Genomic DNA, 72,089 nt, shown 5'->3' on the forward strand with positions numbered 1-72,089 from the left:
CCTAGGAGTGACATTTATCAAAACCGATTCCAGGAAAGACAGAAAAACCTAAGCACCTCGACTTTCATACAGGAAATGGGGAACTTGTCAGCTGTACCCGCTCCAAAGACGTCCAGAGGGTTTCATAAGGAAAGCCCACCAACTCTTTACAGTAATAATTCCAATTCTTTTCAAGCTCTTCCAGAACAGCTTGAAAGGAAAAAAAAAAAGTCTTCCAGTGAAGCCAGTATAAAATCACAAGATCTACAAAGACTAGAGATCCCACATAAAAGAAAATAAAAAACAGGCCACTATCAAGTAAATGCAAAAAAACCCAAATAATAAAAGAGTAGCAAACAGAATCAAACAGCATATTTAACAAACATTACAACTGGAACAAATGGTATTTATTCCAGAAATGTAATGAAAGTTAAATATTGGAAAATGGATTAATATTCATCAAATTAACCTAAGGAGGGAAAGATTATCTCACAGATACTACAGACAAAATTCAGCCACCATTTTTTCATTAAGAAAAAAAAAATCACTCTATAAAATGTGAATAGTTGTCTACTTCTTTAACCTGTTAAATTTTTTTTCTTTCTTTTTTAGTGAGAGAGAGAGGGACAGATAGGGACAGGCAGACAGGAAAGGAGAGAGGAGAGAAGCATCAGTTCTTTGTTGCGGCACCTTAGTTGTTCATTGACTGCTTTCTCATATGTGCTTTGCCCGGGGGCTCCAGACGAGCCAGTGACCCCTTGCTCAAGCCAACGACCTTTAGGATGAAGCCAGCAACCATGGGGTCATGTCCATGATCCATGATCCCACGCTCAAGCTGGTGAGCTTTGCCCAAGCCAGGTGAGCCCTTGCTCAAGCCAGTGACCTCAGAGTTTCAAACCTGGGTCCTCTGCATCCCAGGCCAATGCTCTATCCACTGCACCACTGCCTGGTCAGGCAACTTGTTGAAATATCTCTACCTCAGCCATAAAGCCAGCATCAGGCTTAATAGAAGCACTAGAGATCTTTCCACTAAAGTCAAGAACATGACAAAAATGACAATGACGTGACATAGCACTGTAACTCACAGTCACAGAACTCACGCAGGCCCAGGATACATTTCCCTAATCCGTTTCTTGTCCACAATCCCCGACGGTTTCACACCCAGTGCTCTTCTCAACGAGACTCGAACCCCTCCCTTCCCATCCCGCTCACAGTTGAGGATTCTGTTTCCTCCTTTGCTGAGACTAAGGCAAGCAGACTCTCAGCGGCATCCCCCCTCCACACAGGCCCACGTGGCCAGCGGTGGCCGCCACAGATGCCACTGCAGATGCACAATGACGCTGTTGTCCAAGGCCAAGCCCTCTGCTGTCCGCTGGCGCTGTCCACCCCGTTTCACCTCTCCTGCTCGGGTCCAGCCCTTCTCCTTGCCTCCTACATCACCCATCACCAGATGGTTTCCCATCACCAAAATGCCAGTGCTTCTGCCTTTATAGGGACAAAAATCTCCACTCCGTTTAAGCTCCCAGCGACCGCCCCATGTCTCTGCCCCCCACTGCAGCGAAGACGCAGTGAGATAGTCGTATGGGCCTGCACCGGTCCACCCAGACTGTTCCCATTAGGGTCCCCAGCAGCATTTCTCAGTCGGCCTTCCTTGACCGATGAGATGAGCGGCCTGTGACACATCTGACCGCGCCCTCCGTCCTCCGGTCACGCTCTTCCCTTGGTTCCCAGGACACAGCGTCCTCTCTCCCCGGTGGAGTCGGCAGTCACACCCCCCTCCTCCACTGCCTGCTCCTCTCCCAGCTCTCAGTGTTGGGGTCCTCAGTTCACCGTGGTCCTCTCCTTCTTCCTCAGCCTTCCCACCCAGTCTCCTGGCTTTAAACAGCACCTGACATGGCGGAGGCTCTGGAACCTTGACCTCCAGCAGAGATTTCTCTCAGTTCCTGTGCTTCCCACTTGGATGCCCAGCAGTCGCCTTGGACCGCTCCGTTCCACGCTGCTGTCAGTCCTGCCTCCCCAGCCCGCCCTAGCCGGAGCCGTGGCCGCCTCAGTGCACCGCCTCTGTGCTGGTGGTCCAGGCCCAAAGGGCTGCCGTCACCCTGAACGCCTCACCCCCTCTCGCTGGCCGGGTCTAACCCATTCGGAGATCTTCCACCTTCCAAACCCGGACGGGTAAAAAGAGAGTAAGGACGGGTAACGTGAGTGACGGCATGGACCAATGTATATGAAAGTCACAAAGGACCAGACGTCCCTGCAACCAAAGGCCCCTATTTGGAAATAATAGTAAGTAAAGACCCAGAGGGAACAGACTAAGTTCACGTCATAAAGATCCCAAAGCCAGGAAAAAACAGATGTTGGGGTGGTAAGCTCCCAAATCAAGGGATGATCCCCGCAGGTCCCCAACATACACACACACACACGCATACGCACGCACACACGCACGCACTCGGCTCAAGACTACGGTGACTGGGGCAAGTACCACAGTTCAGAGGGAAAAGCAATGAATCTTTATGAGGACAAGTTAAATGTTCATGTGACAGTTTGGACCCTTCCAATTCCAAACCAACACTTCCCAGACTTACGTGATGTCACAGTTTTTACCTACAGGTACCTTTTTTGTCTTCTGGGACCTCTCGCTGGCTCCGCCGTCACCCGCGTTTCGGGTGTGGAGTTTTCCAGGCCGCTGCAGTTGTCCACGCTGGATTTTATCACACCGCACCATCTGAGTTTCTATCCGCAAATTCCCTGTCAGCATCTTCACTTTAGGCTTCCCGGGCGCTGCAGATGGTACAAGGAAGAGAGCGGTTCGACCCGAGACTTCATCACAAGGTTCAAAGCTTCTTTACTTGGAAAAACACCTCCCTCTTACCCGGCACCCTAGATTATAACCAGCCTCTACAACTGTCCCCAATGCAAGGGGTGGGCACCCTGAAGCTATTTTATTTTACAATCCTTACTTTGGTAACCTTATTAATTTATATGTCAAACATCAGGGCTTCAAATCTTTCAGGAAAGTTATGATCATGTTGTTATTGGTTCTCAAATCTTACATTTAAATGTATATGTAAAGAAATAATTTGAAATAGTCTGGGAAACGTTGAAAATAGATGGAATGAAAATTCAACCCATTTAATAAACTGGAGAATAGTGCAATATAAACATGTTAAGTAGTTAAATAGTCTGGGAAACGTTTAAAATAGATGGAATGAAAATTCAACCCATTTAATAAACTGGAGAATAGTGCAATATAAACATGTTAAGTAGTTTTCAATACTTCTATTGAGGCAGTAATAGCATAATGGTTAAAAGCCCAAACTTTGGTATAAAGAAGGTTGGATTTTAATGTGGGATTTTTTTAATGCAATTTTTTCCATTTTTAATTTTTTCTTTTTATTTAGTGAGAGGAGGGGAGGCAGAGACAGACTCCTGCATGTGCCCTGAAAGGGATCTACCTGCAAGCCCACTAAGGGGCATGCTCTGGCCATCTGGGGCCCTTGCTCTGTTGCAACCAGAGCCATTTTTTAGCGCCTGAGGCAGAGGCCATGGAGCCATCCTCAGCACCCAGGGCCAACTTGCTCTAATCAAGCCATGGCTGCAGGAAGGGGGTACAGAGAGAGAAGCAAAAGGAGGAGGGGTATAAAAGCAGATGGGTGCTTCTCCTGTGTGCCTTGACTGGGAATCGAACCCAGGACATCCACACACCAGGCCAAGGTTCTACCGCTGTGCCAACCGGCCAGGGCCCTAATGTGATTTTGGTAAGTTGACTAAGTTTATTTCCAAACCTGTAGCATTGGAGGTGGATGGGACTATAAAAAGGCAACAATGAGGGATCCCTGTGATGATAGAGTTGTTCTTTATTTTGACTGTATCAGTGTCAATATCTTCATTATATTTTACCATAGCTTTTCAATGTTATCATTGGGGAAAACTGACCAGTGGCACACAAGAGGCTTTTTTTTGTTTTGTTTTGTTTTTTTTTTGTGGCAGAAAGAGAGAGAGAGAAAGGGACAGATAGGGACAGACAGACAGGAAGGGAGAGAGATGAGAAACATCAATTCTTTGTTGCAGCTCCTTAGTTGTTCATTGATTGACTTTTCTTATGTGCCTTGACCGTGGGGCTACAGCAGACCAAGTGACCCCTTGCTCAAGCCAGCAACCTTGGGCTCAAGCTGGTGAGCCTTGCTCAAACCAGATGAGCCTGCGCTCAAGCTGGTGACCTCGGGGTCTCGAACCTGGGTCCTCCACATCCCAGTCCAACACTCTATCCACTGTACCACCGCCTGGTCAGGTGAGGCTCTGTATTTCTCACGAATATTTAATTGAATCTACAAATTATCTCCTCCCAAAAAAGCTTAAAGAAGTTATTTGCATATCTTCTCTAATTTTCTGAGTAAAATAATGTGAAATAGACTCCAAATTGCTTGGTTTGAAACTTGAAATGACATAACCAGAAGGTGGCGCCATCACCACATGACTACAATAGTAACCGCACTAGTCACTTGACATGAGTCAACATAGGACACTATTTCATCAATCCAAACTAAATGCTAACCCCAATTCAGCAATATTTCCAATACATGTCTATGTGAGGCTTGGCAAAAACACAATTTTCAAAAATCTTTTAAAAAGGCCATACAAATAATTTTGGATCTGTATAACATAGAAAGTTGACACTAGAAAATGTAAATCCTTCTAAGTGTGCTTGCTTTTCACCATGTCCTGTGAGGAACTGGCAAACCCTTCCAATGACACAGAGGCTTCTTACCAAATCTGGAAGCAAGCTGTGGTATCATCACACTTTTCCTACAAGTATTTCCTGCCTCCCCAACTGTTAATCAAACCGAAAGAGGTCTGAAGCCAGCGCCATTTCCGGAAACGTCCCGCACAGCAACTAGCAGCAAAAGAAAAGCGGAGGACAGGATCTTTTGTAAAAGCAACCAAGTTTAGAACTTTCTCAGCCCTGGCCCGCTGCTTCAGCAGTAGAGCATAGGCCTGGCGTGTAGAAGTCCCAGGTTCAGTTCCTGCTCGGGGCACACAGTAGTGCCCATCCGCTTCTCCACCCCTCCCCCATCTCATTTCTCTCTCTCTCTCTCTCTCTCCCCCCTCGCCTCCCACAACCATGGCTTGCTACGGCTTGATTAGTGAGTAGAGCGAGTTGGCCCCTGGTGCTGAGGGCGGCTCCATGGCCTCTGCCTCAGACCCTAAAAAGTGCAAGAGCAGGGGCCCCAGATGGGCAGAGCTTCGCCCCCTGGTGGGCATGCCAGGTGGATCCCGGTTGTGGCATGTGGTACATGTGGGAGTCTGTCTCGGCCTCCCACCCAGCCTCTCACTAAAAAACAAACAAAAAAAAACAAAAAAAAAACTTTCTCATTTTCTTTTTTAAATGGTAATATTTAAAATAAGTACCAGGGAAAAGTTAAATCACACCAGTTAATAAAAATTACCAAGACAGATGTCCATTATTATCAGATGCTGAGCGCACTGTGGGCGTGAAGTGCCGTTAGAAAGCAGGTCCACTGGCAGCAGCCTCCGGCCAGATGGGTAGGGTTTGCAGGGTTTGCGGGCAGGGCCACAGCCCAGCCAGGGAGCAGACAGCCCTGGCATGGGGCCCTCCGCGTCCTGCCCAGTCTAACCAAACGCCACGCACTGCAGGCAGCCTGGGGATTCAAACCGGCTCTGAGGCCAACATGTTGGATTTTGCTTTTGATGACATTATAATGAAGAAAATAAGCAAACTCTTTTTTTCCCAAAAAGATTTTTTTTTCATGCGCTATGTCTTTCAAAGGTTACCAAACAGCCTGTCCTTTAAGTCTGTATATAAATTTGCGTGCATTAACCAAACACATTCTACAACCTGTTGACATACAAGCACAACAAATGAGCCAAACGTTCGAATTCATTCTGAGCACTTTATTCTCAAGTCAGTACAGTGTGCGGCCAGCTGGACACAGGCAGGTGACAGATGGGAAAGTCAACGCCGGGAAGCACACACGTGTTCCTGTTCCCAAAGAAGACGTGTTGTATGTACAGAGAAAAAAATGCAGCAAACGTGACGATGCGCAAAGTAACTTCTGACCATTCGGGTGTGACACATTTACAAGGAAAGTATAAGTTTTAAAATAATTAAATAATTTTCATAGGATTATAAAAGTATTGAGATAAATACCAGAAGACCCCAAAAAATCACCAGAACATTTTCCTATGCTATTGAATACAAGGGTAGTTCCACAGACAGTCCCAACAGAGAGTGTTTTGCCACTATGAGATACACCAAATGACCAAGAGCAAAATACGCTGAAATAAACGTGTAGCAAGAGGCTGTACCACAGAAACCAGCGTCAGGTTCCTGAGTATCAGTCTACACGAGATTTCTTAGGTGTGTTCGTGAAACGAGAACTTTTTTTTTTTTACTGATTTTGAGAGTACGTCCATTAGAGCTGGGGACAGTGAAACAAGGAAGGACTTAGGACAGACGCAGCCAAAGGAGAGAGCCTGGGGGGGGGGGGTGCTTTGGCTCACTGGGGAGTCAGGGAAAGGGGGGCCCTGGAGGCAGGTTCAGGCAGTCAGCCCCGGACGAACCACTGCCCAGCGCCCCCCTGGCTGCAAGTCCTGTGGGCGGGGAGCCTCTTGGTGTTCAGGGGAAGCACTCTGAGAGGGAAGAGGCATGGGTGTGCTCCCGGGAGGGACAGCAGGCCGAAAAGGAACTTGCAGAAGAGCCACGATAATGAATAAAAAGTGGTAACGACTTAAAATCTTTGCCTTCTATCATTTTCAAATGTAGCTGCGAAAAAGAAAAAACTCTAAATAAACTTTTTTAAATGTTAGCTTATGAATAAAAAAGTGGAGTGGTGCACTCTTTATGCATCTGGGTTTTTTAACTGATGCTATGGTCACTCTAGTGTAATCGGCAGTCACCTCTGGACGCCACCACTGCAGCACAGAATTTCTTTCTCAGACGGAACTCATCTTAGAAAATGAAAAAGAGAAACAGGACATGTATGAATGCAACACAAAACAGTACTGTGAAACGGTAAAATATCATAAAAATAGCAGCACGTGAAATTCAAGACTATTTTCTTAGAGCAACTGTTTAAGCCTGAACACAGCGTGGCCCTCAGTCTGGTCTATCAGCCGACACCTCAGTAAGGAATTCCTTAGAGGTGCTTAGATCTGTGATTCCCCGTGATTACATGTGTACTCAAATTTGTGTTTTAAAACATATATATTGCACAGGTTGTTAAATGCCAGCATGCTGGCATCTTTAACATAAAATGATATCTCATATTAACACATTAAACTATGCTACTAAAACTTAATTTTATCATGTAGGACTTTTGAGAACATTAACAAAATGAAAAACACAGGCACTTGAATATAGGTTGTTAGTGACAAAAAGTTGAGGCCACAGTTGCATGAGCAAGGGAAATAGGTCTTTACATATAAACTTGAGGTCTCCCACTGATCCAAATATAGAAATAAGAACTACGTACAAAATTTTGATAAGAAAATCAGCTCTCCCAGAAATTTCACATCAAATAATTTTCACTGAATAAAGCAATTACTGCAAGTCTTATTTAACCTCTTTCAAACAAATGTCCAAGACACAGTTGTTTAAAATTTAATCTCCCCCTTTTCTCTGCCCCAGCACAACCACAATCCTCACCAACAGTCCAATTGTATCCTCGATGCAAACTCAGCACTCACCTCGAGATCCCGGGCATCAGAAATGGGTCTTGTGTCAAAACAGTCCACTAATTGCAGTATAAACTTTACAGCACCACAGACACCATGAGTTTAGATACCTTAGTCTGGTAATATTTCATTCAATAATATTAACCAGTAAGAATGTGTAATATTGACCAACTAATAGAAGTCATGGTAGCATTGTAAAAACAACCAAGATAATTAATAAGCATTTTAATGTTTTAAATTGACAAACATTTAAAATTGTCAAATTCACTAGGAAAAAACATCACACACACATCTTCATCACCCAAATGGGAACACACAACACTTCGGACAGTTGGTACTGAGACCCTATTAGGTTTCTTTCTTTCTTGCAGAGAGATGACAGTTTGGCCACTCTCTCGCTCCTTGGTTTACCAGCTTATGAAGAGCACACCAGAGAGGCAGTCCAACAGACGCATTACACACGTGTCACCCTTCGTCATCTTTGGCGAGAAGCCTCACGAACGGAGACTGAGGGGCTGACGGCGGGTCGGGCTCCACGCGCCTCCGGCTCACACGTCACTGACGGGGAGGCTCGCATCATCCAAGTCCACTGGGTCACCGCTGTTTTCCTGAGGGTCGTTCTCGCTGGGAGGTTTGAACAGAGCTTGCTCAGTCACTTTGGAAGCTGGTTCTCTTGGAGAGACAGTCTGGACCTTGAAGTTGCCTGGCTTGACCTTGGCAAGAGATTCGTAAAATCCTCGCTTCTCCACGGTAAAGCTGGAGCCCAGAGAGCGGCTGCGAGTGGCGGCGGAATGTGGGCCGGCGGCGGCCCCGGGGGCGCGGGCAGTGTGTTTGGGGTCGGGGCCGCTGGAATGCTCCTGTAAAGAGGGGCGGTGGTCAGACTGGTCAGCCATCAACAAGGTTAGCAACTCAGCGAGACTGAATTCTCTGAAAAACAAACAGCAGCACACACACAGAGCAGACCGAGCCAAGCAGCGCACAGTGCACGTGCTCCCCAAGCAAGGCGCCTGCAGGAGTGAGGTTAAAGCGACGGCGGCCAGCAGCCAGCTCCACTAAGAAACCAGTTCTGTCACCAAAGCCAGCTGGGGAGCTCTGACACTCGGAAGACTCGGGCAGCCTTGCACGGAACCCAGTGGTCCGACTGCAGCCGAGCTGTGCTCAAAAGGGGGCCTACCGGCTTTCTTGTTTTAGTTAAAAGTGTATTTTCCAATCAGCACTGGGGATTACCCCACATAGTTTAAACATGTCACCTCTCCCTGAACTTTGTGGCAGCCCCTAGCTTTTCACTGAATTGCGCTGGTTGTTTCGAATGTATGGTACATTCACACAGTGTTAGATTGTTGAGGTAACACGTGGTACAAACTTAACCACTTATCATATAACTGTGCTGAAGTAACGATCAGTGTGAATGTTAATTTCAATATGCTTCGAATTAGACCAAATTTGAAGATCTCTTTAGCTATGACCATTCCAAATGCATCGCCACATGACACACGTGACTTTGAGGACAAAGTGCTACAAATGACCAACATTGTCGCTTCTCATTAAAGGCTGCCTTTCACCTGAGACTAAATGCCATGCAGACAGTAGTTCATCCAACGCACGTGCATGCTTGAGTGTACATAGGCCACGGATGCATTTCAAGTGGTGTAGTAAAAAAGACTCAAAATACATCAAACATAGCAACTGGAACTCCTGCGGCAATGCAGTAAATTCACTTTTAGGAGCTCACTTACTATGACTCCCAGTTAGTCAAGTTGTACTTTTTTCATTATTTATCGTTTCTTCCCCTAGAACACTCTGACCTGAGGCCTGTGGTGGAACAGGTGCATTAGTGGTAACACAGTCATGTTAACTGCGAATGGCAGTCGGATTAACTCAACTTTCTAGGATGAGTGGTAAGCAGTGAGTGAGTCCGGCCCTCTAGTAAGAAGGCACGTTTGCGTGAGAGCCCACATACATGCCGCATTCACCAGTTCTTGATGTATACCTCTGTATACAAGGGTTCGACAGCCTTCTGGCCTGCCGCATCTGGAACACAGTGCAAAGCTAAGATTAGAGTTAACCTATCCTGAGGGGAGGGAGGAGAGAGAAAGTTGTGCCGACAGTTACAGCTAGAGAGTCCAATTTGCCCCCACCACAAGCACAAGACACAAACGCCCTGCTCCGATTTCTCCTCTTCCCAGCAGACATTGTTTTTGCAGAGAGTCTCATATGTGACTACGGAAATGTCATATAAAACACAGGCAGTTACTGAATTAATACCTAGGAAAGGAACTTCTGATATTCCAAAAAGGATGTAAGGAGGATGCCTTAAATAAGAAATGAGAAAGATGGGTCTGTATTTACTGATCTGTGGGTACCAGTAGCAGGAAAACGACAGCATTCCCACCAGGGAAGTTGAGGGCAGAGTGTGCCGTGTTCCCGACGGGTCAGGACAGTAAGGGCACCGCGCCACGGAGCAGAATGCATTCTGCAGACCCAAGTGCAACACTTCAAGAACTTAACGTTCTTTCATTCTTTAGAACTTGTATTTTTACATCACAGACCAGTGACCAAAGTATTTTAAAGACAAATCTTATTCCCATAATGTACTTGGACATGGTAAAACACTTTTCTTACTATTTCTGAGAATGTTGAGCTGTTTCAATTTGACTGTCATACCACCACAGAGATCATTAAGATGGTAAACAAAAGCAGCCTTTTAAATCAACCTGCTAGAGAGTAAGAAAACATGACACGGAAAATACTGACAGAGAGCAGTCAGCAGCAGTCAGCGTGCCAGCTGCTCAATGGTGTGGTGGCACTATTAAGCCAAAAGAAGACCTTCACTGAAATGAGAGGAAACAGGGAACGGGGACGTTCACAGAACTGCCAGGCTACGCCTGAGGTGCCGTACACAAACAGGCACAGACTCTACTAGGAGTAGGTCAGGCCCGCTCACAAGCTAAGAACTCCTAAAAGCAGGAAACCTCATTCTTTAGTGGTCCTACTTGTGCATTTAATACAATGTATACAGAAGTTATGTGTACATAATACTATAAGAAAGCATTAAATTAGGAATGCATTATTTTTTTGCAAGTCCAATTGGTACAAAAGTCACCATGCAAATAAACCTCAATATAGAAAGAACATAGAAGGAGTAAGGGGACAGGAAGAAAATAATCTGACAGGCTGGGGGAGCCCAGGGAAGCCGCCCCCGAGCCGGAACATACAGAAGGCGCTGAGCGGCCGGGCCCCCGCTGCGCTACGATGGCCCCCGAGACCGCTTTAATCCAGCTGTACATCTCCTCAGGACTGTCCGCCTGGGGAGAGAAAGGCCTCAGTCAGTCCACCGTCCTCAAAACTGGCTCCTGTGCCTAAAATCCAACACATGTGCACTGGTAACCAAGTGTCAACAACAAAATCATTCCAAGGCAATGGTTTCAAGAATTTTTAGAAATCACTTTCTAAACCAGGTTTTGCTGAGTAAGTTATTACAGAGACATAAACTGGGCACTTAACATTTTCAGACCAGACACATCTGAAAGTATCAATATCAAAAGTTCTGGAGAGGAAGTCAAAAGAAAGGTGTTCTTCTGCTCTCTCTGTAGTTGCTGCTATATTGTCCAATCTGCTACAAGGATATTTAGGTAATTGGATATTTTTAAAATATCATTTTACATGCTATTTTTCTAGAAATAATTTCTAGTGGTACCATAATCCTAAAAGTATTGGTAGTCGTAGTCCAAAGTCCACACCTTGATAGGACCTTGGCTTCCAATGCGAATTAAAAACCTATCACTTTAATCTAATTAAACTAAGCCCTAACAGGGGTGCAGAGATACTGCCGTTAACCTCTAGATTACAGAATTTAAAAACTTTGAAGATATAACATTTTTGAACCAATTATATTAACAATTTTTTTAAACATGTATTTTTAAGTATTTCCATTGATTTGAGAGAGGGAGGGAAAGAGAAGCATCAACTTGTTCCACTTAGTTGTTCCACTTGGTTGTGCACTCACTGGCTGCTTCTCATCCGCGCCCTGCCCAGGGATGGAACCCAGGACCTTGTGCGCTGGGACGATGCTCTATCCACTGAACCAGCCGGCTAGGGCTAACAATAACTTTTTAAAAAGAAGAACTCCAAGTAGGCAAAGGTAAAGCATATACCTTCATTCACTTCAAATAGGAGAACAACACTAGACATCAGTTTGGCAAAATAAAGAGGTTTAAAAAGTTTTATGCTCTGACAGTTACTCTTGATCTAGAAACTTATCTAAAGAAGAAATTCAGGCAAACTTTTGCATGACAATATGCACTACCACATTATTTATCACAATAAATGTATGGTATGGTAACTATGTAAATGAGTCATCAGTAACAACGTAGTGGAAACACAGTTTAATTGTGGGACATTCATACAATAGAAGAGTACAGTTCTAAAAGGATTCCAGAGAATTTTTAATGATGTAGAAAAAAACACCATAATATATCAAATAGGTAGGATATAACAATGGATTTCATATGACTCCACTTGTTATAAAAATATGTCTTAAGAAAGGCAGTAAAAAATAAGAACAGTTGCCTGAATGTGGGATTCTGTGTTTTACAAACCATCCTTTTCTTCATATTTTTCTATATTTTCTAAATTTTCTGCACTCAGCATATATAAGTTTTATAAAATAAAGACTAATGTTTTTTTTTAAATTTCCAATCTAATGAATGTGGTAAGTAAAAAGGATGTTTTAAACTTAAATATGAGATATACTTTTATTATGGGTATTTAAGCCTCCCTTTTATAAAATTACCGAAAATGATATAATCAAAATTCCAAGCTATGTGCAAAAATAATCAAAGTTGAAAGTACACACTTAACATCTAAGTTAAAGTAGCGTTTCCCTTCCTCCACATACTACTTAATTCTATTCCACTAACTCAGAGCAAACACCCTTACTTGCTGAACATGCACCCCACCAATAATCATATGTACAGAACATGTTTTGGTGAATTACTTCACATCTAAAATTATTGATTTCTTGATAAGAGGATCTATACTCTTCAAAGAAGTATCTTACCTGCACATAGAAAGTTCGAGACGATGTCACAATTTCAAAGAGGTTGTCTCTCATCATTATGTCACTGTAAACAAAAAAATGTTCCCAGTGTCCTCAAATAGCACTTGTTTGCTATTTCCCTTATTTACACAATACCAAATATGTATTAATAACCAAGTAAACATTACAGGTAAAATACTGACTTAATATCAAACTATCAACTTTTTCAACTTCTTTTTGTGTTAAATGTTACTTATTTTACACGATTATATACAGGTATGTGTTAGGAAAAGTTCATAGAACTACATTAAAATTCAAAGTCTTTACCATGAAGAAATCAGTGGGCTCTAAGAAACAAGGCAATTACCACATTTTCTTACAAAGCTCTGTTCTGCACCAGTCTCAAATCCTACAATACTAATACATCAATTTGTCAAATATGATGAGTTGTTCTTATTAAAATTCTTTCCATTAATAAGCTTAAAGATTGTTTCCTAATTTTTAGTTTTCAAACAAAATAAATCTCAACACTTGAATCCAAGGGTTTTAAAAGTTCTAGCATATACCAACTATAAGAAGTTAAAAATAACATCTGTAAGCACATCAATCAAACTAGAGCACAATTTGCATTACCAATACACAAAAAACACACAATCAGAGCAGGTGTTTACCTCTGTTTACACTCCTGGACTTTGTGAACCTCTTTAAGTGGTATTACACGGAGAGGTTCCTTTTCCTGGCAAACAAATAAAAGGCAAACAGATACATGAAATATATTCATAAAGTCTTCGTAAGTGTTAGCTGTCTATGTGAAAATTATGCTTTTTTCTTGAAGCAAAGCTAAGACATAAATTGACCTTGAAATATCCAGTATCAGTTTAGCTCAAATACTACAACCTACCGTATTTTTATTAAATATTTTAACACACCATTTGGTTCAGAATATTTTTTTTCTTATTTTCCTCCTTAAAACCCGAGGTGTGGTGAGGCCTGTGGTCCCTAGAGGCAGTACCAGGGAGGTGGGGTGATCTTGCCCATGTGGGATAAGACAGAATGAGTGGTGGAATAAAGACTGAATGGTACCCATGAAAAAAAAAAAAAAAAAAAACCCCGAGGTGTGCCTTATGGTCAGGTGCATCTTATGGAGTGAAAAATACGGTATAGACACTGGTATGAAACAAAGAAACTGGCATAAAACACATATTTGTACTATTTCTGGCCTTATGACAACAGCCTATTAAAAGCCATTAATCAGTCCCCAATCAACCCCTATGTACCCAGTAAGTAGAGTTGAAATGTTATTTTGATATAGAAGGCACTAGAGTAGTGAATACCCAACTACCTTCAGTTAAATGCATCATTTTAAGACTAACACTTTTATATGAATACATTATTTTAACAAGCATAATTCATCGAACATCTACTAAGTGCTAGGACACTTAGTAATCTAAGTGCTAGATTTTAAATGTTTTTACTTAAACTTTTCATAACCATACAATACATGCACCACTATTCCCTGAGGAAACTGAGGATCAGACAGTTAACTACCTAACCTAAGGTTACAAAACTAGATATAAGATACAAATATAGGTCCTGGCCGGTTGGCTCAGTGGATAGAGCATCAGCCCAGTATGGACGTCCTGGGTTTATTTCCCAGTCAGGGCACACAAGAGAAGCAACCATCTGCTTCTATTCCCCTCCTTCTCCCTCCTTCTCCCCCCTTCTCTCCCTCTTCTCCTCCTGCAGTCAGTGGCTCGACTGATTGGAGCATCAGTCCCAGGCACTGAGGATAGCTCGGGTGATCTGAGCATCAGCCCCAGACAGGGGTTGCCAGGTGGATCCCAGTCAGGGTGTATGCAGGAGTCTGTCTCAATATCTCCCCTTCTCTCACTTTAAAAAAAAATAGAAAAGAAAGATACAAATATAAGGCACAACTAGTTTCTAATCACATTTGATACTATATATATGTTCCATTAAATACTATATACTGTATTTCACTGAACATCATGAAATTGACATGCCATTATTTTGAATCTAAGAAAAAAACTAAAACACAGTTGAACATTTTAAAATCAAATCTTTCTCTAAAGTTTTACAAAATAGTTCATTTTAAATAATCTCAAACTGTAAAAAATTCTGTATACCTTGTACCAATGTTAATTATTTCACACTGGCAAAATCAGTTAGTGTACATGTGAATATGTATTTTTCCTAAAATGTCTGAGGGCACGTTGTGAATATGTTACATCTTCACTACTAAAGACTTCAGGGTTGCCTGACCAGGCGGTGGCACAGTGGATAGTGTCGAACTGGGATGCAGAGGACCCAGGTTCAAGACACCAAGGTGGCCAGCTTGAGAGTGGGCTCATATAGTTTGAGCAAGGCTCACCAGCTTGAGCCCAAGGTCGCTGGCTTGAGCAAGGGGTCACTGGGTCTGCTGTAAGCCTCCCTCCCCCCACCCCAGCAAGGCACATATGAGAAAGCAGTCAATGAACAACTAAGGTGCTACAATGAAAAACTGATGCTTCTCGCCTGACCAGGCGGTGGCGCAGTGGATAGAGCGTCAGACTGGGATGCGGAGGACCCAGGTTCGAGACCTCGAGGTTGCCAGCTTGAGTGCAGGCTCATCTGGTTTGAGCAAGGCTCACCAGCTTGGACCCAAGGTCGCTGGCTCAAGCAAAGGGTCACTCAGTCTGCTGTAGCCCCCAGGTCAAGGCACATAGGAGAAATCAATCAATGAACAACTAAGGAGCCGCAAGGAAGAATTGATGCTTCTCATCTCTTTCCCTTCCTGTCTGTCTGTCCCTATCTGTCCCTCTCTCTGTCTCTGCCAAAAAAAAACAAAAAAACACCAAAACTGATGCTTCTCATCTCTCCCCTTCCTGTCTGTCCCTATCTGTCCCTCTCTCTGCCTCCGTCACCAAAAAGAAAAAAAAAAAAAAGACTTCCACGTCTACTTTCTGAAACAAGGAAGGATGTTCTCTTCTAGGCGCACAGCACCAGTGGGGAAACTGAGACCTCCACGCCGCTGCCATGCCGTTATCCAGTCCACACTGTGTCCAGGTGTCACTCCCTGCCTGGCCAGCTCCCTTTACAGCAGGAGAAATACTCTGTATTTTCTAACCCAGGGTTCAGTCTGGGCTCATACCGTCTTCATATTTAGCTGTCCTGTCTTACTCTCCTTCACTGTGGGACAGTTAGTTCTTCCGTCCTTCTTGACCTTTACAGTTTTAAAAAGCCAGGCTGATCATTCTGCAGAACGCCATCCGTTTGGGTCTGTCTGACGTTAATCACGCTCGGACTCGGGGTGAGGGGTTCAGGCAGGAAACCACAGGTGATGTCAAACTGCACTCTCCATGCATCACTCTCAGGGTGCCAGACAGTGGTTTGTCCCATCATAGTGTCAACCTGATCTCTCGTGAAGGCTGTGCCTCACAGTCACTGCAAGATTCCTCTTCTCTTGTCATCATTAGACACCTTGTGGGGAACACCTGGAGCCTATGGTCATCTCTGACCTCCAGAGTAGTGAACACTGGACACTCTCGCCTGGAACCACCATGACTCCAGTGGCTATCAATGGGGATTTTTTTCTAACCCCATCAACTCGTCTACCTACATTAGCTGGGATTCTACACTAAGAAAATGCTTTTCCTTCTGCACTTATTTATTAATGACTCATTTAACTCGATGAGTTATGCTCCATTATTACCATTTATTTTCTTGCTCAAACTGTCTGAGTTTCAAGCTGGCTTCTGCATCCTTTTGACACACCCCAGCCCTTCTCTGAGCCACTTCCTGATTTTCTGCGGGACCAGATGTTCTGACTGAGCTCAGCTTGCACGTCCCCTGCCCCAGCTCTGAGCAGCCGTTTCCCCATGGCCCTTGGTTAGAGAATGGCACTGCGGGCAGAGGACTGCCCACCTACCCACTCGGCCACAGCTGTCTCATGACAGAGAAGTCATATTTTCGTTAAGTTTTTTATTTTTCATAAATTTGTGCTTCTCTAATTACAAGTGATATTAAAAATACCTCTTTATATGTTTAAGGGCCATTTTAATTTCTTTGTAAATAAATTAACAAGTCACATCTTTTGCTTTTTTCTGCCAGATATTTTCCCAACTTTCTAATCAAACATTGAAACTACCACAAATTTAACTTAGACAAAGGCTGAAAGCTCGGCACAAAGAACCGATTTTCCTAACCCACTGCAGAGGGCGTTGCTGACATGGCTCCTACTACCCTGAACATTTCAGTGCGTGTTTCGTATAGAAACATCCTTTTATGTTATCACAATACAACCACCAAAATCAGTAAGTGTCACCCAAATGTCTTTTATTAAAGCAAAAGGATTCAGTTCAGAGTCAGAGACTGGATTTACTTGTCCCATCTCTTTTCTTCCCTTCAGTCCTCCTTTCCTGACGACCCTAGCCTCGACTCCACTGGAGATCACAGGGCCGTTATTCTGCAAAGCAGCCCTTACGTGGGTGTCTGATGCTTCCTCATGATTAGAGTCAGGAATGTCACCGAAGTGGCACGGCATGCTTCTCCAGAGATCCTGTCAGGTGGTAAGTGACTTGAATTCATCTCTTCACTGATGTGCACGTGAATCCTCTGACCACCTGGACACAGTGCCCCAGCAGGCTTCCTCACCGTGGAGTTCCCCTTCCCCTTTGTACCGGGCACTCTGAGGCCACGCCACCTCTCCTTCATCACACACACACACGTACAACCACTCACTCGCTCACTTATGTCCGCGTGGGCTCATGGACTCCTATCTTGGAATAGGAATGGACAGTAATCTGTTACCGTCATTACTAATTTTAATGCTCAAACGGCCCCAAATATGGTGAGGGGGGGAATTTTCAAGTCGGGTTCTGGGTCCTCTAACACGTCCCTATCATTCTGTAAGCACGTCCCTGCTTTCTAACATACAGATTTCCAGGATTATTTTACACTTATTTCTCCTGTCCCAGCTCCACTTTGCCTTTTCTCCAGGGAGCCCAGGTTTCTTCCAATGGAAAATGGTCATTTATCTGGTACCCAGAGCTAGGGAGTATAGATATATATATGTAAACACACGAATACATTTACATCTATATTTACTTACACATCTATCTGTATATATTAGAAGTTCACTTCAACATTTCCAATTCCAATCTAACTTAAAAACATCTCTCTAAAATGAATAAATAAAATTTTTAAAAAATCCCCTTTTCACATTTATTACTTCCTTCAACTGCAAGTATGCGGACTTCTACCACCCTTAATGCGTGTCCTTATATTATCAGTAAGCCTGTGTGACCACTGCTGTCATTCGCCACCACCCTCCTCCCCAAGTGGACGCCCTCCTCTCTCACCCGTGCCGGGCTGAGCGCCCCCCCCGCCCTCTGCCCCGTGCCGGGCTGAGCGCCCCCTCCTTGCCCCGTGCCGGGCTGAGCGCCCCCCCCCCCCGCCCTCTGCCTCGCACCGGGCTGAGCGCCCCCCCCCTCTGCCCCGCGCCGGGCTGAGCGCCGCCCCCCCCCCCCCCGCCCTCTGCCCCGTGCCGGGCTGGGCGCCCTCCTCTCCTACCCACGCTGGGCTGAGAGCCAGGACGGCCGCCTCCTGCCCACCCTGGCTGCTCTGCCGCTCCCTCAACACTCACCTGCACTGATTCGCATCACCTGAAAAAGCTTAGGTCTCAACTGTTGAGGACTGATGAGAGGAAAAGAGGGGGAACATAACCAGGAAGGACTCCTCCCCTCTACTTCTAACATTCTTCATAGAGAGAGATATTAATGTTTTATCTCTGACACAAGCTACAAATACTTTCTCATTTTCTGTTGTGTACTTAAGTCTTTCATACTTACTAAAAAACTTTTAAGTCCTTATCTTTTAGAGATGCCTACCACAGTATTTATAGATGAAATGGTAATGTCTAGGACTTGCTTCACAGAGGAAGGGCGACGTGGTGGCAGACAGGAACAGAACCGCTGTGGGTGCAGAATTACAAACTCAGTGACACCTGTGCACGGCCACTTCCTGACCGCTACTCACGTGCAGCGGCTCAGGATACCCTGGGAGCTCAGACAAGTTGAAACACGCATCTTAGTAACTGATAAAGGTCGATAATTATAAATACATTTAGTGTGTTCAGCTCTGTCTTTTCTAATCAAATAACACATTTCTAAATACATATATCTCTATATCTATGATAGTTCAGTATTCTGTCTCACGTTTTATGGCATAATGTCCATATGTAGGCTTTCAAAATTTAGCAAATATTTCTTTAATAGTTCTTGTCTATCACAAATACTGTGAAGGACAGAGGTACAGGTCAATTTCTCGGCAAAACTGAGCTCCCAAAGGCCAGATCATCGCTGACTATTCCTTCTACCCATTCCCAGTCAGTGCACGGGGGCTGTGTGGAGATCAGTGAGCGGGTGCCGCATGGACTACTTCCCCGGGGTGCTGGCGGTGATTAAGAGCAGCGACTCAAGCTGCCCACCGAGCCTAGGGAGCCTTCTGAGACACCAGGCTGGTACTTCTTGAACCAAGTAACTGGTACTTCCAGTTGAGGCTCTTAGAATTTGAAGTCTAAGAAAGACTCGAATGCTATCCTGTTACGATATGTCATTTTTCATTTATTCAAAAACACCCGCTGATTATCTACCAAGTACTGGGAGCTGCGTGCATGAAAGGGGAAAGAAACGCTGCTCTAAGCGGCTCCCATTCTGACCTGGTGAGGAGAGTGTGCATCCCATCACCACACAGAGCGGATGTGTACGACAGGAGTGGGAATCGGGTGTACGGAGAAACACTCCCCCCGAGTCAAAGCTTCCCAGAGGAACAGGGACCTGAGACGAGTCTCAGCCTCTTCCCCACTACTCTCGAGCGCGCTGTCGTCCAACGCAGCAGCCCCTCACTGGGCGCAACTATCGGATTTAAACAAACAAATATTCTATACAATCAGTGTTAGCTTTAAAACTGAGTCAGGTCAGGTTCCTCAGTCACACCAGCCACGTTCCCAGTGCGCAGACGCAGCCGGCAGACCTGGCCAGTGCACGTCCAGAACATTCCCTCTGCAGAGCCCCGCAGCCGAGGGCCATTCCGCTGCCTTCACTAACTAAAGTGCCCGGCTCCCCTCACAGGTCCCAGAAAACAGGAAGAGGGAGGCCAGATGTGTAAAGTAGAGAATTCAATTTATCCGACAATCTAATGCAGAACTCAGGTCACACGACAAGAACATTTTAAATGAGATGTTACTCAAACCAATGAAAGGGGAATTTTGGTCTTTGGTTCTACCTTCAGATAGAACAAAAATACTTTACATGAAGAAACTTAAACGTGAATCTGATAGGAACAGAAGACGTGAGGAGAGGACTACACGCTGGCTTTTAGAGACGTCCCTGCCCACCACCACCTCCAGTGCTCCTGTAAGGAAATTTACAGACTGAGAGTCTGATATTGCTAATATGCAAGGTGGAATGCCTCTGAAGACCCATCTTTTTAGTTCACATATATTTAACAAGATACCACTAACCAAAAGTACAACAAAAACTGAATTGTATGTATCTTTCAAAAACAGATTTTAATTATTAAAAAAATAAAAAACAGGATAAGAAACCACATATATATGTATATAAAAATCACCACAGTGTAATACTTCTCTAACATTTAAAAGCAACATGTATGACAGAGCCACATACCAGTTCAGATTTGAAGTAGCCTATTGTGTTTTCATCCAATTGGAAGTATCTTCTCTTCCAGTTTTTCATCTAGCAGAGATGAACACAAACATGAGACTTCTGTGTCTAAGAACGTCAGATGATAATAACCATTTCATGGTTATGAAATGAGCCCACAACTGGAAATGTCAAGCCCTGAGAAGACTTACCTACCCTCCCGCAGCAAGGAGACTCCGGAAACTTCCTTTCTTACACCCACCCCTCAGGCCTGCAACTCCTAATTCAACCTTGGTGGCGGGCTCCCGGCTTCAACCATATGGCTTCACACTACACTTCATATAGTTAATGCTCTAAAAGTTTAAAAAAAAAAAAGCACTTCCCCATCCTCCCAATCCCCACAACCCGCACAAAATAAATGCTCTCAAGAGTTCAAGAGCAAGAGCAGGAAATGGTATTAAACCACATCAAGTTTCCCCATCGACAAAACGCATGAATTCTTCTACAGGTACTTAATTCTTAGTAGTAAAAGAATAAATATTTAATAATGTAAACCTTCTTGGCACAAAATTTTTATGTCAATGAAACATAGTTCTTGTGAAAGCACTTCAGTATCTCTAAGGGTTGGTATTTTGGACTTAGAAGTAGAAAAAAACAATTAAGGAACGTCTCCCTAAAAACCCTAACACATGAGTGAGGCGCAGCCTGCAAATCCACCTCCCCTGGAGACAGGTGGAGTGAGAGACGCCTGCCCTCCCTCCACGGCCCGCACCCTGCAGGGCGTCCGCCTGCCCTCCCTACACGGCCCGCACCCTGCAGGAGGTCTGACAGTACCAACTGGAAGGGCCCGCCTGGCAGACCTGAGCTAATCACAAGTGATGCGAGACAGAAACTGCCAGTTGAGTTTCAGTATTTCTTCACTCACAGAATTCTTCTCTTTTATTTGAAAACGTTAACGTTTATTTTCTTAAGAAATGGTAAAACTTACTTCCCACGCGGATGAAGTGATTTACATTTTTAAAAGGCACTCCAAACCTTAGAAATACTGGGGCATGCACCTGCCCTTCCGACAGTCCCAGCACAGATGTGGCCGTGTGAGAGGGCCTGGGCTAGCGCGTTAGCGCCGCCTAAGGACCAGGTGCTGTGCTGCTCTCTCTTATTCACACCTTTCCCAACACCTCTGAATGGCGGGCTTTAGAATGTGATTTTCCTTCAAAAGAAACTGAGGCTGAGAGGTTCAGCAGCCCAAGGTCACAGAGCTTTCAACTCAGGTCAGCCCAGGATCAAATCTTGTGTTAGGCTGACTTCCACTCCCCAATCAATAGAACAACTTTCTGGAAAGAAAGTAAACCATTAGGAAAGCTCATTTAAAATGGAAGGCCAATGGTAATAGCATTACTTCACTCAGCTGCTCACAGAACAGGAAGACAATGGGCACTGAGTCACGACACAGACTAGCCCACCACCTGCCGCCCCATGCACGGACCTCACTTTGGGGATGTCACAGAACAAGCTATCTGGGAGCCGAGTCTGCTCTCACACACGTTTTCATTCTGTGCACGGGCTGTTCACTACTCACCACGGCCCCCTGTTTCACGCAGTACCCCGCTTTGATCACCGCCCCGTCTGATGGCGGCTTAGGAGGGAAGGAAGGAAGATGGCTCTGTGACCGTTTCAGATGATTTCTGTCAACACCTTCCCCACAGTCATTTACTTCTTCTTTCTAAAATGAAGCAAAAAATAAATTCTTTTCTTGTGTGTTTAGCTGCAAAGCACACCTGCAGCACAGCACAGGAAAGTCAGTAACATTGTAATAATTGTGTAGGGTGCCAGGCGGACACTGGAAACATGAGAACACTCTGTAAAGTGTGTGACTGTCCACAACTGTACACCTGAAATTGATGCAGAGTAATGTTTAACGTAAGCTGTACTTGAAAAACACTTAAAAATTTAAAAAACAAAGAAAAGCGTATTTGTAAGTCATGTTGTTTTCCTAGTGGGAATCTTAAACTCTTGGTTAAGAACACAGATTTTTGAAGTTTCCAATTTGAGATACTTAATCATAATTTTCCATCAGTGACTACACCACAGATTTCTATTTCTCTTGTGTGGGGGATGGGAGGGTTTAACTTTTCATTTTGAAATAATTATATGGATTCACAGAAAGTTATTTTTTTAAATGTACAGGAGATACTAAGAACCCTTGAAATGGTACCCCAAACAGGGAAACTGTAACTACAGAACATCATAAAACTGATGCTGGAACGCTCCACAAACTACAGTCAGACCTCGCCCGGTTTACGTACACTCACATGTGTGTGCACGCATGTGTGCACCGTTCTGTGCAATCCAGTAACCACTGCCACCACCAATGTGCACAGTGGTCATCACCACAAGGCTCCCTGGAGATGCCTTTCGGGCCCCGATCCTCAAACCCCTCCACAACCACTGCTCTGTTCTCCATCTTGACTATTCCAACACTTAGAGAGTACAAGACAAACGTCATCAGTAAGACCTTTCGAAACTGGCTTTATAACCCAGCATAATTCTCTGAAGACTCACCCAGGCTGTTCCTTGTATGAAAGATTCATCCTTTCTTATTGCTGAGTAGCTGTCCTGGATTGGATTGTTTAACCATTCACCCATTAAAGAGCATCTGAGTTATTTCCAGCTTTGGGTTTTTAGGATTAAAACTGTTATAAACATTCATGTACAGGTTTCTATATAAATGTTAAGTCTTCATTTCTCTAGAACAAATGTCTAGGAGTATAAATGCTGGGTCATATATGAACTGCAAGTTTATTTTCATAAAAATCTGCTGAACCCTTCTTCAAAGTGGCTGCCCTGTTTCACATCCCCACCAGGCACGTACGGGTGATTCAGTCTCTCCGCAGCCCTGTCCGCGTGTTACACTGGCCTCAGCTGAGTCATTCTGACAGGTGCGCAGTGAATACGGCACTGTGGTCTTCATTTGCATTCCCCTCCCTACTGCTGTATGCCAGTTGTGTATCTTTTATCTTTCAATGAAATCTCTGCTCATGAATTTTGCCCATTGTCTAACTGTGCTGTTTCACTGTGGAGTTTTGACAGTTCTTACTATACTCTCGGAACAAGGGTTTTGTTAGACGTGTGGTTTGCAAATACATTTTTCATTTTGATGAGGTCAAATTTATCGATTTTTTCCTTTTAAGTATTGTGTTTTTTATGTCAACTCCAAAAACCCTTTGCTTGGTCCAAGGTCTTAAAGATTTTCTCCTTTGCTCTTTTCTGATGTGTTGCAGTTTCATTTTTTTTTTACATGTATGTCCAGTGCTTTAAAAATCTAACTACACTTAGGTTTTTATATTCCCCAAAGTATTAGCTTCCTGTTTATTGATGACATACAGCATGTGGTAACCAAGAATACTACTTATCAACCAAAGGTGTACTTTCAGGGATTCCCAAATTTCAAGAAAAAACTAAATACTCATATCACAACTTGAGGAATTTCCAACCTGTCCTACATTTACACAGGTCAACAGCACTAAATTAGACTTAACTTTGTAATCCCAGCACTTAACTAAGTGCTAAACCTGACAGGTACTGAATAAATTAATGATCCTAACGAGATTTGGCATTTTCTTGATAATATATTATCTAAATGCTTTTATAATGAGTAAAAACTACTTCGCAATTAAATGACTTATATTGCAGAACAGAGCAATAAAATTCTTTGGGATCTTTTTAACATGGCACCTGCCACAGTCTTAGAATTGACTAACTATATTCAAGTCAAAACACAGCCAAGTCTTAATTCCCTACAAAGTTACAACGGCCAGATACAAACAACATGATACCCTGACACAACTGTAAACAAGCACGTCTTACCCCCATGTCCACACAAGACAGCCCAGGTGACAGCAGCTCTCTAGCTATATCTTAAAAAGAACTCTAAGTCTGACCTGTGGTGGCGTAGTGGATAAAGCGTCGACCTGGAAATGCTGAGGTCGCCGGTTCGAAACCCTGGGCTTACCTAGTCAAGGCACATATGGGAGTTGATGCTTCCAGCTCCTCCCCCCTTCTTTCTCTCTGTTTCTCCTCTCTCTCTGTCTCTCCTCTCTCTCTCTCTCCCTCTCTCTCTCTGTGTATCTCTCCCTCTCCTCTCTAAAATGAATAAATAAAAATAAATAAATTTTATAAAGTAAAAAAAAAAAAAAAACACTCTTACCAGATAGAAATCATTGCTTTTAAAAAAGTAAACACATGCAAAATCCTAGATTATTTTTTATCAAACTTCGATGAAAAATATAACCTCCCATTAGAGCAGAGTCTTTGCTCATTAATATACCTTTGCTTCAGCATAAAGAAAGCACTCAATAATTACAGTATCTGATGTAATAAGAATTCTTTCTAATACTCCCCTCTGAAAATTATGGTAGATAACACAACTGGGTTTTAAAGGTTGGTTTTTTTTTATGAAGTGCCAAAGCCTTTTAAGTTCAAAAAAGCACATATGAAAATGCCCAGTAATGGCAATACCAATTAATTTCTTTACAATTCTTGGTTTCTCAACTGCTAGTAATTTGTGTTACAAACTCATTCACTTAATAGCAAGACAGAAATTTAAGCTCAAACAAAAATTTTAATTTCATCACAAATTTTTAAATAAATTTATATTTTTCATAATACCCAAATAAGATTTAATTTAGCATACCAGTATTTTATTTCACTCAGTATTTTACTTAATATCAGTATTTTTTTTTGATAGAACTGAGCCAAAATTCCAGTCCTGTGTTTAGCTCATCTAGGCCAGGTTGTTGAAGAACAGGTTTAAAAAATTATACCTAGTCACAAACATTTTGATTTAGCAATTTTATTTCTAGAAACTTCCTTAAAACCCTTGTGATTTCTGCAGTGATAAGAACACAGTATCTTTTGTTCTAATGCTCTGCTCACAAAAATTAGGGGGTCAGGGCACATGCAGGTACTCCAGCCCAGCACTTTCAGCCTTTGTACAGTGCATTTTCACCAATGAAATAAAAGTTGGTTTTGCATCTCATATGCATAATCAAACTTTCTTTGACTTGTCGTTTGCTTTTCTGATGTTCTTGTCTAATAAAAAAAAAATCAAGAGCTTCCTTTTTTTATTGCTTCATAATCATTTTGAAATAACCCCTAATTTTTGTGAGCAGTATGTTTGGTATTTGCTCCCAGTTCCTGAATCCCCTGAAATTCCCTGGGTGATGGCTGTGTCTTCTGTTCTAAGGAGGTGACTACTGGTGGGTCCTGGTTACCAGAAAGACCCAGCCAGAATCAGAAGCAGGGACTTTGCAGCCCATTCTCCAGAGAGGAGGGGGCTAGAAATGGAGTGAACGCTGGAACACGCCTGCATGCTGACAGGGGCTGAGGGAGCTTCCAGGATGCTGACGGGGGGGGGGGGGGGGGGGGGGGGGGGTGCCCGAGGGGCACAAAAGCGCCCTTCCGTCTGGTGTCCACCTGCACCCTTTATCACATCCCTCTGTAATAAACTGGCAAACAGGAAGTGAAGTGCTTTCCTCACTTCTATATAAGCCACTTTACAAGCAAACTGGACCCAAGGAGGGGGGTGTGCAAAAACTGCAATGTAGAGCCTACGGGTGAGCAGCACAGGCAACAACCTGGACTCCGACTGGCATCTGAGGGCCGGGGGCCAGGGAGGCAGTCTTGTGGGATGGAGCCTTTGACCTATGGGTCCGGGAATCAAAATGTAGTCAATTACAGGACATCCAGCTGGTGCCACGCATGGCTCAGTGTGGGGGAACCCCAAACCTGGGGTCAGAAGTACTGTGTGAGAGTGAGAGTGAGAGTGAGCACCCTGGAGGTCACACCTGGAGGAAGTCAGAAGATGCGCCGTTTCCGTTCGGACAACATTCTGAAATCCACGTACAGAAATGAAATGATCACACATAGAAGAATTAATTTATTACCTGAGTTGGAGTAATGATGGGCACTCCACCAACAATGTCAGTTCTGTAAGACACCTGCTTCTTCCCACATTCACCTTGGCGACTTAGGTTTTCAGAATGAGGCTGTGAGTCTGGCTGCTTTGGTACCTAAAAAGCCAAATGAATGATTTTGCAGCCAGCATTACATACAATACCCTCTTTTATCGCAGAATTTCCAGCTTAAATAGTCTAGTTACATAAAATTAACCAACATAAAAATTGCTCTTTGTATGTGTAACCCTTTCAGTTCTCGTACTCCTTTTCTGTTACAATAATCTATACAACACAGCCATCATTCAGGGTACGTAGTTGGGCAGGTACAACAATATTTCATACATTTTCTCATTCACACTCCTCTCCAATCCTATGCATAGGGGGATCTTCATTGTAGAAGACAACAGGCGCAGAGGCAGGAGGGAATGCACTACATTCTAGCTTAGTCTGTGTAACTACCGTCCACCCGCAATCACCATCCTCTGCCCATTAACCAGAGCACACACATGGTATCACTGCAGCTCTTCCCTTCCCTTCATCCTACCCAGGGCTCTGCATGTCCCTGAGGACAGGGGTGGTGGCATATTTATCATGACTGGCTTTCGAACACAGTCCATTACTGAAAACATAAGTATTCAATAAATATTCAAAGACCGACTCAATGGATGAATCTAAAATCACCAGGAAAAAAGAATAAACTATTTAAAAGTCAAAATGTCCAAAATAACTTAAAATTTCTTAGAAATTTTAAGAAGGAATTCGAATACCAGTATCAGTGATAAATCACTCATAAGAATAATAAAAGTGAATGTGATGTAGGAATTTCACAGACGAGCCTCTCACTAATGCAGCCAAAGGCACTACAAACGTGCGTCGTACATTTTAGTTTCTGTTACGTGGCCTAACCAGGGAACAAAGCGCTCCGTCACTCACTGTTTCAGTCAATGGACTGTTTCATGTAGTCTGTATTTGAATTATAAATTTTTAAGGTTTGAATAAAATGCAATAAAATATGCTCAGGACCATGGTATTTAACCTCTCTCCAATGATTTAAGGGGCACGTGAGGATCTTGCAATCTGTCAGAAACATGACAAATACTACCGACAAGCACAGGAATAATGGTCTAAGAACAGTAATTTAAAATTAAATAGCTTGGCCTGACCTGTGGTGGCGCAGTGGATAAAGCGTCGACCTGGAAATGCTGAGGTAGCTGGTTCAAAACCCTGGGCTTGCCTGGTCAAGGCACATATGGGAGTTGATGCTTCCAGCTCCTCCCCCCTTCTCTCTCTCTGTCTCTCTCCTCTCTCTCTTTCTCTCTCTCTCCCTCTCTCTCTCCTCTCTAAAAATGAATAAATAAAATTTAAATTAAATTAAATAGCTTGGCCTGAACAGGCGGTGGCGCAGTGGATAGAGCATTGGACTGGGATGCAGAGGACCCAGGTTTGAAACCCCAAGGTCGCCAGCTTGAGTGAGGGCTCATCTGGTTTGAGCAAGGCTCACCAGCTTGGACCCAAGGTCTGGCTTGAGCAAGGGGTCACTGGCTCTGTGTAGCCCCCTGGTCAAGGCACATATGAGAAAGCAATCAATGAACAACTAAGGTGCCACAACAAAGAATTGATGCTTCTCATCTCTCTCCCTTCCTGTTTGTCTGTCCCTATCTGTCCCTTTCTGTCTCTGTAACAACAAAAAATTAAATAGTTTGTCACACAGTTAATCCTGCTCACAGGGTACTGGCCCAGCTGCAGGGGACACTATGGGACACCATCCACACTGCATTCAAGGACCCAAACCATTTATTACGATTCCAGAGCAGGGTGGTTTCTCCAGGTTGAGTCCGTATAAATTTCGCCCAGGAATATGACTAAAAACTTCAGCTACGCAGAAGCTCTGATTCAGTCCATCTACAGTGCAGTCCACAAAAGCGCTCTGAGCAGGAAGCCCAGACACTCTCGGGGTGGGTGTTCCACAAGCCCCACTGAGCAGCACTGCTCCAAAGCCTGCGCTTTTAGGGTGCTACTCCCACTGGGTTTGGGGAAAGCCAGTGGACGACGGTGTTTGCAGACAAGGCTTTACAAAGAAGCTTTTTGCAAAATACAAGCAAACATGGTCGTGTGTGGACGAGACGAGGGTAAGCTGTAGGAGCTCCCAGAACACGTGTGCAGTTTATGGACAGAAGTAACTCGTCTCCTGGGTGACTTTTTTTTTTTTAACTATTTTTATTTATTTATTCATTTTAGAGGAGAGAGAGAGGGAGAGAAGGGGGGAGGAGCAGGAAGCATCAACTCCCATATGTGCCTTGACTGGGCAAGTCCAAAGTTTTGAACCGCTGACCTCAGCGTTCTAGGTCGATGCTTGTCCCACTGCGCTACCAAGGTCGGGTCCTGGGTGACTTCTGAAAGCCCTTCTCGTCCCCTTCTCCCCAGGCTCCAGCCTCCCCCTCCTCCCTCTCATCCCTATTGACAGGACAGTGCTTGTCCCACTGCGCCACCAAGGTCGGGTCCTGGGTGACTTCTGGAAGCCCTTCTCCTCCCTTCTCCCCAGGCTCCAGCCTCCCCCTCCTCCCTCTCATCCCTAGTGACAGGACAGTGCCAGTCACAGCAGAAGCAAAGGGGAGACAGAGACAGGAAAGGACGAGAAATGCCCCAGGAAGGGGAATGCCTCCTGAACTCTTCCGAGTTTCTCAGGGGCTGCGCAATCTGGAGTGCTCTTTAAAGGCAGCACAACAATGGACACATTTTACTTGACAAGATTCACATCAAGCCCTGGCCGGTTGGCTCAGCGGTAGAGCGTCGGCCTAGCGTGCGGAGGACCCGGGTTCGATTCCCGGCCAGGGCACACAGGAGAAGCACCCATTTGCTTCTCCACCCCTCCGCCACGCTTTCCTCTCTGTCTCTCTCGTCCCCTCCCGCAGCCAAGGCTCCATTGGAGCAAAAGATGGCCTGGGCGCTGGGCATGGCTCTGTGGCCTCTGCCTCAGGCGCTACAGTGGCTCTGGTCGCAACATGGCGACGCCCAGGATGGGCAGAGCATCGCCCCCCTGGTGGGCAGAGCGTCGCCCCTGGTGGGCGTGCCGGGTGGATCCCGGTCGGGCGCATGCGGGAGTCTGTCTGACTGTCTCTCCCCGTTTCCAGCTTCAGAAAAATGAAAAAAATAAATAAATAAAAAAATAAAAATAAAAAAATTAAAAAAATTAAAAAAAAAAAGATTCACATCAACACTACCGGGTGAAAGGGCTACAAGACCGCCTCCCAGAAACAATATACAGGGAGGCGCCCCGCCCATCTGGCTTTCTAATGAGCAGCATCATGTTTTTAAATGATTCTGACTAAGAAAATGTGGCCACGTTACCCCGTTAAAAACAGAAAACACCATTAAGAGAATCTGAAACCAGAGGGAAAATGACCTATTTAGCTGTTTTGACTGAAATGTGCTAACGGGGGCCCATATGAAAAGGAGTTACTCCCTAGTTCAAGAAGCTGAGAGCTTAGTCATGCATGAGCATTTTCCTTAAAAAAAACTTTAATATCATCCTAAAATTATAATGAAATGTATATTGGTTTTTCCATTTTCCTTCTAGAAATGACAGTATATTAAAAATCCTCACCTATGCTGTTAAGCCCACTGCTCCTAATTTGTCCTTATAATAACAAAATAAAATGCTAACTGTAGCATAATTCCAATGTTAGATTTCAAGAATTAACTTCAGAATTGAATTTTAGAATAAAAAACAGCTAAATTATAATCATCTTTTCCCCAAAGATGATTTTTTCGAACAAAAAAACATAAGCAAAATACCAACAAATATAGTAACTCCCTTAAAAAATCCTAATAAAAATTAGTCTAAATTCAGCCATTAAACATTTTAGGACAAAAAAAAAAAAGCCAGCCAAAAGGTGGAAAGCCTGAGACCAGTCACTCACTTCTCTCTTCAAGCACCAACAAACCTGTGCTGCCTACTAGTGCAAACTGTAGAATACGGACTGCCCACTAGTGCAAACTGTAGAATACGGACTGCCCACTAGTGCAAACTGTAGAATACGGACTGCCCACTAGCGCAAACTGTAGAATACGGACTGCCCACTAGCGCAAACTGTAGAATACGGACTGCCCACTAGCGCAAACTGTAGAATACGGACTGCCCACTAGCCCAAACTGTAGAATACGGACTGCCCACTAGCGCAAACTGTAGAATACGGACTGCCCACTACAGCAAACTGTAGAATACGGACTGCCCACTAGCGCAAACTGTAGAATACGGACTGCCCTCTAGCGCAAACTGTAGAATACGGACTGCCCACTAGCCCAAACTGTAGAATACGGACTGCCCACTAGCCCAAACTGTAGAATACGGACTGCCCTCTAGCGCAAACTGTAGAATACGGACTGCCCTCTAGCGCAAACTGTAGAATACGGACTGCCCACTAGCGCAAACTGTAGAATACGGACTGCCCTCTAGCCCAAACTGTAGAATACGGACTGCCCACTAGGGCAAACTGTAGAATACGGACTGCCCACTAGGGCAAACTGTAGAATACGGACTGCCCACTAGGGCAAACTGTAGAATACGGACTGCCCACTAGGGCAAACTGTAGAATACGGACTGCCCACTAGGGCAAACTGTAGAATACGGACTGCCCACTAGGGCAAACTGTAGAATACGGACTGCCCACTAGGGCAAACTGTAGAATACGGACTGCCCACTAGCGCAAACTGTAGAATACGGACTGCCCACTAGGGCAAACTGTAGAATACGGACTGCCCACTAGGGCAAACTGTAGAATACGGACTGCCCACTAGGGCAAACTGTAGAATACGGACTGCCCACTAGGGCAAACTGTAGAATACGGACTGCCCACTAGGGCAAACTGTAGAATACGGACTGCCCACTAGTGCAAACTGTAGAATACGGACTGCCCACTAGGGCAAACTGTAGAATACGGACTGCCCACTAGGGCAAACTGTAGAATACGGACTGCCCACTAGGGCAAACTGTAGAATACGGACTGCCCACTAGGGCAAACTGTAGAATACGGACTGCCCACTAGGGCAAACTGTAGAATACGGACTGCCCACTAGTGCAAACTGTAGAATACGGACTGCCCACTAGTGCAAACTGTAGAATACGGACTGCCCACTAGGGCAAACTGTAGAATACGGACTGCCCACTAGGGCAAACTGTAGAATATGGACTGCCTACTAGGGCAAACTGTAGAATATGGACTGGTTCAGTCAAGTTACTAGACGTCTATCTAAGGAAGTCTTCCAAGTGGGGAATATTTATTAGAATTAACAACAATCAGTGAGAACCTTTTAAGAATATGCACTTCTGAATCAGTTAAAAAGTTGCTTTCTTACAAGTGCACAAACCTAAAATAACTTCTGCTTCTGTACAGATCAGACGCACTGCGTGGGTGTTTTCTGTCATGTGGTAACAAGCTGTTCTGGTACAAGACAAAAAATTCGACTGAACTTTGAGAACAGCTTGAGTATATTAACTCTTTACTGTGTTGTGATGTAAACATGGAATCAACATATGCTGCCTTTCAGGGCGTATGTTTTTGAGAACAAGTGGTTTGGGGGCTGTAAAGTAACTGCACTTGAGTGAAAACACACAGGCTAACACAAACTCCTCCTGACCCTTTCCACTAGGCTTCTCTACCCGCGTGTAAGGAGGGAAAGGACACCAGGGATCAGAACCTAGTTCCTGGCTTACGTCATGGGTCACAGGCTCCCTCAGAAAGCCTGTGCTTTAGGGGCAGGGAGGAGGGAAGGGCCCTGTGCAGAAAGCAGCGGCCCTGGGCTGGCGTCCACTCCACAGGCCCACACGCGGGTTTGGCTCGCAGCTCCACAACCCACCAGCCATGGAACATGCAGGGGTTTCTCAAGCCTTCTAAACCTCATGCTTCCACGTAATTCAGGTGAAACTTTCAGTGCCAGGCCTGCTACACTGTAAATAACCAATACATACATCATCAGGAAACCAGGAAGAGGGGCCAGGCTGGAGCACAGTGGAAATGGGTGCAGCAAGAAGGGTCAAGGCAGAGACACACAGGCCACGTGGGCAGGGTCCCCAGTGCCGTGGCTCTTCAGGTCCGTCCCTAACCCTGCACGCCCCACCCCCAGCCGTGCCAGCAGCACTCCCAGTCACAGAGGACAGGAAAGCCTGCTCCTATTACCTGGGGGAGTGCACGAAGCCCCTACTCTGGGAGGAAAACACATTTCCCTCAAGGCAGAACTCGACCACACACCCCCCTGGAAACATTCCTATAAGCAGTGGCTAAAACCTACAGTAATTCAGAATGGGTTAAAAAGGCATTTATGGGCTGGTTTTAAGGGCCACTGTCACATGTAAAGACAATGTATTCACATTATAAACCAGTCTCCTACATAAACTTGGAGTAATAATTCAGTTATTACTCAGTAGTTGTACTTTCAAAATGTAAAGATCACTTTCAAACATTAAAACTTTTAAAATACAAATACTTACTGTAATTTTTATAGCTTTGTTCAACACATTTATCCATTCTACTAGGTCCTGTTGATCATTAGCTTGTAGGAAATATTTCCTCATCCCTGCATTCATAACTGTTGAGAGAAAAAATAAACTGTGAGACAAGAAATTTCACACTTGTTACCTCTAAGTTTGTGTTTGTAGCAGCTGAAAAGCCGTACTAGGTTCAATGCTGCAACTCCTTCAAATTTGACAAGATATTAAAACATAGATAATACTGCTACTATCACCAATAACATAGGTAAGACTCTTGGCTATTTCCAAATTTTGAGATTATATTAAGATATCCCAATGAAACATCACATACATACATTTCTCCATACTTGGGCCAGCATTTCTATAGGATAAGTTTCTGAACACAGACTTGCTGGATCAAAGGGAATTCACATTAAAAATGTTTACAGATATTGGCTCTAATGCCCTCCACCAAACTGAGGGCACACCCGCGCTCTCTAACACCCACCACACCAAGGGCGCGCCCGTGGCTAATGTCCACTAGCATACCGAGGACACGCTCGCGCTTGCTCCCCCAGGTGGCCTCAGCGACCACCCGCTGCTCCCAGATTCCACACCCTGCATATTCACCTCCGAGCTCCGCCCAGCCCCCAACCACTGCCACCAGAACCCTGCCACGTGTGTCTCCCACCATTTCAAAGTCCTTAAACCTCCTACCTAGTCACTCTCCCTGAGTCTTTATTTCTTTTTTTTTTTTTTTTTGTATTTTTCTGAAGCTGGAAACGGGGAGAGACAGTCAGACAGACTCCCACATGCGCCTGACCAGGATCCACCTGGCACGCCCACCAGGGGCGACGCTCTGCCCACCAGGGGGCAATGCTCTGCCCCTCTGGGGCGTCGCTCTGCCGCGACCAGAGCCACTCTAGCGCCTGGGGCAGAGGCCAAGGAGCCATCCCCAGCGCCCGGGCCATCTTTGCTCCAATGGAGCCTTGGCTGCGGGAGGGGAAGAGAGAGACAGAGAGGAAGGAGGGGGGGGGTGGAGAAGCAAATGGGCGCTTCTCTTATGTGCCCTGGCCGGGAATCGAACCCGGGTCCCCCCGCACGCCAGGCCGACGCTCTACCGCTGAGCCAACCGGCCAGGGCCTGAGTCCTTATTTCTTTACTTGAATCAAACCTACCTGACACCCGTCTCTCCCCCTCCGCCCCCACATCCAGTCACCAAGTCCCTGCCCTGTCCTCCTGTGAGTCTTACGCAGCCTTGCTTACTACCCTCAGAGCCCCGGTGCTGGCCACAGCGCACACACGGGGCGCTCACTCACGCCCGCTGACAAGCTCATCAGACACTCTCCTACCTTGCACTGTAGTTTTCACTACCCACAGCTGAAAACCAAATCCTCTTCATTATTTACTTATTTAATATAGAATAAAGCAAGGGAGAAAGTGAAAAATCCTGAAATCCTGCCGGAGGTGATCACTGTAAAAACGCAGAGAAAGATGACTTCATTGGCAGCGGGAGCTGTGCCGGGCCCGGGCAAGAGAGCAGCAGCTCGCCCTCTTCACCTGGATGGCAGTCCCAAGGGAAGCTGTCTTAGAACTATTCATTGCCCTTTAGGTTTCTGGTGTGTTGGTATTTTGGCGACTGTTTTCTTTTACAATATGATGTAATTATCTTAGTCTAACTTAAAATAACTTATGTATAAAATATGGCTACTTACCAAAACAGAATTCAGCCTTTGGCCTGAGCTTAGTTGCATCGCTAACCTGACGAGAGAGAGAGAGAGAGAGAGAGAGAGAGAGAGAGAGAGAGAGAGAGAGAGAGAGAGGTGAATCACTCACTCCATCTGCTACCATAACCAGCCTTACCCACTGTGGAGATGTCCACGGGCTCGCCTTCCGAATAATCATACGCATCTAGCACAAAGACCTACAATTAAACTTTAAAGGCAGCTGGAAAAGAACAGCAAATTAAATATAGGATATGGGTCCCAACTGTAAGTTGTTCACAACAAATGATTATTCCATGTTCTCTTTGAACAAACTTTTCTTCCAAAGAAAATGTGAAGTTTAAAGTAAATGATTAAGTTTGATGTCATACATAGAAATATTTTTATTAGTTTAACATGTTTTTCAAAAATACCCCTCAATAAATAAGCTACAAGCTATGAATTCTCCCCAAATTTTATACTTCTAAGTTAACTGTGAACTGTTAGAGAACAGGATGGTGGGCACTGGGAAGTGTATGGACTTAAGAAAGTCCAAAACTCCAGAAGGCATTAATCTGCAATGAGGAAGTCCAAAGTGAACTGGATACTCTCCTGCACATTACAATATCCTGGAACAGTGGAGTCACTTTATTAAAGGGAGCACATGCCTTTTATTTTATTTTATTTTTACAGAGACAGAGTCAAAGAGAGGAATAGATAGAGACAGACAGGAACGTAGAGAGATGAGAAGCATCAATCATTAGTTTTTCGTTGAGACACCCTAGTTGTTCATTGATTGCTTTTTCATATGTGCCTTGACTGTGGAGCTACAGCAGACCAAGTAACCCCTTGCTCAAGCCAGTGACCTTGGGCTCAAGCTGGTGAGCTCTGCCCAAACCAGATGAGCCCGTGCTCAAGCTGGTGACCTCAGGGTTTTGAACATGGGTCCTCCGCATCCTAGTCCGACACTCTATCCACTGCGCCACCACCTGGTCAGGCAAGCGCACGGTTCCTTTTAGAAGGTAAAGCAACTGCACCTGCTTGCTTACCCATTTAATCCTTCGAGTACTGAGGTTTTTTTCATGCATGCTGACCCCCGGGAGTTTATTTTCAAAAAATGAAATTAGTTCCAGTTAGCTTTATTAACTTAAAATCATGTTTGTTTGATAACCAATTTATGGAAACAAAAAAAAACATACATTTGCCTTTTTTGAATGTTGCCATCGTACATGTCCGATCATACTCTGGATGGTCAGGAGGCACAAGGATGTACATGGACTTTCGTACTGCTCAGAGGGTTAAGTAAAGTAGCTCTCTGAGAGGTACATTCACAGCTACTGCCTTGCTGCTGCCCAGTGTTAGAACCAGAATTGGCCTGACCTGTGGTGGCGCAGTGGATAAAAGTGTCGACCTGGAAATGCTGAGGTCGCCGGTTCGAAACCCTGGGCTTGCCTGGTCAAGGCACATAGGGGAGTTGATACTTCCAGCTCCTCCCCCCTTCTCTCTCTCTGTCTCTGTCTGTCTCTCCCTCTCTGTCTCTCTCTCTCTCCTCTCTAAAAATGAATAAATAAATAAATTTAAAAAAAAAAGAGATTACTTTCTAAAAAAAAAGAACCAGAATTGTAGCACACTGGTACCTTCAGAAAGAATTCAAAATCTGGGGTTCCTGGTTAATCCCAACCATAAATTCACAGCTCTGAGTCACACTGAAATTTGTTTCAGGAATAAATCCTAGAGGAAAAGGTGGCACGTCTAAAGGGAGTACAAGCTGTACCATTCAAGCTTCTGTTAGCTGTGGGACAGAGATGAAGGTTAACAGAATGACACAGAAAAGGTTACATGTTAAAAGGGAAGTGACTGAGAAAGGGAAAGGGGCTGGCCCATCAGCCGGCTTGCTGAGTTAATTGCTTATTTTTAAAAAGAGCTTCCATTTTTCTACCTGAATCCAATACAAAATATTGACTGTAAACTGTAATTGAAAAAAATTAAAATAAAAAGCAATCCTCGATTAAAATCAAGTACAAATAAAGTGCCAATATAAAGTAAAAATAATAATAAAAGCACATTTTACCTTAAAAAAATAAAAAAGAGCTCCCATTTTTATTATTTATAAGTGTTGTTTTATTTAATCTTAATTTTTGTGTGTGTGAGAAACAGAAAGAGAGACAGACAGGGACAGACAGACAGGAAGGGAGAGAGATGAGAAGATGAGAAGCACCAATTCTTCATTGTAGCACCTTAGTTGTTCATTGATTGCTTTCTCATATGCGCCTTGACTGGGGGCTACAGCAGAGCAAGTGACCCCTTGTTCAAGCCAGCGACCTTGGGCTTCAAGCTAGGGACCATGAGGTCATTTCTATGATCCCATGCTCAAACAGGCAACTCCACACTCAAGCTGGCAAGCCCACGCTCAAGCCGGTGACCTCAGGGGTTTCAACCTGGGTCCTCAACGTCCCAGGCCGATGCTCTATCCACTGCGCCATCTCTTGATCAGGCTCATTTGTTGATTCTTATATGTGCCCTGCCTGGGGATCAAACCCCCAACCGTGGTGTATCTGGACAATGCTCTACCAACTGAGCTACGTGGCCAGGGCAGAGCCTATTCCAATAAAACAAACAGGCCTTCATCTCACTTCACTGAGAGTCAAAAATGCTGGCAGCATGTTTATGTTAGAGCACACTGTACTATATATACAGGCAGTCAAGCCAACTGAGGCGCTAGAACTTATCTTACAATGCAATTCTGTGCTTCCTAATAACAGTCTCGATAAAATTTAAGCTGCAAGAGTCCCTGAAGCATTTATTAAATGTCTTAACATATAAGAACATTGAGATAAACAATTTATCCCAAATTCAAATTATTTGGCTTTACATAAAATATTTCCCTTTAAATATGTAATCTTTATTGTCCAAGGGCTAATTTTTTTTTGTTAATGAGAATGACTAGTTCTATTGTGATACCGATAGCCAAATGTTTTATTATTATAAAAATATCTTTTAAACAGGCACGCTTGTACCTTGGTCTCCTGTTCTGTTGAAGACCGCTGCTAAAACATCCCCTATGTGCACAATAGTACGCATGTGCGTATTTCTTCATCATACTGTGCTGCTACTTTTCACATTTCATATCTTAAGTGATCAACAAACATAGTACCTTGTGTAAAACACAGAAACTCTACAGGATAAAAACTACTGACAATACTAAATCTAATTTTTTTTTTAAATAGCATAGTTGACCAGGCAGTGGTGCAGTGATAGAGCGTCAGACTGGGATGCGAAGGATCCAGGTTCAAGACCCCGAGGTTGCCAGCTTGAGCATGGGCTCACCTGGTTTGAGCAAAGCTCACCAGCTTGGACCGAAGGTCACTGGTTTGAGCAAGGGGTTACTTGGTCTGCTGACGGCCCACGGTCAAAGCACATGTGAGAAAACAATCAATGAACAACTAAGGTGTCACAATGAAAAATTGATGCTTCTCATCTCTCTCCCTTCCTGTCTTTCCCTATCTATCCCTCTCTCTGACTCTATTTCTGTCTCTATAAATAAATAAATAGCATAGCAAAAATCAATAAACAAGAAAACAAATTAGCAGAGAAAGTGAAATGACAAAACAATCATTTGTTCACCATAAAGATAGTTCATATTTTCCTAAAAATAAAACAAAAAAACAAAGAGTAAAGGTAATGAAATTAAAAATTGGAAACATTTAAATAAATGTAGTACAAACTTAGAAAACTCTTCTCCATTTCCTAGACAGGACCTAATAGTTAACTGACTTCTCCACTGCCAGCGTTCATATACCTGACCATAAAAGTTAATGTTAACTTCCACAATGTGTTACATCCTATGAATTAATTCCATATTCTTCCTAAATTTATCAAAGAACATCCTAAACATAGTAGTCAGGTGCTACTTTCAGCATGATATAAATCTGAACATCCTCATTAAATGACACAGAAAGGAAATCGGTCCTAATATTCACACTCCCATCCTAAGAGATTTTAATTCAAGCATAAATATAATTCAGTACAGAAAAACTACCTTTGAAATGTAGGTAAGTTTAATGGCTCCAACACGTGATGATCCAGAAGGCAGGTTCTAGAAAAAAATTATTAATATATAGTTAATACCCAACATTATGAATTTATTTTATATTATAATTGTCTACACATTTAAAAAGTTAATAAATTAGATTTTTTAATATCACTTTTTTTTTTTTTTTTTTTTTTTTTTTTCATTTTTCTGAAGCAGGAAACGGGGAGAGACAGTCAGACAGACTCCCGCATGCGCCCGACCGGGATCCACCCGGCACGCCCACCATGGGGCGACGCTCTGCCCACCAGGGGGCGATGCTCTGCCCATCCTGGGCGTCGCCATATTGCGACCAGAGCCACTCTAGCGCCTGGGGCAGAGGCCACAGAGCCATCCCCAGCGCCCGGGCCATCTTTGCTCCAATGGAGCCTTGGCTGCGGGAGGGGATGAGAGAGACAGGGAGGAAAGTGCGGCGGAGGGGTGGAGAAGCAAATGGGCACTTCTCCTGTGTGCCCTGGCCGGGAATCGAACCCGGGTCCTCCGCACGCTAGGCCGATGCTCTACCGCTGAGCCAACCGGCCAGGGCTAATATCACTTTTTACAAAACAGTTTTTCCAGTTCAAATATTGTCCTAATATGCCAAGGTTGCGAATTCGATCCCCGGTCAGGGCACATACAAGAAGCAATGAATGCATGAATAAGTGCAGCAACAAATCAGTGCTTCCCTCTTTCTCCCTTCCTCTCTCTAAAATCAATCAGTCAGTCAAGTAAATTTTAAAAAGTTTCAGGTTTTTTTTGAAAAATGGTTATTAGATCAAGTTTTTAAATAGGGGAAAATTCAGTTTTTTTAAAAATGGGTATACTTGATTAAAAGTTTTAATAGAATAAAGTAGGTCTGAAATTAAGCTGACAATGTGGGTAACAAAACTGAAGTCTACTCTGTTCCATCTTAATAGATTCTACAACTAAGAGGCCAGTCTTATTTTCATTTCTATGAGCTTAAAAAGCCATACACAAGATCAGATTTTGTTCCTGAAACAATGGGAAAAAAATATTTAGAGACATAAAGTGATTGTAAGACATTTCAAAAGACTATACATATTTCTTTGTTCTATTAAAACTTTTAATCAAGTATACCCATTTTTAAAAAAACTGAATTTTCCCCTATTTAAAAACTTGATCTAATAACCATTTTTCAAAAAAAAACTGAAACTTTTTAAAATTTACTTGACTGACTGATTGATTTCAGAGAGAGGAAGGGAGAAAGAGGGAAGCACTGATTTGTTGCTGCACTTATTCATGCATTCATTGCTTCTTGTATGTGCCCTGACCGGGGATCGAATTCGCAACCTTGGCATATTAGGACAATGCTCTAACTCAGCGGTCCCCAACCTTTCTGGGCCACGGACTGGTTTAATGTCAGAAAATATTTTCACGGACCGGCCTTTAGGGTAGAACAGATAAATGTATCATGTGACCGAAACAAGCATCAAGAGTGAGTCTTAGACGGATGTAACAGAGGGAATCTGGTCATTTTTTAAAAATAAAACATCGTTCAGACTTAAAAATAAAATGGAAATAATGTAAGTTATTTATTCTTTCTTTGCAGACCGGTACCAAATGACCCACAGACCGGTACCAGTCTGCGGCCCGGGGACCACTGCTCTAACTGAAACCTGACTAATACTCTTTAAAGCATACCAGGTAATGTATATATTGACACTTTCATACAAAATATTTTTATTCCTCCCTTAACAAGTGGGAATGTGGTTTGTGTCTGAAAAGAGCTAGGGGTAAAGAATTGAGAGAGAGGATAATTTCTGGCTTAGGCTATCAGGAAAGACTGTAGGGGAATAAACAGCATTTAAAGGAAAAAGCTGAAACACAAGAGTGACAAAAACCAGAGCTGCAGCAAACCGTGAAGACTCCCAAGCTCGGCACTGAAGAGAAGGTGGCCGCAATGCAGGGTCACACCGGCCTGAAGAAAATGGTTTGAGAACCTGAATGAAGAATCTCATTAGAGAGGACCTAAGTGAAAAGGCAAAAAGCACCGAGGAGTTTATACTGTTAAGAATCTGAAACCATTAAAGAAGGCCTGGGAGCAATTCTGTAATCAAAGCTGTGCTTTATTTTGTAATGTAATAAATTAGATAGACTATAGAAGAGAAAGACAGAGGTAGAAAAACTAGATAAAGAAATCTGGAAAAAAATTAAAAACACAAAATAAAAGACTGAGAGAAGATTTCAAAAGTAAAATTAATCTTGATTTTTAAAGTTTCCTCCAGTGTAGACTGAGCAAGATCAACTTTTTAATGGACTTTATAATAATAATGTACATTTAAAAAAATCTTTAGATTGTTCTCATGAATGTTTCATGAGACAATTCATGAATTATCTTATGAATATAAGCTTAATGGAAATAGTCAATTATATGGAAGCCAAGACATTTCAAAGACTTAGGATTTCCAAACATGAGCTTGCTATTGACAGGGATAGGTCTTCCCAAAACTTTCACTCCTATGTAAAGTAAAACTGCATTATGTTCTGCTTTAAACTACATGAAGTGCAAGCTTCCAAGTATAAATCACAAATAAATACAAAATTACATTTTTAATGTATAACTTTAAATGGTTGTCTTCTTATACAAAATCTTGTACATTTAGCCCTGGCGGATTGGCTCAGCGGTAGAGCGTTGGCCTGGCGTGCGGGGGACCCAGGTTCGATTCCCGGCCAGGGCACATAGGAGAAGCGCCCATTTGCTTCTCCACCCCCCCCCTCCTCCTTCCTCTCTGTCTCTCTCTTCCCCTCCCGCAGCCAAGGCTCCATTGGAGCAAAGATGGCCCGGGCGCTGGGGATGGCTCCTTGGCCTCTGCCCCAGGCGCTAGAGTGGCTCTGATCACGGCAGAGCGACGCCCCGGAGGGGCAGAGCATCGCCCCCTGGTGGGCAGAGCGTCGCCCCTGGTGGGCGTGCCGGGTGGATCCCAGTAGGGCGCATGCAGGAGTCTGTCTGACTGTCTCTCCCCGTTTCCAGCTTCAGAAAAATACAAAAAAAAAAAAAAAAATCTTGTACATTTAGAGGGTTTTTTTAAAAATCTTGGGTAAGGAAATGAAATATTAAAATGTCCTCAAGATCTCCTAATTACTACCAAAGGAATATTTTCAAATTCTGCCAACCTTCCCTTCAAAATTAGTTTTCTTTTAGTCCTCCTTAAGTCTATTATTTAACTAGAGGAATGATCTCTAAGCCCCTGTGTAGGGAAGAGAAGTGAGAACCTATGTCATGGCTGCATGACACAGAGGGTCACAGGTCAGAGTGGTCGGTACAAGGAAATACCGTATAATAGCTAGAGATAAAGGACCTTCAAAATACATCGTTCCTATGGATCAGTATGGTTGCTGCCAAGGTCAACTAGAAAAGAGTGGGTTTCAAAATGTGTTACTTGACAATGAACAAGAAATAATAAACTAATATGACTTTTAAGATAAAAAAGGAAATAAGCCATTTGGTTCATAAGAGTTCCTGCATTTTTTTGCCAAAATACTTTTTCAAATTATTTCCTAATACAACTACTCAATTACTGAATTCTCTACCATCACCCACGCCCTCAACAAAACACAGAATGCCCCTAGCCTAGCTGATCTCTGGTAATACACTAAGCCGTGAGCCGGGTTTTTTTGAATCAATGGGTAGTGACATAGGAAACAAAACCGAGGAAGGATGGCTCCCTCAGGACAGGTGAGCCAAACTCATCCACTTCCATTATCAGGGCTATGACGATCAGTAGTATAACGTGTTACAACACTGTAACCATAAGCAACTAGATTGTATCAGATGAAATTGCCATATTTATTTAATACATGAAAGAACTGGCACACTGGCAATTCCATGCGGTGCAATCTAATATAACACTTCTAGCCAAACATTCGTTGCAGCACCTTAGTTGTTCATTGATTACTTTCTCATATGTGCCTTGACCGTGGTCCTTCAGCAGACCAAGTGACCCCTTGCTCAAGCCAGTGACCTTGGGTCCGAGCTGGTGAGCTTTGCTCAAACCAGATGAGCCCACACTCAAGCTGGCGACCTCGGGGTCTCGAACCTGGGTCCTCCGCATCCCAGTCCGACGTTCTATCCACTGTGCCACCGCCTGGTCAGGCGAAAAAGCTAAGTCTTTAAGAATACACTTAAAAGTGAAACAAAGCTGGTGCTCATGTCTAATGCAATGGCAGGCCGAATCGAGACTGAAAAAGATTCTCATTAATGGGAATAAAGAGATAAAATTATTAAGAACTAAATAAAGGCCCTGGCCTGTTGGCTCAGCGGTAGAGCGTCGGCCTGGCATGCAGGAGTCTCCCGGGTTCGATTCCTGGCCAGGGCACACAGGAGAGGCGCCCATTTGCTTCTCCACCCCTCCCCCTCTCCTTCCTCTCTGTCTCTCTCTTCCCCTCCCGCAGCGAGGCTCCATTGGAGCAAAGATGGCCCCGGTGCTGGAGATGGCTCTGTGGCCTCTGCCTCAGGCGCTAGAATGGCTCTGGATGCAACAGAGCAACGCCCCAGAGGGGCAAAGCATCGCCCCATGGTGGGTATGCCGGGTGGATCCCGGTCGGGCGCATGAGGGAGTCTGACTGCCTCCCCGTTTCCAGCTTCAAAAAAATGAAAAAAAAAACACAAAAAAACGAAATAAAAAAGCAGATTTAAAATCCTGCACTATATTAAAAAAAAAAAACCCCAATGTGCTAATTACACCATAGAAATCCGGCTTCAGGAGTCCACGTGAAAAAGACCTAGCAGAGTGCAAACCTGAACATGTCCCCTCCCCGCTCCAGCCAGAGTGAGATATTCCCCAAACATGCTCCAGCCTTCTGGCTTCAGTGTCTCTGTCCGTGCTGTTCTTTGGGCCCTGGGATACCCACTTCACCTCTTGGCCAAAATCATAGCCACAGTTTCAGGTCCATTTCAAAAGTTACCACCCCCTCCACTAGCCATAATCACACCCCTGGAATGTCCTCCACACTCCAAGTCTGTTTCCTTCCATGGAATAAGCATATTCTATTTTGTACTTATCGTCTTTTAGCTCCATTTAAGTGGAAAGGACTGATAAAAGGAGGAAGGCTGAGGAGGAGAACCTGTTATGTAGGTAGACAGAAAAGCAATCGGCGAGTTTTAAATAAAAGTCTGGCGAAACCATATAAAGTCAGCTGGATCTTGTGACACGAGATGAATGAGGGAGAGAAGACAGGTGACTGCACAACGGCCTGCAGGGCTGAGGAGGACCAGAAATGGAGCCAGTCATAGTCATCAGAAGTCCAGGGGGGGTCTCAGTTACTTTCCACCACAGGGAAAAGGGTGTGGGAGAGGCCTGGGCCACAGATCAAGACGGGGTCATAAGAGGGGGGAAGGGTCAAGATGAGCTTTCGATTTCTGCTGACTTGTTCCTTCTCCCAGTGACTCTGCTCAAGTAAATAAAAGTATTAATCATGTTGCTGCACAGCCAGGTTACTGCCACCCAAGAAAGCTGGTTACACCCAGAGATAAGGGAGAAAAGCTGGGTATCAGTAAGCTCTTAAGAGTAAAGGCAGCCTGACCAGGCGGTGGTGCAGTGGATAGAGCGTCGGACTGGGATTCCGAAGACCCAGGTTCGAGACCCCAAGGTCGCCAGCTTGAGCGCGGGCTCATCTGGTTTAAGCAAGAGCCCACGAGCTTGACTGAACCCAAGGTCGCTGGCTCCAGCAAGGGGTTGCTCGGTCTGCTGAAGGCCCACAGTCAAGGCACATATGAGAAAGCAATCAATGAAGAACGAAGGTGTTGCAAAGCACAATGAAAAACTAATGATTGATGCTTCTCATCTCTCTCTGTTCCTGTCTGTCCCTAATCTATCCCTCTCTCTGACTCACTCTGTCTCTGTAAAAAAATAAATAAATAAAATTTAAAAAAAAGAGTAAAGGCAGAGAAAAGACAGTTCCAGGCAAAAAAAAAAAAAAAAAAAAAAAAGTCCCTTACAAAGTAAGCACTCAAATAATATAAACTGAATTAAAATACAAAGTATCCTCCCAAAATCTGAAAGGTTGCATGTGGATATAGGTGTAGACTTACTTTATGGAGAATCAAAGGACAAAAGTAGGATTAATGGTTAGAAGCTACAAGGAACTAAATTATGGCTCACAGAACAAATAATAATTAAAGCTGTCTCAAATATAATAATATACACTTTTTAGTAATGTGTAGTTCAAACAACAGCGAAGGTGAAGATCAGGTTTCTTCCATTAAGGAGGCTGAATTAATACCAAAGTCCCTTACAACTCAAACTCTACATGAGCAAATACAAATCCACGAGCACATGTGTATTTGGTCTACTCTGAAGTCAGGTTAGGGTAGTAAAGAACGTCGGACTAGTTGTCAGGGGTCTAGTTCCCACTCTGTGCAACATAATGGAACTTCCTACCAGTCCCTGCTCTTCCAGTGCCTGCAGTTCCTCACCTGAACAAAAAGCCCACTGGACCAAAACAGCTTAGAAGTTAGGGACCTATGCCTGTTTTGCATCTGCTTCCTTGCAACATACCTCTCAATTTGAAGAGAGTCATGTAGAGAAAATTTTAAACTGCTCAACAGGTAATCTCTAAAGCAGGCATCCTCAAACTACGCCCCGGGCTGCATGCGGCCCCCTGAGGCCATTTATCCGGCTCCCCCCCTCCCCCGCCACACTTCCGGAAGGGGCACCTCTTTCATTGGTGGCCAGTGAGAGGAGCACTGTATGTGGCAGCCCTCCAACAGTCTGAGGGACAGTGAACTGGCCCCCTGTGTAAAAAGTTTGGGGACCCCTGCTCTAAAGCAAGGTCTCTGACAGATCTTAAAAATAGGATTCTCCTTTTTAATTTACAACATTTACCCCTAATGATTTGCAAGGCAGCAGGAAAGCAAAGTGGATTTCAGCTCATGAATGGCCTTACAATGGCTGACACTCAAGTTGCATGCTATAAGATGAAAGGACTTACATTCGTGCAAGAAGGGCAACTAGTTTAAGCTGCTTATTTCCAAAAGACCGTAGTCTCTATCTTAGAGACAGAATCTTAAATCTAAATGATGTTTAAATTTCCTACCAGAGACAGTGTTTCTCTCCCAAAGGGGAAAAGCAGAGATGATGCATAAATTTTTATCAAATAAATTTAAGTTTCACCTTCTGAAATTCAAAGACAGCAGGAGTTGGGGGTGCAGTAGGAATAAATCTAAATATGTGCTGTTTAGGAAGACAAATCCTAACATCAGTTGTATGTCAAATGCTTGAACAATTAAAACTCTTGTATGCTTTGGAAGAAAGGTAACCATTGGATTTTACCAACCTGCGGATTATCCATGTACCACACAAAACTATCTTCTCTGGTATCCAGTATGAAGTACCTTCGAAGAAATTTCCCACTATTTTCATTTTCTTCAATGTCTAGGAAACCACAAATGCGATTCTGACGATCCACATAAGGCATTTCTGAGCTTGAACATTACACTGTAAAACAGAAACATTACCAGTAAGTAGTTCTCAGTGGACTTCCAGAATGAAATGTGTTATGATATTTGTTCAACAAGGAGCCTACTTTCCAACACTGGGTGGGAGCCGGTCAACGCGAACACACAGAAAGCATGGGCAAGCGGTTACTACACGCAGCCATTCATAATGACAACAACGGAGAGATCGTCACCTCACTTATACAATGTACTTCCCTTTCCCTAAATAAACCACGGTGAACCAAAAAATTAGTTATCCCAAACCTTAATTTCCTCACTTATAAACTAAGATAATCTGCCTTTAGGAGTGTTTTAGAATATTTTTAATTCACAGAATAAGAGTAGCTAACTTTCACTGGCTACTTACTATAAGCTAGGCTCTGTGTGATTCTTTTCCATGCACTTTCTCCTTCAATCCTCAAAATGACCCTATGAGCAGGCATCATCCTTCCCACTTCACAGATAAGAAACAACATGGAGAAGAGGAAGTGACTTTGCAAGACTAGAGAACTATATATATAGTAGGTAGGTAATAGATCAAAACATGAACCAGATTCTTGGACTCTGAAGCTTGTATTTTAATCTCTATACTTTACAGTCAATTGATTTTCTACAAAGATGCCAAGGCAATTCCATAGGGGAAGGATAGTCTTTCAACAAATGGCACTGGGACAACAGCTATCCATGTGGAAATAAATGAACTTGAAATGGACCAGAGACCTAATGTAAAAGCTGTAATAGTCAAGCTTCTAAAAATATATATAAGAGGAAGTCTTCATGACCTTGGAGAATAGACAAGGATTTTTTAGATAACATACAAAGAACCGGAACAGTAGAATGATTAATATATTGGACTTAATTAAGAAATACTCTTCAAAAGAAACCATTAAGAAATCAAAAGCCACAGAATGGGAGAAAATACTCAGTACACATATATCAAATAACTGAGGTCCAAGAACAGGCAAAGAATTATAATTCAGTAAGACAACCAAATAGAAAAATTTGGACAAACATGAAGACAAGCCAACAAAGAAGAATATATACAGTAAACTAGCACATAAAAAGATGGCCACCATTACTCAGGAAGGGGTCACAAAGAAAAACCATGAGATGCCACCAGATAGCTACTAAAATGGCTGAAACAAACAAAAAACACCAAATTAAAACAAAACCTGACAATAACCAGTTGCTGACAAGGATGTAGAACAAATAAACACTCTCACATGTATCGCTGATGGCAATGCAAAATGACATAGCAACATAGGAACAGAGTCTGGCTGATTCTTACAAAGTTAAATATACCCTTACAAGATGAGGTATTTACCCATGTCAATAGAAAGCTTATGTTTACACAAAAAAAACCAACAGGGAAATGTTTACAGCAACATTGTTCATAATTGGCAAAAGCAGAAACCACCAAAATGTCATTCCATTTGGTAAATAAATACTGTAGTACACCCAATACAAGGTAATTCTACTCAGCAATATAAGGGAACAAGCTATTGACACACATAACATGAGTCAATCTCAAGTGTACTTTGCTAAGTGAAAGAAGCCAGACCAAAAAAGTCTATTGGGACAGGTAAGATTGGCAGGTGGAGGGACGGGCTAATTTCATACATAATTTTTGGAGAAATGTACCTGGTTCTGTATCTTGACTGTGGCAGGATATTATCTGTGCATTTATCAAAACTCATAGGCCCATACAACAGAGTAAAGTGTGCTAAATACAAATTAAAAATAAAAAGAAAACTTCAGTGATAAAATAGATCAGAGTTCCTAGAGCTTAAAATAGAGAGGACTCTGTTCAAAGGAACATGAGGGGAGTTATTTTGATGATGCAACTGTTGTACATCCTGACTGGGGTGGAGCTTACCAGTTATGCGCAAATGCAAAACTTATACAAATGCACACGAAAGCAGGTAAAATTTGCTATATGTAAATTATAGTTCAATAATCCTCATTATTTTTTTTAAAGATACCTTCCACACTCACCAGAAAGGCTAAAATTAAACAGGCTGACAACACCAAATGTTCCCCAAGCTGTGGCACCCCCAGACTTTCTGTACTGCTGACGGGAATACAAAGCCGCACAGCACTATGGGAAGAGTCCTGGCAGGAAGAGCAGGCAGACACTCACCCTACTTACTCCTAGTGTTTACTCACAAGAAATGAAAACATACATGCATGCAAAGACTAACTCACAAATATTTACAGCAGCTCATATCAGCCCCAAACTGTCAACAACCCAATGTCTACCAATAGGTAAATAGATAAGTAAGATTTGGTATGTCTACACACAGCACTCTACAGTATAGAGCAGGGGTCAGGAAACTTTTTGGTTGAGAGAGCCATGAACGCCACATATTTTAAAATGTAGTTCCATGAGAGCCATACAAGAACCCGTGTACGTTATGCATTATCCAATAAAAATTTGGTGGTGTCCCGGAGGACAGCTGTGATTGGCTCCAGCCACCCGCAACCATGAACATGAGGGGTAGAAAATGAATGGATTGTAATACATGAGTATGTTTTATATTTTTAACGTTATTTTTTTTTTTATTAAAGACTTGTCTGCGAGCCAGATGCAGCCATTAAAAGAGTCACATCTGGCCTGACCTGTGGTGGCACAGTGGATAAAACGTCGACCTGGAAATGCTGAGGTTGCCGGTTCGAAACCCTGGGCTTGCCTGGTCAAGGCACATATGGGAGTTGATGCTTCCAGCTCCTCCCCCCTTCTCTCTCTCCTCTCTAAAATGAATAAATAAAATAAAAATAAAAATTAAAAAAAAATTAAAAAAAAATTTTAAAAAAATTAAAAAAAAAAAAAAAGAGTCACATCTGGTTCGCAAGCCATAGGTTCCTGACGCCTAGTACAGAGGAATGACTGCTATATGCAATAACATGCTCAAAACTCACCAAACTGCAAACTTAACACGGACATAAGTTTATTGTATGGAACAAATTCCAAAAAGTTAATAAAAAATCCAGTAGCAATAAAAAAAATTGAGGTATTTATTGAAACAGACATAAAATAAAGTGTTATGTGAATAATTTAAAAGAATGGGACAGATAAAGGAGGCAGGGCCTGCGCTGACAGTAGTTGAAGCTAAAGGGTAAGTACTGTAGTTACAGAGTACCATCTACTTTTGTAGATGTTCACAACTCCTCATCATCGAAAGGCTAAAAAAGAAAAGAAAAGAAACCTATAACACACACAGATACCATTTCTCACCTGTCAGACTGGCAAAATTCGAAAGATGGGCAACATTGTATATCAGTGAGATTGCAAGAAAATAGAGACTGGGATTGCTGGTGAGAAGCACAATGGCACATTCCGATAGAGGTGGCTATGGCACGATGTAAAAAATCACATCTCCATTCACTCCTATGACCCAGCAATCCTCCTTGGTATCGTAATCCTAAAACTAGTTTCTGTATGATAGTAGTATTTTAAGTGCATTTGCGGTAATGCAAGTATACTGATGCTATGATTGTATTTAAAATAAAATAAAACATTTATTAGAAACCAAGATTTTCACAGTAACAGAAAAGATGGACAAATACAAAAGGAAAAATTCTATACAATGCATCTGATTTAGAGATACTATGAACTCATGATCTTTGAAAATAGTAACAGAAAATTATCACTTTGCAATTCCAATACAATCACTGATTTAAGTGAGGATATTTAATGAACACAAAACCCACTAGATAACAGGTTGTTAGAAGACAAAATACTAGTCTCAAATACCACCCCCCAGTTTTCTCATTAATTACAAAGAGGAAAATAAATCTTTATAATGGAGAACTGTTATAGCCCCACCTTTACCAAATGATTCAGTATCTAATAAATCTAGAAGTTGGCACTAATGGATACCACGCCCCTCTACGTAGATCTGTTGTATGATCCACTGACATGAAATATCCAGAATGGGCCAATCCATAAAGACAAGAAAGCAGAACAGCGGCTGCCTAGGGGCACGCTGAGGATGGGGAGTTGCCTCAGGATGGGAGGGTCTGTGGTTTCTTTTCAGGGTAATAAAAATATTCTAAAGTTGATTGTTGAGACAGTTGCACAAGTCTGTGAATATACTAAAAGCCGTTGAGAATTTTACACTTTAAATGGGTGAATTATATCCCAATAAAGCTATTTTTTTAAAAAGAAATAAAGAATTACAATTGTCTTTCATTCTAGAGTCTCTTTCAGTCTAGACCCTCTGACTACTGGAGTGTCCCAGGGGGTGGTCCACAGACCTCCTCTCTATAGATGCATGGTCAGCCCACTCATCCCCCCAGCTCTAAATACTAATGTGCTCCAGACTGCTGTCCTCAGACCTGGACACTACTGACTCCAGACTCACGTACACAACTGCCTCTTCTACAGATTGACTTATTTAGCTAACAGACATCTCACACTTAACAAACTAGGCACCAGAGACACTCCCCCCCCACACACACACACACAATCTGTTATTCTCTGTCTTCCCTATCTCAGTCAATAGCCACTCCCTTTTTAGAGTGGTTCAGGCAAATTATCTTGGGAGTCACCTTCGCTGACTCTTCTTTCTCTCTCATTCCATGTTCAATCCTTCAGCAAATCCTGGCGGCTCCAGTTTCAAAATCTATCCAGAATCCCAGCATTTCTCACCACTTCATTGCTGCCACTCTGGTTCACGCCACCATTAACTCTCAGCTGGATTCCTGCGTGGCCTCCTTGCTTCTGCCCTGCCCCTTCACCCCACTCTCAGTAGTCAGGGCGATCCCATTAAAATATATATCCAAGTGGTGATTCATTGAACACTGATTCTAAATATGAGTATTTAGTCCTTTGAAAACAAAGACTGAGAAGTTTTAAAAAATAACCTGCCCAAGGTCACATTCTTAGAAAGTGGCAGCTCCAAGATCCAAACAAGGGGGTTCTGGCTCTCCGATACTAGGATGTATAACGTCACTCTACTCAAAACTTCAACTCGGGCTGCTTATTAGAAATACCTGGGAGTTTCTGAAAACCCTGATGCCTAGGCGGACCCTCCAGAGTCCAGACCAAGTAAATCAGAAACTGGAGATGGGATCCAGACAGCATCACATTCTTAACACTCCCCAGATAATTGCAGCGTTCAGCCAAGGTAAAAATCATTACTTTACCGCAATCCATCCCACTCAAAGTAAAAACCAGAGACATACAGGCCTCACCTCCACCCCACCCCCACCCCCATGTCCCCCTTAGTTGCCCCTGGCCACGGGACCCTTGCTACATCACACAAGCTCCCCACTCAAAGCCTTTTAACTCAGATGTCCTTTTCTCGGTGAAGCCTTCCATTAGGTATATGAGGTACAACATCTGTACATCTAAATAAAATTGCAAATGCTCCAAGCCCTCCTGCCATACCTCACCTACCTCCCTGCTTCTCCTTAGTGTTATTGCTAACAAGCGATACGGTTTCCTTATTTATCTGCTTCCCCACACTACCACACTGGAATATAGGCTCCTGAGAGCAGGGTTCTGTTTATTTACTATTGTTTCTCCAATGCTGGCACATGGGAGGCACTCAGTAACTATCTGATGAATGAAGTATTAAGAAACCCATAATTACTGCAACCAATCTGAATGTTCCATTTTCCAAATACCAAGTTGCTTTTCCCTCATCAAACGAGAAATCATTTAGCAGATTTATCTGACTGGTTTGTTTAAATGATGGAAGGAAAAAGGTTCAAACACTATACGTATTTCTGTTTGGATTTATATTTTTTGTGTAGTATGAGGCAAGAATAGATAAAATTACATTATTGAATCCTGCCCAATATTTATTAAATCCTTCAGCATTACTTATGCTCTAGGTACAGCTAGATAATACAATTAGTAATAAATTAACAAACTCCCAGTTAATACTTTACACGTCAGGAAGCAGGAAGACAAAAAATAAAAACAAAACAAAAATCAAAGAGAGACAGAAAGGAAAGAAAAATTCTGCACAGTGAGACCTCATTAGGCCCAGGGGACTTCACTATTGTTTGTTAACTAGATGTTGAGTGAGACCATCCCTACTGTCCCCAAATTGCAGGCAAACACAAAGCTGAGCATATATGGACACCAAGCATCAAACATTTGCGGAGTCCTGCACTGACACCCCACACACACCTCAGGGCTTCTGCACCCCAGCCAATGACTTATCATCATCCATATTATACAAGCAGCTGACAGAGAGAAAAAATGAGGCTGACCAAGTCTTCAGGAAGAGAGCACAGGGAAAGGAAGGGGGTATTCACCCAAAAAACAGTGACAGGGGACACCCAAGAGAATCCTTCACCAAGATACGACATGCCTACAAGGAGAGACTGGCACCTCACTCTCCAGCCCAATGTCTGCTTATGAAATGGCAGGCCACAGAAAGGGGACAGACTTAAGCAGTCTACAGGCCACCATTTGGCATCACAAGAAGTGAGTTTCCAATGGGTTAAGGTGGAAACTGCAGAAGGCAGCTTGACTTGAACTATTTTGCTAAAATCAAAAAATCTGGTTGCAAAAGAAAAGTATCCCCGGCCCTGGCCGGTTGGCTCAGTGGTAGAGCGTCGGCCCGGTGTGCCGAAGTCCCAGGTTCGATTCTTTTCCAGGGCACACAGAAGCACCCATCTGCTTCTCCACCCCTCCCTCTTCATACTCTTCTCTCTCTCTCCCTCCCACAGCCAAGGCTTCATTGGAGCAAAGGTGGCTGGTGCTGAGGATAGCTCCATGGTCTCTGCCTCAGGCACTAAAATGGCTCCGGTTGCAACGGAGCGACAGCCCAGGTGGGCAGAGCATCGCCACCTGGTGGGCATCCGGGTGGATCCGGTCAGGCACAAGCGGGAGTCTGACTCTCTGCCACCCCCCTTCTCACTTCAGAAAAATACAAAAAAAAATTTTTTTCAAGAAAGAAAAGTCTCCCCACCCATGTCACTGGCACACACTCACAGGAACCATGGTGGTGGGCTGACAGGATAGGAACAAGGAGGTGGGAGTGTAGGCAGCAAGTTTCATGTTCAGGAACTCTGCAGGAGGGAGTCTCCCTGCAAAATCTCACCAAACTCCAGACTCCTATCAGTGGACATCGTGGCTTGCCACTATTAATTAAAAGAGAGCTTTGAGGCCTGACCTGTGGTGGCGCAGTGGATAAAGCGTCGACCTGGAAATGCTGAGGTCGCCGGTTCAAAACCCTGGGCTTGCCTGGTCAAGGCACATATGGGAGTTGATGCTTCCTGCTCCTCCCCCTTTCTCTCTCTCTGTCTCTCCTCTCTCTCCCCTCTCTAAAAATGAATAAATAAATAATTAAAATACTTAAAAGAGAGCTTTGGTACTACCAGGTAAGAAATACTTGTCCTTTCCTTCTCTCCTGACTAGTCCCTGTCCAAGTACACAGATCCCAGAAGAGGGAAGAGAAAGAGGGATCCTGGGCGCCTCCCACAATCCCTCCCTGCTCCTCGGGCTTCAAGCAGTTAAGGGGCCTAACACTGGGGTCAGGGAGGAGAGGAGTTTTAAATTAAAGAGGAGATTGAAGGTTTAAAATGAAATAGATTAGACAGGAGCTTTTAATAGCTGTAAACACAGAAAAGCTATCATTTGCCCGTGATGTCATGAGGCAGGGAAAGAGGACTATTCTACAAATCATAGTTAAAAGCAATGAATGTTGGAAAGAAAAATAGCCTGTTTTATGTTTGTTCTCAACAAGCTCAGGCTGCGCAATAATCTGACGACATATGGAACAACATCACCGCCCTTAGTAATGAGATGGAGCACCTGACACGGAAATTCCCAGGGGGGATTTACTGTGCAGGGTAAGATGCCACATTAGAAGTCCTCTGAGATCGCTTCCAATCCTTTCTTCTAGAAGAGGGTAAATTGAATACAGAACCAGAGTTCAGTGGTTAAACTCGTAGAAGTCTAGGTTACATAAAGGGATAAAAGCACAACTTTTGGAGAATAAAACTATCAGACTGATGAGTCTGATAAGGATTTCATGTAGGAAAAAACCACTCAGGACTTAATATTGAAGACTCTCGAGCTTATTTAAATGTTTAAAAATACATTAAATGACTGATTTTATTTTACATTCAACAGAAATTCCACTTCAAAAAGCTTATGCTATAAAATCCCCCAAACGCTATCTTCCTGAATCAAAGCAATTCAACCAATCAAAATGCTTGCCAAAATAAACAGCACATATTTGCTGAAATATCTTCTAGGAATTATAAGCTCACATATTCTTCACCACACAGGACCTACTAGGAAAACAATATTACTGAGTTCAAATGGTTTAACGTTGCTTGTTAAGCCTAACAGTCCTATTGCCGTTAACAACTATCAACAGGAATTTTGAGTTTTAAACAAAAATATCCCCTATTTTTACGTTTCTGAAAATAATTAAGCATTATAGACGAGCATTTAAAGCTACCAAGAGTTTTTGCCATTAGAACTCATTTCTGATACTACATCAATAATTTCCAAATGCTGTGTACTTACAAACGGTCAAAAGAATTAAAACTAAATTTTAATATTTATCTCCTACTGAAGCCATTTTATTCTATTATTGTAAATCTGAAGAGAATCACCTTGAAATGTAATATTAACTTTTAATATTACCAAAAGTAAAATGCTAGAGCATGTGAAGTACTATTTGTGTATTGCTCACAGCTGAGGCAGTTACTGCTACAAAACCTCAAGTTTTCTATCTAATAAAAGCAGAGTGTGAGTAACCATTATCACATCTGAATAATTACTACATTCTATTCAGAAAACTATTTCTATTCCTCATTCTTAAATGACAAGAGTTATTTAAACAAGAATAACTATTTAACATCAAGCAGCATTTAATGGTAAAGTCTGACCTAAATTATCCTAATTATTACTTCATAGATTTCATTCTGGGTTACCAATTACCACCGAGTCAAAATAACTGTGGATTTTGCTGTGTGTCTATAATAACTTTCAGGCTTAACAAAAGTCAATTTCAATTTCTTTTTAAGCTGCCATTTAAATGTTTCTAGAGAAAAAGTCCCTCTTAAAATATAAAAAGTTCCTATCTTTCCCAAGTATTTTCCTACGACTCATCAACATCATCATAACCTTTACATTAGCAACACTAGAGTATTGCCCACGGTTACTTTCCAAACAAAATAACCCAATGCTATTCTTAATGTCCTTAAACACTTCTAAAAAGGTCCTTCCGGCTTACGAACTCATGGCAGTTTCCTAACAATTGTATACTTATCCTGTTTTACTGTCTCAGAGTCTGTGGCAAACTCAGATTTACACACCACCTTTCCTTTTTGCTACACTGCTAACACTGGACAATAAAAAGATACAAACCTGCTACTTCCCCCCTCAAAGCAACAATAAAAATACTAATTAACAAGATAAAAAGAGATATGAAGCAGTTTCAATATATAAAGCACATCCTAACTTCAAAAAGTTATCCACTGCTTACCAAAAAGGAAAATTCACTTACCAAAATGGACAAATTCACAGCCATTTCCCTTGATGCGGGTACACCCTTCAAGGAAAACTGTCAAAAGGATACACTGTGGATCTACAGCACTATAAAATGATTTAGTAATTCAAATTGTGCTAAGCTTAAACATACTTGTTTAAACAAGTAAGTATTCTAAAGTGTAATCTCCCTTGGGAAGACTGGGCTAAGATAAGATAAGGAGTATTAAACTCTATTTGGGGGGCTTTTTTTTTTCTTTTTTTTTTGCCACAAGTGCGTTACTATGAAAATTTGAGTATGCAATGTAATAGGCATTTGAGTCAGAATGGACCGTACTTCCGAAATAACAGTTCAAGTTCTTCCGACGGTGCAAAGTTTTACAAAGAAAAAAAGTTTCCTATAAAAGCTTACCCCAGCTTGGCTCTGAAGAGTTTCAAGGGCGTTAAGCTAACAGAAAGTACGAGGCCGAGCGCGTGGAGGGACACAGAGCAGACCCATCCGCAGCTGAGATAAAAGACAATGGGTCAAACCTCACACTGTGCCGTCGGTTCCAGTCATTAAGGGCACAGGAAGGAAGATGTTTTTAGTTAGAAAACTAATTCGCAGAGGGCAGTGACTTCATTTAAATCCAAGAAAATCTTATGAAAACCGACAACGATCGATCGCAAAAGAAGAAAACGAGCGTCGCAGGGCTTGGCAGGTGACACAAAAGAGGGACACCGGCACAGACTGACCGCCTGGTTCCGTCCTTACACCTCCGCACCGACCGGTCCCCAGACTCAGACAGCGCGTCTCGTTCCTGACAAGCGCTGCGGCCGGGGGGTGCCCCGCGGCGGACATGGGGTGCCCCGCGCCGCAGCGCGCCCGGCGCCGCGCGGGCTCCGCCGACGGCAGCAAACGCCACCAACGAGACCACTTTCATTAGGACGCCTCTTTCCGCGCGCTGGTCTGTCTGTCTGTCCCGGAGGGTCGACAGAAAGCAGATGCACGAGACCAGAACCACGCAGGACGGCCCCGGAGCCTGCAGACCCCGGGCCGGGGCGCCTCCCCGGCCCCACCTGCTTGACCTTGGGCGAGTCACCTGCAGCCACCGCACCGGCCGGCCGCACCGCGGAGGAGCGAAGGCGGAGCACTAACACGCGTGGTTCTAGGAGGCAGGGCGGCGCCGACCTGTGACTCGGCGAGTGCCAAAGCGAAAGCGCGTGAAGATGTTGGGGAGACGCGGCCCGGGGCGCCGCGCCCCCGCGGGCACAGCCCTGGAGCCTGGCCGCCGCCCCGACAGGCGTCGCCTGCCAGGGACCCCCGGACAACGGGCCGGCGCGGGGAGTCCAGGGACGGACAGGACAGGACCTGCTGGCCTCGCCGCCCCCCGCAGCCGGACGCCGGGATGCGGTCGGGGAAACAATACCGCCGCCGCGGAAGAGGACGCCACCCCCTCCGCTGCTCCCCGGCCCGCGCGCGCAGGTGAGCCGGCCCGCGGCCTCGCCCAGGTGCGCACGTGCGGAAACGGGCCTCGGGGGCGCAGCCGGGACCCCGCGCCGCCGCCGCCCGCCGCCCACACTCACCAGCGCGCGCCGACCCCTCGGCGGACGCGCGGCCGCCTCCCCGTTCGCCTCCGCCGGCGCGGCGCTCCCGGAGCCCGGCCCCGCCCACCCGCCCGGCGCGGCCGCGCTCCGCACGCAGAACTTCACCGCGGCCCTCGGCCCGGAACAACCGCACCGCCTCCGCCGTGGCTCCCACCGGCGCCCAACTGCCGGAGCAGCGCCCACGACGGCCCGCTGGAGCACTGCGCACGCGCGCCCACGCCCCTTCTGCCCCCAGACGGCGGCCGAGATTCCGGAGCGGGCACTCCCAGTCCAAGAGACTACAAGTCCCGGCAGGCACCGCGCGGGTCCCGGCGGCTTGGCGGGCCCAGTATTCGGTGTCTTCCTGGTTCCAGGGGAGGTGGCTTCAGGCGCCTCGGGGCGGGTCGCGCTTGGAGCTCTAGGCCCCTACGCTGCGGAGCATCCTGGGATTCGTAGTTTTCGTGGACAGAGGCTTGGCTCAGGGGTGGGGACTCAGAGTTCTCTGATGTCATCGCCCAGAGCTCTTTAAAAATAGGCTTCGTTCGTTTGCAGAGAATTCGTTTGCAAGCTGTCCCATAATCTGTCCAGGAAGCATAAATTCACTGGCCGCGGTGTGACCTGGAGAAAATCGCTCTGCAGCCCTGCGCGCCAATTCTTTGCTCCTAATCTTTTCTTTCTAGAACTGTAGCTCCTCCTCCTTCCCAATAGAACCAGAGCCTAAGAGAAACTTAAAGGGTCAGTTAAAATTCGTTCAGGGGCCCTAGTCGGTTGGCTCAGTAGTAGAGCGTCCGCCTGGTGTGCAGGAGTCCCGGGTTCAATTATCAGCCAGGGCACACAGGAGAGGGACCCATCTGCTTCTCCACCCCTCCCCCTCTCCTCCTCTCTGTCTCTCTCTTCCCCTCCCGCAGCCAAGGCTCCATTCGAGCAAAGTTGGCCCGGGCGCTGAGGACGGCTCTGTGGCCTCTGCCTCAGGCACTAGAATGGCTCTGGTTGCAACAGAGCAACGCCCCAGAGGGGTAGAGCATCGCCCCCTGGTGGGCGTGACGGGTGGATCCCGGTCGGGTGCATGCGGGAGTCTGTCTGACTGCCTCCCCGTTTCCAGCTTCGGAAAAATGCAAAAAAAAAAAAAAAAAAAAAAAAAAATCGTTCAGGAAGGATGAAGAATAAATAGGTACTTTCATAAATATTTGTTCATATTTAACACATCTGTTAAGCACCTACTACGTGCCATGTCCCGTGATAGGCTCTAGGCATACATCTGAGAACAAGACAAACCATCATGCCTCATGCATGGAGATTGCAGCCTGGGGAGCTAGTCCTCAAGGCAATTAACAGATTTTAATGCAATGAAGAAACTGAGCAAGTTAAAGAGATTGTGGGGGAGGAGGGGCTTTTTAGTGAAGATGGTTAGGGAAGACTAAGGAAGTGACATTTGAGCTGAAACCTGAAAAACGAGAAGTATTCAGACACGCCAGGAGCTGGGATAGAATTATCTGCTACCCTTTTCCCAATACATGGCACACGCTAGGCCCTCAGTCACTAGAATTTCTTCTGTTTGTGTCCTTCTTCCTTTCCCTCCCCTGCACAGCCTTAGATCACATCCTTCCCTCTTCAAAATCTGTATCCAAAAAAAAAAAAAAAATCTGTATCAACACCCTTCAGAACATCCTTCCTATATGAAGATGTACAGAAGCCAAATCAATGTCCAGTGGTAGAACGAGCTGTCCAGATGCTAGAACAGAAGACACAGTTAGTGCCAGTGAACCTAGTTACATGGTGGGAGTCCTCACTACTTAACCCCTTCTTTGTTTGTGAACTGGGTTAAAAGTCTGGACCCTCAGCCTGGCCTCTCCAACTCGATTCTGTCTAGGAGGTAGAAAATCAGATACGGAGTTTGTCTTTATTAGGATCCTAAAGGAAGTTTAGACATTATCTCAGCTGAATCAAAGTGAAGTGAAAGATAGTCTGCCTGACTAGACCAGGCGGTGGCGCAGTGGATAGAGTGTTGGCCTGCAATGCAGAGGACCCAGGTTTAAAACCCGAGTTCGCAGGCTTGAGCATGGCTTACCCAGCTTGAGCGCAGGATCATCAACTTGAGTGCCAGGTCACTGGCTTGAACATGGGATCATAGACATGACCCCATGGTCCCTAGCTTGAGCCCAAAGGTCACTAGCTTAAAGCCTAAGGTCACTGGCTTGAGCAAGGGGTCACTCACTCTGCTGTAGCCCCCCAGTCAAGGCACATGAGAAAGCAATCAATGAACAACTAAGGAGTCACAATGAAAAATTGATGTTTCTCATCTCTCTCCCTTCCTGTCTGTCTGTCCCTCTCTCTGTCTCTCTGGCTAAAAAAAAAAAAAAAAAAAAGACAGCCTTAGACTTACCTATGCAGACTTACCTGCATGACCTTAAGCAGCATGTGACAGTTTGATGTACTGGCCCTCAGTGACCACAACTGCCCGCTTTATAGAATGTTCTCAGAATCCCATAGAGTGATGGAGGTGGAAACACCTTGCTGACACCTGTCTTCTTGGGCTTTTGGGTCGTCATCTGTACAAGAGTTGAAAGTGTTTAGCTTCATCACTGCTTATGAACTGGCCAGAGCACTGTTTCCTCTGGCCCACACTGGATTTTTATTTTCTTAACTGCATGTGTGGCTAACATATAAAAGTAAGGAGATTTCACATTAAAACCTAGATGTCACCTACCTGATCCCTCACCTTTGAGCTTGCCTTTCCAGACCTAGAACACTTTGCCTAGAAAACTAGGTTCACTGGCACTAACTGTGTCTTCTGTTCTAGCATCTGGACAGCTCGTTCTACCACTGGACATTGATTTGGCTTCTGTACATCTTCATATAGGAAGGATGTTCTGAAGGGTGTTGATACAGATTTTTTTTTTTTTTTTGGATACAGATTTTGAAGAGGGAAGGATGTGATCTAAGGCTGTGCAGGGGAGGGAAAGGAAGAAGGACACAAACAGAACAAATTCTAGGTCTGGAAAGTTAAGCTCAAAGGTTTAGCAGGGGTCCCCAAACTTTATTAGGATCCTAAAGGAAGTTTAGGATCTTGCCTTTCCAGACCTACGTCTGGAAGGGGTCTTCAACTGGGGAATTCTAGATTTTAGACGGATATTAAGGACATATATAAAGTGGGGGAAAAATCCCTTGTTTATCTGAAATTGAAATTCAATGTCTTGTATTTGATCTGCAGACCCTAGCTTGCCTGACCTGTGGTGGCGCAGCAGACAAAGCGCCGACCGGGAACTCTGAGGTCTCCGGTTTAAAACCCCAGGCCTGCCTGGTCAAGGCACATATGGGAGTTGATGCTTCCTGCTCCTCCCCCCCCCCCTCACTTTCTCATGAGCGCACGCTTTCTCTCCCCTCTCTAAAATGAATAAATAAAATTTTTAAAAACAAACAAACTCTAGCGTAGAGACCAGACCGCTGAGGCAGACACCTCTCATTCCCTCGGGAATCTTAAGCCTTATTGTTATGACTATTTGACATTATTGACTGAGTAATTTAAAATTATTCCTTTGCTCTTTTTTGCCTAACAAGCCCCAAAGGTTGATTGACATTGAGAACCACAGTTACAGACAATGAGGGAAGCCAGAGATGTGACTCAAGTTTCTCAAAGACACACAGCAAAGTAAGCCCAGGGCTACTTTGAGGTTGCAGTATAAGCGGAACCTGTTAATACCCCCCGTGAGGAAGACTCAGGATCATCCAATAAATTCAGTGACAAAAAAAAAATAGTAATAGCTTGGCCAGGCAATGGCGCAGTGGATAGAGCATCGGACTGGGATGCAGCGAACCCAGTTTCGAGACCCCGAGGTCGCCAGCTTGAGCGCGGGCTCATCTGGTTTGAGCAAAAAGCTCACCAGCTTGGACCCAAGGTCGCTGGTTTGAGCAAGGGGTGACCCGGTCTGCTGTAGCCCCCCCGTCAAGGCACATATGAGAAAGCAATCAATGAACAACTAAAGTGCCACAACGAAAAACTGATGATTGTTGCCTCTCATCTCTCTCCATTCCTGTCTGTCTGTCCCTATCTAGCCCTCTCTCTGACTCTCTGCCTCTGTAAAAAAAAAAAAAAAAAAATAGTAATACTTTCTGCTTTTCCTCCAGCCTTTTTTTTTTTAAATAAGAGGTTTATTACATAACAGTGCTTTCAGTGTTATTTTTTTCCCTTTTAAATATGTGGAATATTCCCTTGTTGAAATTACAGTCTGGGAGCAAACCAAGAACATTCAGGACCCACAGACGGCATTGAGGAATGCTGGAATATTCCATGGATACTTGTCATCTGAACAAAAGGGAGAGGAGGAGTCTGAATTCCAGAGTCTGCCATTTACCTTTAAAACGTGGCCATCCCATCATCATGACTTGCATGTAGGCAGCACTTTGAAGTTTCATTCAAAAAAAATGTTCACTGAGCCCCTTTTACATGAAGTGTAGAGAGGTCATGTGACTGATCCAGAGTCACCCAGGAAGTTATAGAACACTTGTCGCCTCTCTGATATTTGACATCCCCTCATGGGCACTTCCTATCTCCCTTCCTTGCTTTATTTCCCTCTCCTTAGCGAGGACCACTTTCTCACATGCACTAGACTTATCTTATTTTCTGCATGCCTCACTCAACCGCAGCCTCCACACAGACAGGGATTTTATCTGCTCTGTTCATCGCTTTATTCTCAGCGCCTGGCACAGGAGCGCCTGTTCTGTGATGCATGGTATAGCCCCGTTGGTGAACAGAGTCAGAGTCAGAAGTCAACAAAAGGAGCAACTCCAGAAACGACCCCCTTCCTGTTACCAGAACGAACCGGATCCAGTTACACAGCCAAAAAACAACTGCAAGATGATTTTATAGGAAGGAACTTTATGGTGAGCCAGCAAGCTCAAGTATACTGAGGGTCGCTCAGCTACAGCTCCCAGAACCAAGGGTTACATCTGTCTTCATTGGGGACATGCGCGCATAAACATCAAGGAGAGCTTCGTTATCAATGTATAGGCAGGGGTCCCCAAACTTTTTACACAGGGGGCCAGTTCACTGTCCCTCAGACCACTGGAGGGCCGGACTATAAAAGAACTATGAACAAATCCCTATGCACGCTGCACATATTTTATTTTAAAGTAAAAAAGCAAAACGGGAACAAATACAATATTTAAATAAAGAACAAGTAAATTTAAATCAACAAACTGACCAGTATTTCAATGGGAACTATGCTCCTCTCACTGACCACCAAGAAAAGAGGTGCCCCTTCCGGAAGTGCGGTGGGGGCCGTATAAATGGCCTCAGGGGGCCGCATGCAGCCCGCAGGCCGTAGTTTGGGGACCCCTGGTATAGAGAGATATCTCTGCACCTGTGAGGTTAGCAGACATGCCTATACATACATCACGTGTTCAGAAAATGGTGAAGAATTGCCACCTATGGGAGATTTTGGTATTATAATGAAAGTATAATGAGAAAAATTCACGAGGAGGTCAGTAGAGGGTTCTCCAGGCCGCTTAGACCAGCCCTGGGTGGTTTGAGCCGGATTAGCCCCCTGGTCCTGCAAATCATCTCCATAAGTCTTCCTGAAAAGACAGGTCTGGCAATTGTCAAAATTAAGGATGGTACAGGTATGGAGGAAAAAGTTGAATTAATTACATCTCAGACCTCCTGTTAACTCTTAGCAAATCACAGGATGTGGTTAGCCCACCTTACACCTTTTAAGGTGAACTAAGTGGGTTTACAGGTTAATAGAAGTAAAGTTATGAACTCTAAACCAGTGGTCCCCAACTTTTTTGGGGCCACGGACCAGTTTAATGTCAGAAAATATTTTCATGGACCAGCCTTTAAGGTGGGACAGATAAATGTATCACATGACCGAGACAAGCATCAAAAGTGAGACTTAGACGGATGTAACAGAGGGAATCTGGTCATTTTTTTAAAATAAAACATTGTTCAGACTTAAATATAAATAAAACGGAAATAATGTAAGTTATTTATTCTTTCGCAGACCAGTACCAAATGGCCCACGGACCAGTACTGGTCCGCGGCCTGGGGGTTGGGGACCACTGCTGTAAATAAAAGCTCCCCGATGGTAGGGTGCCTTACCTCCTCGCTGGAAATCAGGACCGAGAGAGAGCAAGAATGAATCATGAACCGAACACTCCCTGAACCCAGCCTTTTCCCTGCTGTGTCCCCTCCAGAAAGCGGTGACAGAGAGGGAGAAACAGCTCTTCCCTAAGTTTCAGTGTAAAAATGAGACCTGGGAAGGAGTCACTGGGGTTGGTTCCGTGGCTGAGCAGTCAGGAGGCTGGCCCTCCTGGGCTTCCCACTTACCTGGCCTCAGCCAAGGAGAGGAAGGATGATTCTCAGTCATTACCGCAGGCGGGGTGGGATTAAGCGACCTGCCCAGAATACAGATCAGGTAACTGGATTGTCCTTCTAGAACTAATTCTTGAGTCCCAGGGAGGAACTACCAGGTACTGTCCACATGTCAGGCTTACTGAGGTGCAGGGAAAGGAATTCCAAACAGGTCAGCAGCCAACCCAAACTGCAGGCTCACGGAGGAGAAGACAACTGGGCCGAGGGGGAGACGGTTGCCTCCAGGATGCAGAGAGCAGAACCAGGGATTTGCCGTATAGGGTCATCAGGCAACAAGCAAGGGGCCCTGACACCGAATACCGCCCGATGCCACAGGAGCCCGGAAGGGCCCCAATGACCCCTGTGATCCCTGGGGTCTGGTGAGGTCCCAGCCCCAGGAGACACCCCAGTTAGGTCAGCGGCAGATCTGAGAGGCTGGTAAAGCCTACAATGGTGGAGCTTAGGTTTCCTGCTCTCCCCCAGATGTGTGGACTCTTGCTCCAGTGTGGCCTGCACGCTTGAAAAGGAAGCCAAGGTACTTGTCCAGGGCCACAGCTGGGTGTTCATTGCCACACTAAAGTGGGGAATATTCTAGAAGATGAAGGGCTCTTTCCAGATAAAGCTGGGAGAGGATCTGGGAATGAGTCTACCTGGGGCTTTACAAGCTCCTGGTCTGCGGGAACTCCTCCTTAGACCCCTGCCACACACCTGTCCAGTGCTAGCCAAGCACCTGTCCAGTGCTAGCCAAGTCAAAGGCCAGCTTTCTCTCATCCGTCTTGCCATTGGTCAGAAGAAGTTGTTGATGGGCAATAATAAGAGCCAATGGCTCAGGTGCTTGGGGGCTGCCTTAGTCCCCCCCCCCTTACACCCCCCCACCCCCCCCCCGTGGAAGAGAGGCCGAAGCAGGGTCTGCAGCTTCCACCAGCAGACCCTGTGGACATCACGGGCCTCACCCTAGGAAAGGAAAGCATCCTGATGCCTTTAATGAAATTTACCTTTAAATCCATCCTAGCAGTAGAAATCACCTCTCCCTCACCTAGCCTTTCCCCTGGATAACCGGCAACCCCTGAGGCAGCAGGAGCCCGGAGCCAGGAACTGACTAATGGGTACACTGTCTGGACCTCTGGCAGGCTAAGGATAACATCTTGATCTCAGTTAGGTTTCAGTTCCGGAGCCCTAAGGAGGAATGACCCCTTGACTACTTCCCCATGAGAACAGACCGGGGGACTCTGGAAAAGTCCTCAGAACCATCCTCAAGATGTAAAGAAATGATCTAGTACCCTTACCTCACCTCTGACCAATCAGCTCCCAGCATGACCCCAAGCCCCGCACCCACAGTGCCTTTGTGACTGTGCCCTGGATAATCTGTCACCTGCACGCCACCAGGGAGTTCGGGCACGTGGGCATTAGCTTCCCGTTCTCCTGGATGCCACCATTCATGATGAAGTAGCCAGCATTGCTCCGCTGCAATTCCTGGCTCTGCTAGTGCGGGGCAGCAGGATTCTTTCCGTTCTGTCACACCCCCCACCCCCATTCTCTAGGCCACAAAAATAAATAAATATAAATAGATTGACTTAGGTAGACTAGAGCAGGATTGTGGTCGCTTTTTATGTTCCATGATCTCTAGCATCTTTAGAAACAATTCATTTTCACCTAAAAGCTAGAAGATGCCTCCTCCGCCCCCATGCGCCCCTCCCCCATCCTCCACTCACCCCTCCCCCATTCCCCATCCACCCCTCCCCCATTCCCCATGCAGCAGACTTAACTGCAGGGATAGCTCTAAAAATAGCTGCCTTCACCCGACCCCCTGGCATGTAAATACGTCTTTGTTCCCGGCTGGCATTTAATAACTGTACTTTATGCTGAAACAAAAGCTGTAATCAGAGTCCAACAATGGAAGCGGCAGGCAGCCCTGAACAATACTCAGAAGAATTCCCATGGTGACCCCCACCCCCAGGCCGGGCTGCAGCTGTGAGAACCAGAAATCTCCAGTGTGAATTCCATTCACAATTATTCGCCTAGCCCCGCTGCGGGCTTATTCGAATCACAGCTTTCCTGCCTCCTCAGTGGTGCTTTCAAGAGGCTGAAAGGGATGCCAGGCCTGGACCCCTGCCAAGAGCAGCCCGTGCAGGTGTGCTGGGGGAGGGAGGGGTTGGCCCTGAGAGGGCTGTACCATCCTCGGTGACAGAGCCAGACTGCCCCAAGGCTGGAGACGTCGGAGGCCCTCTCTGCAATAGCAGTTCATGCAAGACTTCCTTCAGATAAAGGAGAGCTTTGCAGCAGATTTCCTTACCCAGCAGTGCCGTCTGTGCATTCCAGGATGAGCCCGGCCGCGGGCTTGTGCCAGGTTCAAGTCCTAGAAGCTCAGACAAGCACGCCCTTTAAGAAGAACTACTCCGGGGGTTGCAAGCCCTGCTGCAGGTTAGAATCATTGGGAGTAATTTTTTAAAAAAATTCTTAGGACAGGACCCCCCACCTCAGACCAATGAGGAGTTGACATTGGTATTTATTCTTTCTTTCTTTTTTGTTTTGAAGTATAGTGTTGTATCCTTTCCAAGATATATTGAAGCTCCCTGTCAGCAATGTAATTGTATTTGGAGAAAGGGCCTTTATGGAGGTAATTAAGGTAAAAATGAAGTCACAAGGTTGAGTCCCTAATCCAACAGGATTAGTGTCCTTATAAGATGAGACACCAGAGAGCTCGCTCTCCTCCCTGCCCCCATAACAATGTGAAGACTTAGCCAGAGGCAGCTGTCTGCAAGCTAAGAAACAGCTCTCCCCAGGAACCCAATCAGCCAGCACCTTGATCTCCGACTCCCCACCTCCAGAACGGTAAGCAATACATTTCTGCTTAAGCTATCCCGTATGTGGTATTTTGTTGTTGCTGCCCGACCTAAGACATGTAGTCAAGTCCACAGCTCTTAAGTATGAAGCCAGAGGAACTGTGTAACCACCACCCAGCTCAAGATACATTTCTCTTTTCTTTTCTTCTTCTTTTTATTTTTTTTAGAGAGAGACAGGAAGGACGAGAGAGAGCAAGAGAGAAACATCTATCTGTTCCCACATGTGCCCTGACCAGGGATCAAACCCGCAACCGTTAAGTATTGAGACAATGCTCCAGCCAACCAAGCTATCCAACCAGGGCAGGCTAGACATACATTTCTAACACCCCACAAGGCTTCCTCTGCCAGCCACAGGTAAACACTGTTCAGATTTCTATCAGCATAGATTAGTTTTGCCCATTCTTGAACCACATGTAAATATACATATAATTGCACATGACATCATGTTTTCTCTGGGGTCTAACTTTTTTTGTTCAACCTTGTATCTGTGAGGTTCATCTATGTCATTGTCGTAATGGTTTGTTCTTTCCTATTGCTGTGTAATATTTCCTTTTATGAATAATGCGCAATTTATCTATTCTCCTGTCGATGGACAGTTTGGGTGTTTCCCCTGTTTCTTTCTTCCTGTTGCTCCCCCAGCCCAGAATGGCTTTTCCCTCCGGCCCCTTCTCACTCCCAGCCTCACAGTAGCACCCGCTTACACTGAGAGGCAAGCATTCAGGCCCCAGTCAGAACTCATCCTCCCTGAGAATCTTTCTGACCTTTCAGAGAGAAGTGACCCTTTCTCCTCTGTGGCCCCGCTGCTCCTGTCTTTGAAATTATCGGGGTGTCTCTGCCATGGGATGGATGAACCAACCACATCGTAATTCTCTCTACAGCCTCAGCCCCTAGCCCAGTGCCCAGGACATGGGAGGAGTCTAGGACTAGTAGCCTGTTTCTGGGAGGCAGGCCCCCTGCCAGGGAAGTAGGTGCTCCGGGGGCACCCCTGGCTTTGGGCAGGGAGGGTGACAGGACCTAGGTAGGTTCCAGGCCCAGACAGGGCCTAGAGGCCCCAAAGGACAGCGTGGTAGGTAGTCCAGTGGGACAAACTGGGCCTGAGCATGGTGTGCCGCTCTCCAGGGCTCGTTTCTGGCGGCAGCCCCAGGTGACTTCATTCCGCGCCCCCAACCTTAGCTCCGGGTCCACAGCCCTACCCACCCGAGGAGATCAGCTCAGTTGCCTAGGAGGAGGGAGCCGTTAGGCAGGTTACTGGTGGGCCCAGCTACGGGATGAGGTGGATGCTGAGTGCTGTCATGGTCCTGGACTCTGACTTGAGCACTGTCACATGACCACGGTCCTCATGATCGCTGCCTCTCTTCCGGTGGGACATTTGGAGCTGCCCAGGAAGCTAGTCTGAGGAGCCTAACGGGAGTCACTGCCTTTCTACTGCACATCCCACTCTCTGATTTCTTTTGTCCTTCACGTAAGCTACTGAAATAAGGACATCCGTATAATTCTCGATCCACTGTGGCCGCCCAATAGCAGTACTCAGAAAGCCCAGCCTCTGGATCAACAGCTCTTCCTCATTTTTTATCACAGAGAGATGATCAGCATGCTTAGAAAACCCGCTTTTGCAAAGAACAAAATGCTCACATCTCTGTGGCCTAAGCTCTGGCCCGTGCTGCTATTTGCAGGGGATGCTGTTGGTGCCAGACAGACCTGAGCTGGAGCCCACTGCTTGCTGGCTCGGCACTTTGAGCCAGTACTCCAGCGCTCTGGGCTTCAGTTTCCTCATTGGCCAGATGGTTGTGAGGGTGGGGCTTAGCGCATAGTAGGTGCTGCCATGATGGTGTCCACGGGGGAGGGGGGGCGTCGGAGGAGGCATATGTCCTCTCCCTTCCCCCGTCTTATTCCTGGGTTTATCATCTGTACTTCCCAACAACAAACGGGCTTTTCTCTGGACGCTCTCCTGGTTATCCTGAAATGCCCTTCTCCACTTCATTCCGGTGCCCACATGCCGCCCGCCAGACTGTTTGTTTTGGATGCGGGAGGCCAGCCAGGGAGTGGCGGGCCTGCCCATGCGGTTTCTTACAACAAAAGTCGCTCCCTGACTCATGGCTGAGAGAAGCCAGCACGTCCAAGCACCTACACAGACGTGTTAGATGTAGGCCACCCTGTGGGCAGGACTGCTGGGGGGCGGGGGGGGGGGGTTAGGGTGAGCACACAGAGGGAGTGACGGGGCACAGGGGCCCTGTAAGCCAGGCGCAAGACACAGTCTCCATCCTGAAGGAAACAGCGGGCACGGAAGGGTTTCAAATAAGCAAGGGACACGATCAGAGCTGCAGGTTAGAAAAGTCTTCCTGGACTCTCTGAGGAGTCTTGCTGGCAAGGAAATCCCTCAACAGCGTGTCTTGCCTTTGCCCGACACAGATTCTCTGCTCTCACCAAACCCCTCCACAGCCTCTCTGTCCCTCTGCCTCAATGGAGCACCTGTCCTGCGAGGTCTGGCCTGGCTCTCCCTCCTCTAGAAATGTCCTTCCTTGCTCCCAGGACATGGTCATTGCTCCCTTCCCAGAGTGCTTACCCACTCACCCAATGAAGGGCCCGAGCTATGCACACCTCGCCGCACGGTGTGGCTAATGCTCGGAGCACACAATGCTGTGGAAAGAATGACGCCTTTGCAATCAGAAGACTCAAGTTCAAGTTTAGATTCTGTCCTTCGCAGCCACGCGTGGTCTTCGGCATCTCACTCCAACTCTCCGCCCCCCCCCCCCTCTTTGCTCGTTAGCACAATAAGGCACTGTGACGAGGCATCTCCCAGGATTGTGGTGAGTATCAGGGGACTGTCAAAGCACTCCGTAGAATGGTGACACTGAACAAAACGGCTCGGCAAAGGCTCAGTCTGCAGCGTGGCAGGGAGCCCTGGGTGGGGCCCTGGCTCTGAGTCCTGCTGTGTGACTGTCTCTGGACAGGTCACCCAGTCACTCTGGACTTCCTCTCCTCTTCTGTAGGTGTGGAGCTTAGCACCTGCCTCTGAGACTCGTGTGAAGATTGAGAGACTGGCACTATGCCTGGCACACAGTAGCCTGGCGGTAGAAGTTGGTGCCCTGCCCTCCTCACTGCCAAACAGCAGTGCTCTGGACGTGGGAATACCTATGTGCCTGTTGATTGCCTGGCTGGTTTAGTCTCTGACCCACCAAATAAAGGGATGGAGCAGAGGTGTGTGAGTGGGGGTGCGGGTCGATAGTTGATAGATGGATGAATGAAGGTCAAACTGAATGAATGAATGAATGAGTAGAGGACCAAACTGATAGCTGAATAAAATCAAGGAGCAAATGAATGCCGAATGAATGAGCCATGAATGGAGCGAAGGAATGACTAAGTGAGGGACAGAAGGGACAGGCGCTCCCTGACTGCTCTCCTCAGACCCAGGGGCCCGCCCCGCCCCCAGGCCTTTGTGCAGTGAGTAAAGCACCAGTTACCTTGAAGGCCCTCCTGGGTGGCAGGCAGATGTCCCTGCCAAGTAACCAGGGTAACCAGGTTCCTGAAGAGAAGCAGCGCAGGGCTCCTCAGAGAGTCCATCTGGGCCTCTCTTGGCAACAAGAGTGGACCTGGGTCTGCGTGGACCAGAGAAAGTGCCCACTCTGAGCAGTCAGTGGATGAGCTCAGGCCGGGTGCTCTCCCAGCCTGGGATGGGGCTACAAGCTTAGCAGCGCGCCCCCCAGACTTCCTATTACGGAACGGGAGGTGGGGTATGATTTGCTTCATTAGAGAAAATGTATACAAACTGGCATGAATGAGCTAGGAAAGTGGGTCAGAATCTAACCCAGGAAGAAGGCGCCTGGAGACAGGTGGGCCATGACCACCCTCGTGCTGATTGTGAGCCTGTGGGTCAGGAGATGGCTCGGTCAGGTACAGCATCATCCATGGGGCAAGGGACAAAGCCCCATTGGCAAAGGCATGCCAGGAAGAGCCGTTCATGATGCTGGCCTCTTTCTTAGGACCATGAATGGAAGCAGCCAGGTGGTGGTCAGCCCTCTGTCAACCCTCGTAAGGACACAGAGGACCAGTTAGGGAGAAAGGCTGACTCACCCAGGGTTCAAGAGGGAGGCATCAGAGCATGAAAAAGCCCACCCCCGCCCGGCTCCTGGGCTCTCAGGATCGAGCGGAGACCCACTGGCAGTTAATTAAAGGGCCCCATGAGCATCTTGCAGCCATCAGTCAGGTCCCATCCTCTCCTCAAGACCTTTCCGCAGGTGACCTTTGACCATCTTTAAGAAAGTACAGGAACTGGGGGCTTTTGCTGACGGACACACAGACAAGTGGTGCCAAGTGAAGCGCCGTGCGGGGTAGACTCCGCTGCAGTTTTAGACCCTGCTGCATGCACAGCATCTTGTTTAGAGCTGCCGACAGCCTGCCAGGTGCTTCTCTCATTTCGCAGAAGAGGGAGATGAAGCCCACGCACCCTGACTCTGGGCTGGACCTCGCGCTTTCTCCAACACCAGCCCTGTCGATTAGCCGTAAGCACTGAGCTTAACGGACACACGCACATTCATTTTAATGGCGTGATCCCGCATGCACACATCACCCGTGGGAAAACCGAAACAAACCCTCGCTCATGGAAACCAAGAATAATGACACTAAATCCGCGGGTGTTTATCTAATTTGCTTGCGTGAAACGAGCTCTTCTGTGATGCACTCAGAGTTGGTGATTCCGCTGCTGAGCACATTGGCCTCCGATTCACATGCTGGAGAATAAAGAACACTTTCAGGATTCTCGCCTTAAACAAACAGCACCTTAACCTGTGCCATGCTCCCTGAGTGTGCTGTGGACGGGGACCAGCCACAGACGTTTGTTAACCCACCGGCCGTGGGTCGTCTGCAGACACGGAGGGTCAGCACTTAGAAAGGTGTGTGGCACTTTGATGTTGTTAGACATTCGCGTGAGTGGTCAGGGAGGTTGGTTTTTGTTTTTTTAATTTATTTATTTATTTATTTTTTGCTTTTTTTTACAGAGACAGAGAGTGAGTCAGAGAGAGGGATAGACAGGGACAGACAGCCAGGAACAGAGAGATGAGAAACATCAATCATTAGTTTTTTTCATTGCATGTTTCAACACCTTAGTTGTTCATTGATTGCTTTCTCATATGTGCCTTGACCGCGGGCCTTCAGCAGACCGAGTAGCCCCTTGCTGGAGCCAGCGACCTTGGGTTCAAGCTGGTGGGCTTTTGCTCAAATCAGATGAGCCCACGCTCAAGCTGGTGACCTTGGGGTCTCGAACCTGGGTCCTCTGCATCCCAGTCTGATGCACTATCCACTGCGCCACCGCCTGGTCAGGCAGGGAGGTTGTATTTTGTAAGACTGTTTTTCTCATCACTCCCTTTTCATTGTCGTTTCCAGCAGTCCATCTGAGATGAACTGGGTGGGGGGAGTAAAACTGGTCCTCACCACAGACCAGCATTGCTTTTGTGGCTTTAGAGAGACTGAGTTTGGGGACTGGCTATCGAATCCCTGAGGCGATGGCTTGCATAATAAAGAGGTCCTCTCTCTCCCCCCTCTCCTGTGCCCCCTCATGGTACTACAGATTGTGACGTTCTAGCATGACTCAGGGCCCCCTGTTCTGAGAAAGGGGTCCAGGGGAAAGCTTACAGAGATCCGAAGACCCTTTTGTAAAATTCTCCTAAACACGGGGTGAGCAGGAGGAACTTCCCGAAGTGTCCTTAGCTCACGACCAGAGCAGCGCAGCTGGGGAAGGGGAACAGGCGGAGAGAGGCGAGGGCGGAAAGACGCCATCTCTAAGATGCTCTGACACAAGGCCCCGGAGCAGAGGGAGGCAGAGAAGCCCCAGAGGAGACACGCGTCTTGTGT

General features: G+C 45.2%; 1 protein-coding gene across 4 annotated transcripts; it reads right to left on the bottom strand.

Moving 5' to 3' along the window:
* Positions 1-5,868: 5,868 nt before the first annotated feature.
* On the bottom strand, positions 5,869-57,266 carry PLEKHA1 (pleckstrin homology domain containing A1). Of its 4 annotated transcripts, none has more exons than XM_066354738.1 (13): positions 57,051-57,184; positions 45,862-46,022; positions 38,536-38,592; positions 34,509-34,554; positions 32,815-32,912; positions 26,316-26,441; positions 21,950-22,093; positions 20,395-20,463; positions 13,381-13,445; positions 12,731-12,794; positions 10,887-10,976; positions 9,662-9,702; positions 5,869-8,528 (listed from the first exon to the last, which is right to left on the bottom strand). In XM_066354738.1, the coding sequence occupies exons 2-13, from the start codon at positions 46,000-46,002 to the stop codon at positions 8,324-8,326; spliced, it is 1,146 nt and encodes a 381-aa protein (XP_066210835.1). In that variant the 5' UTR covers positions 46,003-46,022; positions 57,051-57,184; the 3' UTR covers positions 5,869-8,323. The 4 variants fall into 4 exon arrangements, with proteins under 4 accessions (XP_066210835.1, XP_066210834.1, XP_066210833.1 ...); XM_066354737.1 differs by having other exon boundaries at positions 9,632-9,702; XM_066354736.1 differs by lacking the exon at positions 9,662-9,702 and having other exon boundaries at positions 57,177-57,266.
* Between the last annotated feature and the right edge of the window lie 14,823 nt (positions 57,267-72,089).

Source organism: Saccopteryx leptura, chromosome 13 (assembly GCF_036850995.1).
Source record: "Saccopteryx leptura isolate mSacLep1 chromosome 13, mSacLep1_pri_phased_curated, whole genome shotgun sequence".
In the NCBI taxonomy this organism is placed as follows: Eukaryota; Metazoa; Chordata; class Mammalia; order Chiroptera; family Emballonuridae; genus Saccopteryx; species Saccopteryx leptura.

Coding starts and splice junctions, on each gene's coding strand:
- PLEKHA1 (XM_066354736.1), bottom strand. CDS start 46,002: ATGCCTTATGTGGATCGTCAGAATCGCATTTGTGGTTTCCTAGACATT. Junction 32,913..34,508: donor AAAGGCTGAATTCTGTTTTG/GTAAGTAGCCAT, acceptor TTCTCTCAACAG/TTATGAATGCAGGGATGAGG. Junction 10,977..12,730: donor CTCGAACTTTCTATGTGCAG/GTAAGATACTTC, acceptor TTCTCTCCCCAG/GCGGACAGTCCTGAGGAGAT.